Source organism: Physcomitrium patens, chromosome 2 (genome assembly GCF_059467195.1).
Source record: "Physcomitrium patens ecotype Gransden chromosome 2, ASM5946719v1, whole genome shotgun sequence".
NCBI classification, from domain to species: domain Eukaryota; kingdom Viridiplantae; phylum Streptophyta; class Bryopsida; order Funariales; family Funariaceae; genus Physcomitrium; species Physcomitrium patens.
The window spans coordinates 13927421-13999509 of NC_143411.1; the positions used below are offsets into that span (position 1 = coordinate 13927421).

Genomic DNA, 72089 nt, shown 5'->3' on the forward strand with positions numbered 1-72089 from the left:
TTATTCCTTTTATATAAGAATCTTTACATAACTGGAGTATGCACTTTCTTACTATGTTATCAACAAAAATATCTTTTTTTGAACTGTTTGTTTTTCAATATCACTTATATATTCATTCCTGGCATTTTTAAAGTTACTTACATCTTTTGCATTAAGTGTAAAATTATTTCTCCAAAATATCTATATTTTAAAGCATGGTACATTTCATAACATTTTAATATTATATATATTATCAATTAACCAAATAAAAAATAGGATTCTCTTAATCTGTCAAATATTTTCTTATTCTAAAAATTATATCATTTATAACAAAAAAATTATATTTTTTATAGGTTTTTATTGTTTACAGATACTTATTGAAAATGCATCTGATTATTATTATTGAAAAAAAAATCGTAGTCTAACTCCTTAGGCATTTGTTGTTCCAGTTTATTATTTATCAGAAACTACCAATACAAGCAAATTGTACTTGAGAATTTTTTGCTTGAAAATAAAATCTTTTAATATGATTTTAAAATTTTACAATATATTCACAAATATTTTTTATTTTTTATTTTTTTATCCTAAATTATTTAAGTTATATAAAAATCAAGATGAAATCATTATAGCATTCATATTTATATTAATATCATATTAAATATTCTTATTAAATTTCATATATATACTCTAAATTATTGAATGATATTTTATTAAAATTTATTAATTTTTTAGAATATAACATGCTCCAATTAAATACATATATATATATATATATATATATATATATATATTTTTTTTTTACTATAAAAAAATTTTAAGGTTTAAATTACCAATATTCTATCATACATATATCCAAAAAATATATATCTATGTTGCTGATAGAATTTATTAATAAATAATTAAGATAGCACAAGCTAATTTTTAATTTTTAATAACATCAACATGCATCCAAAATTAGTTATTTATATTGAGTTTTTTAAAACTTGATCTTAAAATTTAGAATATAACAAAAAAAATTCAAAAATGGTTCGTTTGGAATAATCTTATTCTAAAAATAAGTTATTATTATTTTTTGTATGTTATGTTCTTTTATGTAATTATTTTTCCCAAGGTTATAATATATATACATATACTTAAATATAATTATAAGTAAATATATATTTTATAGTACAAATTTTTATAAAGTATAGTTAATTTGATTTTTTATTTTATTTTAAAAATTTAGATATTCAAATATATCTTTTTTGGTTGTTATATATAAAGTTATCTATATGTAGCCAAAAACTACCCATCTATCTATGACTTGCCAGTTTCTTTTAGTAGAATTTAACCTTGTGCTTGTTGCTTGCTTCTAAGATGAGTTGGATTAAAATCTCACTATTATATACATATTTTATAATTTAAGCAAAGAAAATCTATAAACTTACAAATCATACTTTCACTTTATCAAATTTAATTATCTCATTGTAACCTTAAAGTAAAAGTAATTAGTACTCTTAATATTCTAACTTCAAATATCTTTATTCTCGTAAACTCATATGCATTTAGTTTCTATGTGAATCCCAATCTTATATTGAAAACATCCATATTTAAGTTCCGAGTGGAATTATCTTTTTCTTTAAACTCCAATAGATTCCCTATGCATATCCTGTAAGTACTTGTGGCTAAAAAAGGGATTTTTATTTTCAAATTTATTTATTTATTTATTTATACATATATTTATCTCCTCTTGCTTGTCTTCCAAACAGTTTCCTTCCATAATTATTTTTATTTTTTATAAACGAATATATATATATATATATATATATGATTTTACTGTACTATCCCCAATTACATGGGAAGCATAATTCTAATCACTTCATCAGAAAATAAGTAATATAATAACAAGAGGAGTAGGAATCAGAACCAACTTAAAACACACAATTCACACACCCACTCTACGCAACATCAGACGATCACAAGAATGTGCTCAAACGAGGCTCTTGTGATTCCAATCCAGGCAGCTCCGGGTGTTACCTCAGGCATTCATGATTCCGTCTCGTCGTGGGGCTTTGAATTTCGAACGATGAATCGTCGATCGAAGCATGTTTCTCGCAGCTGCCGACGGAGATCTTCGTCATCCACATGGCCGATCCCAAATCCCGCCGATTCAGGCTTGTAAGCGCTACCAGAAAGCTTCTGAAATCGTAAGTAGGCGTTCGAAGAAGTAGCTGCAACAACAGAAGGATTCAGTTACGGCAAAGTTTTTTCTATAGGCTTTTCTGAGACGGAAGGGCATGTTGTAGAAAATTTCCTGGTGATTCGGCGAAGTGGGAGTCAGGTTTTGGGATTTTGTCGTTTTTGTTGATTTGAAGTATGCATTTGCCGCTCCGCTGTAGTTTGTGTGTGGTGCACTGTGAAGTAATTGTGAAAATACAGTAAGGTGGTGTTACTTGGTGGGCCAAAGGTGGGATTGGACTGTGTGGACCTCGCAGATTTAGGGTTTTGTGTGTTGTTTCAGCTTGTTGCATGTTGAAGTTGGATTTTGGGTCGCATGTTGAAGCTTGCTCTACTTCATTCCGCACTTTGAAGCCCCAATGCGGTCACCTCGCTATATCCAGATAATCAATTTCTCAATGGCTATCTACTGCATCTATGAGTGTTGAATGACTTTTTCTGAGTGATCCTCAGCTGCGCACCTTCGTATTTTCCTCTGGAGTGGTTTCAAAGGGCCATGTTTTCCATGAATGCCTTAGATAACCGATAGGAGTGTGTTGTGTCCGTGTTAGGGTGTGTCGTGGCTTATTGTTGCAATTTTAAGTTGGATCATTGGCCTTGATTAGAAGCTCGTCTGATAATAATCGCGAGTGAATTTGCAGGTTTCTAGTTACACTAATGTGGCTTCTGATGCAATGGCGTACTGGTGCTACGGCGCTATTCTCCCCTGGCATGACCACGACAAGCCTTATTAAGTCTCTGCATTCTTAAGTTCCGTCCACCTGCGCTTTTTCCTAGCTTGGGATGTTGTTGCCTTCCGCATTTAGAATCATTTGATCTTCAATCTTTTCTTCGGAAGACGGCCCTGTGCACGTGAAATTATGCCCAGAAAATGCGCAATGACAGCAACGTCTAATACAATCTGGGAAGACAGATTGTTGGAAAGGACTACAGATGTGGACGCACCGTGCACCTTCTGCTTGAATCTTCGTAACGAAATAGTTGGAAAAGTGTTGCCAAACTCAACGGTAAGCATGTGATGTTGAAGGACGGAAGAATCATCGGTCGAGGGTGTCACCTTCTCACTGTGTATCCCCACGCATAGGTGGGAAGTTAGGAACTTTATTTTCCCTCTAAAGCTCTATTCATTATTTTGTTCCAATAAATACCATAGAGTTTTGCTTATGCATCATAGAGACCTTTTTCACTGTCACATTGTGGTCTAGTTCTGCAACATTCTGAGATACAAGCCTTCTCTTGTACAGCTTGTCCTACTACTACTGTGGTTCTAAAGGTCCATACTTAGATTCTAGCCTTGAAGTTAATAATTCAACCTTGGTTTCTTGCACTTGGAACTCTTATAATGCTGTCTGAAAAATTGATTGCTGAAAGTTTTGTGTTATGTCCACTGGAGGTGCATGCCTTGATAGAAGTAGGGCTTTTAGCAGAGGTTGCAATGTGGGTTTGGAGCTGTGTGATATCAATTTTTCGCCACCTCGTAACACCGTTTCCTGCATGGTCGTTAAAGAAGTTTTCTGCTGTAAATCAAATGAATCCTTCGGTATGTACCTCTAGCATTCTCCCTCGTTTTTCATTGTTGCCCATTTTCTTTCCCCTAATGTATGTATGATTACCTCGTCAACCTGTTACGTGTGGCATTGTTGTCGATGGAAGCTTGTTCACATGTTTTTCCTGCTTTACACTGAGTAACTAATTACGGACTACCCTTACATATATCATCTCTATAATTCTTGCACTTTCCTAAATTCCATAAAAAATATTTCAGGACGCGATTAAGTTACAATGTGTTTGTAATGTAATAACTTTGTGGGCTCCTTCACAGTGCAAGTGCCACACATGCAAAGCAGCACCCACATTGTAAGAAAATGCCTTCTTAATTATAATTGATTTTGTTATCTTTTATATAAAGGTGTCAATTTTTTATTTTCTTAAATATTATTTACCTAGGTCAAATTTTAAAATATAATATCTTATGCATTAAAATAATAAATCATGACAATATCATAAAACCTGAATTTTATCATCTTATAGCATAGAATCTTTCTTTCTTATTTTTTGGGTATTTAGATTTTTTTTTTTATCAAATATAGTATCTTCTTAAATAAACATTTGGTTCCAATACTTAATACATAGTGGTTAATTGGTCCACCTTTAAAACATTAGTTGCATTGTTTTTGTAAAAGATCAGTTTCTATTTGTTATTTATAAAGTTTAGAAACATCCAATTAAATCATATTTTTTACCTTTTTTTTTTTTCTTTATTCTAACTTCTAATGGACTATAGAAATTTGATTTTTTTTAAATAGTAAAAATATAAATCCATTAAAAAAATTTATTGTTAAGAATAAAATTTCTTCTTGACACATAAATAACTAATAATAAGTTGTAAATTTAAGAAAAAAAATCTTCATCTTAAGTTATAGATATATGCATTCTTATTTGTTTTAAAATCAAAAAAAAAAAAAAAAAAAAAAAAAAAAAAAATCTACTTCTTTATTTGATTCTTTCTAAACCTATTAACTTACATATAAAACAATGAAGATTATTTAAAATTTTAAAATACACATTAAGTAACTCTATTATAAAATATTCTTTTAAAATAATAATATAGTATCTAATTTATTTTTGGTACTATTCTATTAAATTTTTTAGACTTAACAACTATTTCTTATTTATGATCTTTTCTTTTGTTTTCTTTTATAAATTTATAAATTTCTCTTATATATTTTATTAATATATTTTAAGCATGTAAATATTTTATCTCTATATTTATTCAAGCTTTGAATAACTCTTTGTATTTAGAAATAACTTTTTTATTTCTTTTTTATTTTCTACATATATATATATATATATATATATATATATATATATTTGCTTTAGATTTTTTTTTCTTTAATAATATATGAATATATTATCTTCTATATTTTGTATAAATTCATATCCTTGAAATTAAAAAATAAAAAGATAATTTAATTAAATTAATTCAATTTAATACAAATATAGAATCATTATAGACGAATTTAATCTATCAAATTAATAAAACATTAAAATCTTCTTGAATAGATGATAATAAGAGCTTTTATGATATATTTTCAAGGATATAGATCTAAATCAAATTCAAAAGATAATGTACTTATGTATCATTAAAAACCAAAAAATCATGAATAAAAAATAAAAATAATTTAAAGTAGCTATTATTAAGTACAAAGAAGCAAGAAAGTTTTTAATTAGAATATAAAAAAAATCAAATTGATGAAAGCTTCTATATATATATATATATATATATATATATAAATTACCAAAAAGACCTTATGAGAGCTTTCCAAGAACTACAAGACTTGTGGTCTAAACATTGAGTTATAAGTTGCTTCCAACACATCTTATCACAAATATACATAGGTACTTTAATAAATACTTATATAATTAGGTAGAAGTAAATAAAAATAGATAAAATTAGATTAATTTTATAATACCTTCTAGAGAAGCTTCCTAGAATCTTTATAGACACTACTTTGACTTTACATATATTTGTAGTTGATTGGTAGGTTAGAAACTTGGTCAATAAGTTAACTATGTGTTGGTAGCTTACAAAATAAGCTAACTATGTAGTGCACATATAGAAAACTTGTCTTACAAGTTAAAATATGTATCTTGCAAAGCCAATACATTTTGGAGGTCCTATAGGATATTGCCACGTAGTTGTCACGGCCATAATCATGTAAGCTAATAATTACATATAAAAATAGGTAGAAGTAAGTAAAAGTAGGTAAAAGTAAGTTAATTCTATAATATTTAATATGGAAGCTTCCTAAAAACTTCTTAGATGTTGTTTTGACTTCATAGGTGTTTTTAATTGACTTTTTGGATTAGAAACGTGGTCAACAAGTTGGCCATGTGCCACACATGTTGTTAGCTTGAAGATCAAGCTAACTATGTGGCCCACACGTAAAAAAACTTGCCTTGTAAGTCAAGGCATGTGCCCTACAAAGTCAACACATATTGGAGGTCCTATAGAACGTCACCACGTAGCTCTTAGTTAGATAGTATATATAGAGACAAGAGTGAAGGCTTCTTTACTCTTGTCAACTCCTTTCTTGCTTCTAGTCTAGTTTCAAGGGTCTCTAGTTTTCTTGTCTTTTAGCAATAGCCATTCCAATTCCTCTTTCAATATATATATACTTGTTTATATATATTTTGTTACCTCTCTTTGAGTGAAGGCTCACTTGTCTGAATTATTTTTTCGTCGAGTTCTTGTCCTTGACAGTAGTTCCTAATTAAGAAAATATGTAGAGACAAAAATGAAGCCTCCTTCACTCTTATCAATATCTTTCTAGTCCTTAATCTTGTTTCAAGACTTTCTAGTCTTCTTGTTTTTGGCAATAGCCATTTTAATTCAACATCATATTATTTTGAATAACTTTTTAGTTCCATTCAATGACACAAGAGGGCATTAAGGATTTTCTTTCTTTTAGATTCATGTCCTTGATAATTTGGCAAAAATACTAACTTATTATTTCTATCTTATTTTAGAAGTAAGTGGATTATTTTACTTCTATTATTATATTTTAAAAATTACAGACTATCCACCTTTAAACAAAAAATCTTATTTTCTAACAATGATCTTTTCCTTGAAGAAAGTGGATTATCTCTCTTTGTAGAAATTTTCATTCGATATTAGAGGTTGTAAATTATCCTCATCTAATTTAACTTTTTGAATTTATTTGAATTATCTATAAAAGGAAAGATTATAGATGCTATTCTCAGTGAAAATGAATCTAGATTTGTAACTATTTCAAATCTTTATGAGCTTATCAATACTCTAAGAATAGAAATTTTATGTATTTTTTATGTTAATTATGGAGGTACTATGCCTACACCTATGAAAGAAGTTCAAAGTCTATACTAAAAAGTTGTGTAATTGAAAGAAGCAAATAGATCGACCTCGTAACAAAATCTAGGGATTTTTGCTTCTATAAGTAATTTAGGGACAAGGATTAGTATGCTTGAGAAGTTTGATGGAATAAGATCAAAATTTTGAGGATTTTGTAAGAAGTCAAGCTCTATCTAAGGTTGCATCTTTTCAAATATCCTCATGGATTTACTCAAGTCGGATTCATAGATGCATTTCTATTAGGAAGTGTTCTCTCTTGGTTTATACCTTTAATGAAAAAGGATTCACAATTTTTTTATAAATTTAATTCTTTCTTAAAAGTGTTTATAGCCATATTTGAAGAAAGTGATTAAGAAAGAGTAGTAGAAACCAAGTATCATGGACATACATAGATATTATAATAAATATCTATATGATTAGGTAGGAGTAGGTAAAAAAAGATAAAAGTAGGTTAATTTTATAAGACCTTTTAGAGAAGCTTCCTAGAAGCTTCATAGATGCTACTTGACTTTATATGTGTTTATAGTTGATTGATAGGTTAGAAACTTAGTCAACAAGTTAATCACATATTGGTAGCTTATAAAACAAGCTAATTATGTGATGCATATATAAAAAACTTGCCTTGCAAGTTAAAATACATGTCTTGCAAAGTCAATATGTTTTGGAGGTCCTATAAGACATTGCTACATAGCTCCTAATTAAGAGTATATATAGAAGCAAGAGTGAAGCCTTTTTCAGTCTTGTCAATGCCTTTCTAGTCCTTAGACTTATTTCAAGACTTTCTAGTCTTCTTGTTTTTGACAATAGCCATTCTAGTTCAATATTATATCATCTTTGAGTGACTTTCTAGTTCCTTTCAGTGGTACAAGAGTGTGTTGAGGATTTTTTTTCTTTAAGATTCATGTCTTTGATACCAAGCTCTTATCTTTATGGTAAAGATCATGGTATCATATTATGTATTGTCTTACTCGGGAATGCACCGGGTACCTAGCTATAGAAGATGAGGTTGTATTTTATAAACATTCAAAAAATCCTAATAGATTTCATCCATATGATAAGAATATAATTTAAATTTTGATTCAAAAGTATTAAAAAAATACTCTTTTTAATAGCTTCAATTACACATAAACCTCAATTACCTTGTTACTTTTATATTTAAGCAATTTAGATTTTTCTTATAAGCCCTAATCCTAATCAATGAGGTTTAACAAGCTGTAACTTCTAATCTGACTGTTCACTTGATGTACAATTTTGCATGCAATTATCAATGTAAGTCTTCTATACGCTCAAGAATTTTCAGCCCAATCTAACTAACAGATTGTAAAAAAACCTCCAAAAATTACACTAATATTTTTCGGTTGTTGTAAAATAAGTAAATAAATTTTGTGATAAGTTACTAGTTGGTTATTGATAACCTTGAGAATTAGATTGATGGTTAGGTAGTTTAGTTGGTAACAGTAGGTTGTTAGTGGAATAAATGGTTAAGAATTCAAAGAATCATAACCTTTGGAATCCACTGGCCCATGGTCCATCTTTTGGTAGGATAAAGAGGTTGAGGAAAAGGAGATCGGGGCCAGACTGTGATAGTCATAAGCCGGGGCAAGCTTGGTGCTACCTCTTTTTGTTTCTTTATTGTTGACAAGTAATGGATAGTTTCTGAATACTGAGAAGTTAGTCTGGAGTCCCAAACTGTGATAATTATAAGTCGAGATATTGAATTCTGTATGATGAATTGAGAAATTGAATACAATAGATAAGCTGGAGATTAGTAATTGAATATATATAAACCACAAAGAGAGTAAGTGGGAGATGAACGGATAAGAATATGGAAGTATTGTTGAATTGATAGTCATAGAATGGATTAGGTGTTGAATTAAGACGAAAGTAGTAAGCCTTGGTGTTTTGAAGATTGATAATTGATTTCAGATAGCTCAAGTACAGTCAATTGTGACACTAACAGATCCAATTCAAATAACCAGTCTTTTTCCGTATTCAAACCTATCTCTATTAGTTCAATTGCTTTTGTATATTGAAGCTTGAATACAACAAGAACAACAGCTGCTAATTTGAAAAGTAAAGTAAAAATCCCAATAGTGATTTCTCCTTCTCCAACTAATAACTTTAATTCAAAATTGGTGTGCACCTTGATCTTTGTTGTTTTCATTGTGTTCAAGCTTCAATATATCAAAGCAATTGAACTAATAGAGGTAGGTTCGAATATGGAAAAAGATTGGTTATATGAATTGGATCTGTTAGTGTCACAATTGACTATACTCGAGCTATCTGAAATCAATTATCAATCTACAAAACACCAAGGCTTACTACTTCCATCTTAATTCAATCCATAATCCATTCTATGACTATCAATTCAACAATACTTCCATATTCTTATCTGTTCATCTCTCACTTACTCTCTTTGTGGTTTATATATATACATATATATATATTCAATTACAGATCTCCAACTTATTTATTATATTCAATTTTTTAATTCATCACATAAAATTCAATATCTCGACTTACGACTATCACAGTCTGGCACTCCAAACTAACTTCTCAGTATTTAGAAACTATCCATTAGTCGTCAACAACAAAGAAACAAAAAGTGGTAGCACCAAGCTTGTCCCGGCTTATGACTATCACAGTCTGGCTCCGATCTCTCTTTCCTCAACCTCTTTATCCTACCAAAAAGATGGACCGTCAACCAGCAGATTCCAAAGATTATGATCTTTTGAATTCTTAACCATTTATTCTACTAACAACCTACTATTACCAACTAAACTGCCTAACCATCAGTCTAATTCTCAAGGTTATCAATAATCAACCAGTAACTTATCACAAAGTTTATTTGCCTATTCTACAATCTTCAAGTCCTTCAACACCATGCCAAATTTTACCTTGATTCAATTAGTAGATCTATAGATATCATAGAAATCCTATCGAACTCCAAACTGCCAACTTTTGAAACTCTCTTGTACTAAAAACCAGATATCTCTAAACCACACTATTAAATTATTACAAAAAAAATTTATACACTTAATACATCCAATAATCCATACAATGTCAAATTTTGAACTATAGATGTTATACCAATTGCATGAACTAGCCAAAATTGCTAGCCTTAGTTATATTATATATAATCCAAATCACCAATAAAAATCCTAATTTTAAATAATAATTACGAAGTTCTCAAAAATCCTACAAAATTAATCCTTATGCTTCTGAATAGAGCTTGAAGATAGCTCTTTAATCCTATTCTCGATCTTCAAACGAATCCCTAATTTACCCTAGGCAGTTATTTTAGTGACCAAAGGTCTGATTTTAACCATGTCTCACAAACGTCAATCCCCGGGTATCAATCTAACCTATCCTAAGGATTCTTTTGTCCAATCCTATCTTTAACTTGATCTTAGTATCAACCATATCAACCATTTATTTCTTCTATTTTTATTTTATCAATTTTTGGCCTTTGTAAGGTAGTAAAAGAATTTGTATATCCTAGAAGGTAAAAATACTAACTAACTTTTATCTACTTGCTATTAAGACAACAAAATAGGCTAAGAGACTTTCATAAAAGGCTTATTAAAATATTTTGAATTCTTGTTGAACTAATATAAGAGAGTATTAATTAAAAAATCATTTTTAGTCATATTTTTACCATATAATTGCATCACAACATGACAATGGTCAACTACCATATATAGTACTGAATTCAAAAACCTCGCTTACAATATGGACTAAAATGAAAAAGCCCTTATCAATCAATTTCAATATAGATTGAAGGATAATGTCAAAGATTTATTACATGACGATGCCTAAGGTAAAATCTTTATAACAGTTTATTATTCAATCTATTGCATATGATAATTGATTATTTAAAAAATGTAAAGAATAAAGATTTGGCTAGAGAAGAAAAAATCAAATAATGACAGCAACTCTTAAGTTTTCAAAAACTTATTCATCAAGGTAAAAATCAATGCAAATTAATATGGTACATATTAAATCCCTCACAGAGCAAGAAAAGGCTCAACAACATCAAAAAGGCTTATGCTTATATTATAGAAAAGCTAAATTTACTACTTAACATTGTAAAAAAAAAATAATGCAATCACAAAATGAGAAGCATGATTGCCAAAGAAGATGAGATGTTAAAAAATAAATTTTTCCAACTATAATATGGATTATGTAGCTAAAATCTTACATAACTTCTAGTAAAGGTCTTATTCTCTCCTCACATCTCTCACCTTATTTTACAATAGAGTTTACTTAAGATCAAAAAATTACAAAGTCTTAGTTTTTTCAGATTCATGAGCCTTAACCTATTTTATAGATGAAGATTTTATCAAAAAATAAGAGATATTATTAGTCAAAAAAATTAAACCTATACATGTAGAAATCATAAATAGTCATTCACTATCTTTTGGAGATGTTACATATAAGGCTATTTCTTTAGATATAGCAATTAAAGATTATAATAGCATGGTAATATTTAATGTAATAAGAACTTTGTCAAATTTTATTATTTTAAGATTATCTTGGTTAAAAAAGTATAATCCTCAAATAGATTGGATTTCTTATAACTTTAATTTTTTTGATAGTTTAATCTAAAATCTTGTTAGTCAAGTAAAAATACATAAGTCCAATACATCCAAATTCTTACTAGTAGGTATAAGAGCTTTTATGCATGTCACAGAAGAAGGATTATCTTTTGCTTTATATACTGTGTTTATTTTTGATAGCAAGAAGATATCAAGTCGTATTCCTAATAAGTATTAAGATTTCTAAGATATTTTTGAAAAGAAAAATGTAAATATTCTTTGAGAGCATTGTTCTTATGATTATTCCATTCATCTTCATAAAGGAGCTCAACTACTATTTGGACCAATCTATAGCCTATCACAAAACGAGTTGATTGCACTTAAGGAGTAAATTGATAAAAACTTAGCTAAAAATATGTTATTTTAAATCTCTAGCCGACGCTCTTATCTTATCTGTAAAGAAAAAAGACAAATCTCTATGGATGTATGTGGAATATCAAAGACTCAATAAGATCACTATTAAAAATAGGTATCCTCTATCTTTGATTTTAAAACTTCTTGATCAATTAAATCAAGCAAAGATTTATAGAAAAATAGATCTACAATAAGCATATAATTTGGTACACATTAAAAAAAGAAATGAATAGAAAATTATATTTTAAACCAGGTATAGGCATTTTGAATATAATGTCATGCCTTTTGGATTTATGAATGTACTAGCTAATTTTTAACATCTAATGAATAATATCTTTCATGAATTTTTTGATGATTTTATCATTTTTTATTTGGACGACATCTTAATCTATTCTAAGAACAAAAAAAAGTATGAAGTTTATGTTTGTTGTGTGTTACAAAAACTTAGAGATGTAGAATTATATGTCGAGTTAGAAAAGTGTGTATTCCACACTACTCAAATTGTCTTTTGAGGATATATCATTTCCAATGAAGGATTAATGATAGATTCAAAGAAAGTCGAGACTATTATAAATTGAAAGATTTTAAGAATAGTAAAGAATGTGCAATACTTTTTAGGCTTAAAAAATTACTATCAAATCTTCATTAAGAATTTTTTTCAAGCTGCAGCTTTATTTATACATTTGACTTATAAAGATAGACTTGAGTAGAGTAAAGAAGCCAAAGTATTGTTTGATGCTTTAAAAAAAGAGTTTACTTATGTATCAATTTTATTTTGTGTTAATTTTTCTAAGGTATTTTTTATAGAAATAAATGCATCAAACTTTATCTTAGGTACAGTATTATTAGAAATGGAAGCAGATGAAAAACTCCATCACCTAACTTTTTATTCCAAAAACTTTTTAGTAGCCAAGATTAATTATGAGATCTATAACAAAAAAACTCCTTATAATTGTAAATTCATTTTAATAATGTCATCATTATTTAGAAGACATCTCAAGTCCAGTTACTATTTATATAGATTATAAGAATCTTGAGTATTTCATATGAGCATGTATTTTAAATTATTGCCAAACTCGTTGGAGCACGTTCTTATCAAGATTTGATTTCAAATTTATTTATCAATCCAAAAAAATAACAAGGTTTGTTAGACGTCCTTTCTAGACATACTTACCTTGCACTAAATAAAAGAGATGTATCTTTTAATTAATAAAAAATAATACTCTTGAAGCTAAAATATTTTCACCTTTATGCAATAAAATCAACATTGATTATTAATTCAATTTTTTTTAAGAAAATTCATTCAAGTATATCCTTTGATTCTCATGTCTATGATATCAAGAATAATTCTTCTAAGCCTCATCATACTTTCAAGTTCAAGTTCAAAAACAACCTATTCTATTTCAAGGGATAATTATATATTCTAAAAGATGGAATATGATTATGTATTTTTCAAATTCATTATGACTTTCCAGCAATCAAATATTTTGGATACAACTAGACTTTGGAGCTAATATTGAGAGATTTTTGGTGGCCTCAAATATGGAAGACAATCAAAGAATTTTTACAATTATGTAATATTTGTTCAAGATCCAAAACTCCTCACCATTGACCTTGTAGAACAACCATGATCTTCTGTTTCTATAAATTTTATCATAGATCTTCCAATCTCAGGTTTGTATGATTTTATATTTGTGGTAGTAGATCATTTTACCAAGATGGCATATTTTGTACTATATATAAAATCTATCACAAGTGAAGAAATGGCTAAGTTTTTTCTTAATAATATCTATTGCTATCACAGATTGCCTAAAGATATTATATTAGATAGGAAGACTCAATTTATATTAAGATTTTAGAAAATCCTTTTTAAGATTTTAAAAATGGATATAAAGCTCTCTTCAGCTTTTCATCCTCAAATTGATGGGCAAATAGAACAAGTGAATCAAGTTTTAGAGTAATACTTGAGGTATACCATCAATTATTATCAAGATAATTGAAAAAATCTTTTATCATTTGTAGAATTTATATACAATAATTTGATATATTCTTCCATTCAACAAATATTTTTTTTTGCCAATTAAGGTTATCATCTATAACTTGATACTTTTGACTTTTCAAAAGTTGATAATTTTGCAATAAAAGATTTGACAAATTGTTTGTCAAAGCTACATGCAATAATAAAGATGCAATTAAAGAGAGGTCAAGAATAATAAAAAAAAATAATGCAGATGCCTATCACAAAGAACAACCACAATTTAACGTAGGTGACAAGGTATGACTACTTTGTCGTAATATCAAAATATTATCCTTGTCACAAGTTGGACTATTATAGGCTTGGACCTTTTCTTATTAGTAAACAAGTCAATCATATTGCTTATCGATTATATCTATCGGAGTCTATGAAGATCCACCTTATATTTCATGTATCCTTTCTTGAGCCATATAAGATAGTAAATATCTTGAGAAGAAGACAAATACTACTTCCTCTTATAAAAGTCCATAATAATCAAAAGTTTGAAAACAATGAAGTCTTATATTCAAGACGACATTAAAATAGGTTGAAATATCTTGTTTATTGGCGTGGATATGATATTAAAGAATGCTTATGGCAGCTAACAAAGAATATTACAAATACAGTAAAGAAAAATTGAAGCTTTTCATCTATAATATCTATCAAAATTAAGATAAAGAACAGAAAATCTTTATTATAAAAGAAACAAGATCCAAGAAAAATAACTCTCTAACTTTCTATTCTTCTTTACAACTTTTGTGTATTTGTGATGCTAAAGAGATAGAGAACCAATAACCAACAGATTCAATTCAAGAGCTTTTATTTGCAGACTCATTAAATGAGACATTATGATTGTCACAATCTTCAAGACGATGAAATCAAATTGAAGATCCTCAAGAACATGTCCTTTCTCAAATAGATAGTGAAATATAATGTATTTGATATCACAACCTTGGAAAAGACTCTTAATATTTGGTGATTTATTAAAAATAGAAACAACTCTTAATGGTGTTTCAAATGTTTTATTTGAAAGAAGTTACAAAAGCCTCAATTATCACCAAATAACAAGGTGGTCTTCTTGCCTTGGTATAAAATACTATTGATTGTTGAGACGACCTATCAATCATCTTTAAATAAAACAAAGATAAAAACATGTGGCAAATATTATTTGCTGCATCTTGGATTTCTTCAACATATAAAGACCACTTATTCTAGAACTTATTTTTAGAAAGAAGGTAATGTCATGGATATACATAGGTATTCTAATAAATACCTATATGATTAAATAAATGTAGATAAAAGTAGATAAAAGTAAGTTAATTTTATAATATCTTCTAAAAAAGCTTCCTAGAAGCTTCATAAATATTACTTTGACTTTATATGTATTTTTACTTTATTGATAGGTTAGAAACGTGGTGAAAAAATCAACCACGTGTTGATAGCTTATAGAACAAGTTAAATATGTAATTCATATATAAAAAACTTTCCTTGCAAGTTAAGATATGTATCTTGCAAAATAAACATGTTTTGGAGGTCCTAAAGGATATCACCACGTAGTTTCTAGTTAACAATATATATGGAAGCAATAATGAAGCCTTCTTCACTCTTGTCAATGCCTTTCTAGTCCTTAATCATATTTCAAGACTTTTTACTCTACTTGTTTTTAGCAATAGCCATTCTTGTTCAATATTATATCATCTTTGAGTGACTTTTTAGTTCCTTTCAATGACACAAGAAGGTACTAAGGATTTTCTATCTTTGAGATTCATGTCCTGGATACATCTTCTTGAAAGTAAGAAGCTTAAAAGACAAGTTAAAATAGCTATGTAACATATCTACAAAAATTTAGATATCTAAGTTGGATCTTGGAAATTTCATTAAATATTTTTAAGAAAGATATTATCTTCTTAAAATATTCTATTTATTTCTATTTATTTTGATAATATATGTATCTATTGTTATGTTGTGAAACAACTATTGGATGAATATATAGATGAAGTTTAAAATATGTAAAATAAATTTGATTAAAATATTAGTTAAGTTTTTTTCCAAATTCATAGCTAATAGATTGATAATATGAAGAAATGATCTTTTCAATAGAATAAGAAAGATGCAAAAAATGAGGTTGATAAAATAATTTACAAAATGAGGCTCATAATCTATAAGACTAGAATTCTAATACAAAATGTCATGGTTACAAAAGAAAAATTTTGATACATACAAAGTTTGAATAAAACATTTTTTCTAAAAGCTCAACTCTAAGAAACCTTTACAAGGAGTGTTGCCTCTTGATCTTGTCAAGTAACCAACCAACATGGCCATTGTAAGTGTAATTTTTGCTCCTATAATTTTTAAGCAATTATTGCATGTATTAATTAGATTCTACTTAATAACAAATAATAATTAAAATTATATATATATTATAAAATTTTATTTAATTTAAAGGCCATAAATAAAATAAGATAAAAAAATAGTTTAAAAACTTTAATTTTAAATTTGTAGTTTAAAATTATTTTCTACAAATTTATATTTTAGAGAAGATATTAAATACTTTCTAAAAATTTAATAATTTTAAAGAATTTAGATTGACTTTATAAGAGTTAATAAAAAATTAATATTTTTGTTTTGATATTACTATTATATATGATAAAATTAGAATCTATATTTTTAGTCATTTAAAAAACTTTGAATTAAATCTAAAGTAGAAATTTTGTAAATCAATGCATATATGTATGTTGAGTGTATGGTTTAAATTTTATATTATTTTTCTAGTTAAATTAAAATCTATAAAATTTAAGTATAACAAGATATTTTTAGATAGTAGTTTGAACATTAATAAAGGTATTAATCTTATATAAAGATCTATCAACTAGATTGAATTCCAAATTGGTACTTTAACATATATCTTAATATTTTAGATTAATATTAAATTTTTATACGAATTAAAAATAGAAAGAAGAATTCTTGGTATTTAAAATTATACTTTAAAATTAAGAATCGAAATTACTCAATACTTATGCAATATTTTGATTATTTCTTATAATCTATAAGTTGGGTCTTTTAAAATTTTATGAACTTATTTAAAACTAATATCTCTAAAAAAATTAATTTTATAAATTTTATTTAATTATAATATTAAAATTCGTAGGATTAATTGAGATTTATTCAAGATTTTGTAGAATTATTAAAATTTAATTTTAAAAATTAGAATTTATTTAAGAATCTTTGAATAATTTATTTGGAAATACTTATTATTTTCTTAATAGTTATTTTAGATTTCTTAGAATATATATATTTTAAGATTTATGATTAATGAGATTTAAGATTTAGAATTAATAGAATACAGGATTTTTCACATTTAGGATATCTAAAAAGATTAAGGTTTTAAAAAAAAAGTGTTTTTATGCATTATTTTGTATTATAAAAATAATTTTAAAATTTTAATCAATATCTCATATAGCCAAACATCTTGTATATTTTCAAATTATAATTTGCATGAGTTGACATCATTATGTTATTTCCTATTTTAAAAAAAAAGTTCTATAATGAATGATAATTTTTTTTAAATTCATAAAGTTTGAGATTTGTCAAATATTATTATTAATAAACTTTGATTTTTATTTTCTACAAAGATAGTTCATAAATTCTATTAATCTTTGATAATATCCTTTACAAGGATAAGAAAACCATATAATTATTTGATTATTCTTAAGGCCTTCATAAGTACATAAAATTATAGTTTATTTCAAAAATTATAAATAAATTCAAAAAAATCTTTGTAATATTTTTATAATTATAATATTAATTTTTTATTATTTTTTATTTCTTAGTAATATTTTTTAATAATTGATTCAACTTAAATCAACTAAAATTTATTATTTTTTACATAAATAATAAAAAAGACATAGGATTATTTTTTACATTTTTTCAACCTACTAAATAATATTTATAGGTTTTTAGTAAGTAATATATGTGGATAGAAGGCCAATATAGATATTGGCCTCAATAACTAAAATATTAAGTATTAAAATTAAAAAATAAAATAAAATAATTAAGATAATTACCTCCATATCTTATTAAGACTATTTTTATGATTTGTTTTTTAATAAGACTCTTGTAACTTGCAAATCCTTTTAAATTTTAATAAATACTTAAGTAATCAAATAAAATCTCTAATATTAATATTTTCTTATCTAAATAACTTAAAGTTTTATTTTTAATAATTCTAGAAATTAAAATTATTTATGGAACCACAATACTATAATATTAATAGTTAGTTATTAGTTTTAATAGATACTATTGATAAAAATAAAAACAAATTTTAATATATTTTAAGGATTTTTACATGGATTATATATTTATTTATAATATCATATCAAAGCTAATGCAAATATATTCTAATTTTGTTTTAGTTCCTTCTTGAATCCAAAACTTCTTCTACTTAAAATTTTAAATTTCTATCTATTTTAATAGGATGTGATGGTAATTTTTTTTTTTGCTTATAATTTGATTATAGCACAAGGCTTAACAAGAGATACATAGAATATATGATGAATCATCATTTTCTGCAATATTTGTAATCAATATTAACTGAATTAATTTTTTTAAATAATTTATTATACTAAGTCTTTAATTATTTAATTTTTTAAAAGATCAATTTGTCTTGATTTTACAATAAAATAAGTATGTCTTATTATCAACTTTAAATATAATTTTTTAATCTAAAAATATTTATATAAGTTTTTTATTTTATTTTTAGCTTTCTTTAGTTGTATCTGTATTATTGTGTAAAGCTCTACTATTCTACCAAATAAACATTCTATTTTTAAATTTTTTACTTTTAAAAATTTTAAAGTATATATTATAGATGATAATTATAATTATTAAAAAATAAAAAATAAAGTGAAAAAATATATTATTATATTATATTAAGATTTTATTAATAGCAAAAAAATTATCTAATTTTTTAGATAGTAGTTGATTGTATATTAAAAATAAAATTCTAATATTTAATTTACATATTTTATGTGTCTATCAACTTAAGAATAAAAAGCTAAAGATAACTTGATATTAGTTTTTGATATGCTAAAAAATATCTTATAAAACCTTATTATAAATTTAAAAACTTAACTAGATACAATTGTAATGAAATTCATAAGATTGATACGATGGAGTCTTTGCCCTCATATATGTGTTACAAGATAATATATATATCAAAAATTCTACTTAAAGAGTGTAATTGTTTTTTTTGTCTTCACATATAGTCTTGTATGTCTAAGATTTTGTATTACAAGCCAAATATATCCTCATATTTATTTATTTTTTTGAAATAGATAAGATTTAAAAAAAAAACTAATATATAATACAATTATCTTAAAATAAAAAAAAAACATATTGTTTATTAAATGTTAAGATAGAAATTAAAATCTTTGTAAGTCCAAAAAATATAATATTATATTCAAAATAGCCATAGTTAGTTTGAAATGCAATCTTTAATATTATTATTTTTTTAATATATATTAAATTTTAGGCTTTTATAGATATATTTTAGTATAGTTTTTAGTTTCCATTAATAAATCAGAGAGCCTCAATTTAAATAATAAAGAATAATGATTATTTAAATTTAATTTTTTGAGTCTACCATAGTTTATGGATACTTGCAAAAATCCATCTTTTTATGTTACAATTATGATTGGTGTACTTATAGGAGATTTCAAATATTAAATAAAGTACTTTGCAATATTTTTTTTAATTTATTCTTCTAGAGCAGCAAGTTTATTTTGCATTAAGTTATAAATTGGTCCAAAAGGTGGTTGAAATTCTTCTTGAAGATCAATTTGGCAATCACAAAGTTAGTTTTTTGACAATGTATGAACATACTTCTTCTTAAATACATATTACTATTTTTTATATTGCTCTAAAATTCTACTACAATCTCTATTAGAAAGATTTATATATATATATATATATATATATATATATATATATATATTTTACAACTATTATAAATGTCTTAGTCATAAATAGATGTTTAACTATTTTAAACATAAAAAAATATTTTTTTATTCTTTTACATAAGGTAAAAAAAATCCAAGTCTAAAAATATTTAATCTATTTAATTTTTAATTTTAATTTTTAACTACAGCAATCCTAAAATAATAGAATTGGTAAGAGATTTTATAATATTAAATACTATTAGACTTTTATGGCCCTTTATAATTACTCCTAGTAATAAAATATTAAAAATTATACTTTTTTAAAGATAAAAATTATCTACCTATGACTTCTATATATATATAGTTGATTTGTTTTACTAATGATGGTTTATATTACTTAAAAAACTAAACCATTAAGAATCTTATAAATTGTATAGGCATTATAATCTAATAAAAATAATGTAAAAGCTTATGATTTTTATATCCTAAACAAACTTGTATTAAAAAGCAAGCAAGAAGTACAAAAGATAATACAAGGCCTTTATAAGATAATCTAGTACAAAAATCTAGCTATTTTTATGTTATGTAAAATTTGATTTAAAAATGTATTAGGTGTTTGGTTGTAAAAGGGTATGATCTTATCTTAAAGTTGGATTTATTATCCAAAAAACAATGCATAAGTTGTTTAGAAACACCTTTGCAATCTAAAACAACAAATTAGAAAAAAAATGCTCATCATTTGCTTGAGTATTTGGTGTCTTCTTTTTCCAACCTCAAAGAAAACTTCTAACTTGAATATCTCTCTCTTGAACAATCAACTTTGTCTCAAAGTTTGCAAGAATGTAAAAAAATTAGTCAACTATAAGCACATTAAGAACACATTCTAATCTAATTGGCAAATTGCTCAAAATCTAAAAAACACTCACTAATCAAAACTCAGTTTCTAAGATCTTATTCTAAAGGAGCTATAAGCTTAGTGTAGCGGCCTATTTTGTTCATAAATCTGTACATCAAAGTAGGGACAAACCTGTGACACAAATTTGACTGGGGGAGAGATCTACGGTCCCTTGACAGAGTTGTTGACAGTGCAACGACAAAAAAGGACAAAAGATCTCTCATGATGTGTTATTATGTTCTGTTTTTTATTTTTATTTTCTCATAAAGAAAGAAAGAAAGAAATAAACGAGTTGCAAATCCAAATTTTAAAAAGACTCAACTATGAAAAGACCAATAACTCATTCGCATCCCACTTTTAGCTACGAATAAAATGCACCAGTTCTCTCTGCAATCTCTGTGTCTCTTTTCCTCTTTCTCCATCCTCGCGCACAGTGCTAGAAGATGCGGGTTCACTTTCGTATGTGGTACGAAGGAGCCTATAGATGTGGAATCATTTTGTGGGCCATTCTTGCTCTTCCCTCAGCTTCGGACCTGTTATTTGCCTCTTCTTCCTCATCAGATATTACCTGCCCGCCGCCCATCTGACGTGTATTCATCCATTCAGCAGCTGCATCAAAACGGGACACTGATCATTATCCATGCATTTCCTCTGTTGAGATAGATATGTGTATATATATATATATATCCACACACAAACGTACACATACAATCTGAACCTGTGGAGCGTTTGTTTTGGGTGCTGTTTGTGCTATTATATGTTGCAGATAGGTAACTCCATCTAGTTTCTTTGGATGAGCTTTATGAGACACAGTTATTTTTGTGTGCTGGCTGAGTCAGCCTCTGTGGGGTTGAGAGCTCAGGAATTAGCAGCCCACATCTTCTTCTGCTGCTTTCATTCAGGACAAGATCATTTAAAGAGAGCGAGCTCTGCCGTGAAGTTGTAGGCCTTTGCCAAAAGCCGATAAGCTGTACATTGTAAGAGGGGGTTAACGTCAGAATTTTAACATCATGGAGTTGACTTTGAAACTGGAAACCTCTATTCCAACGCGTGCAGGTTTATCCCCACCACCAAAAGTATATATATATATATATATATATTACAGAAAGTTAGGGCCTCTAAATTAAAGGCAGCTCCGGCTCAAGTCGTTCTTGGTATTCATCCATGCAGTGGGCAACTTTAGGAGTTTGTCCCCCTCATGGGCCAAGTACGTTGTAGCATAGGTTAATGGTCACTGGTATATAGTGACATGTGAAGTACCAAATTGCTGAGTCTTGGAAAAATAAATTGCTCGGAATTGATCCGTGGATCTGTGTGAAGATATGTGTGCTTTAATCTCTATTGAGAATGACAGTTTTTGTGTACTGATGGGGCTACGCAGGAGAAAAAGTCTACCTTTCCCACATTATATTACAATGTATGTTTTCTCCTTGCTCAGCAGTAAGAATGTGACATGCAGAATGCCTCCTTTAAAGATCCTCTTTGTCAATATCATATCAGTACGTTGGGAGGAACTCTATTATGTAGAAGAAAAGTATTTGATGTGACCACACCACAAAACGATCAGTTGTAGTTGCCAACTTTATGACACACAGTTCTTCTTTGCTTGCCAACTTTGTGCAACAGTTGACAGGAAATTAATTTTGAACACATGAAAGATATGGGCATCGACAAAGGTTCGAGGACTTCTGCTGCACTCAAGATATACGAACTAGTGTTCAGATCTACCTTGGCTATTTCCGCATGAAAGTGGGATGGGGGGACAAGAGAAAATCACACATGTTAATGGCCATCAATGGTGACCGTTTTCTCCATCTAGTCCGTTTTTTTTTCTTTTTTTTTTTTTTTGCTTTTTAGACAGCCTGCGTCTATGTGCTCATTTCTGTCTCGCACAGCAGGGTGGTTTGTGATGCTTCTAGAATTCGAATCAAGAGTAGGAATAGGTCTTAGGACTATATTCTCGGTCCAGTTGACGTTGTGCACATAATCACCGCTGGTCTCAGCTAAGATACCACCGATTCAATACTAGCAAGCGCTCCAGCGGCAACCCAAGTGGCAAATGTTGCAACTGCAGGATACGTCAGCGATAATATTTCAATGTCTCGTAGACTTTGTTTCCATTGATTCTATAGGAGGGGTTGGTATACACATTAAAAAAAAAAAAAAAAAAAAAAAATCCTGCTAATGAGATCCATGTGTTCTTAAATTTGCCTCGAATTGTGGGAGTAGAGCCCGACCGTACCCATTGAGAATTGCCTGGGGAGCAAGAGAAGGACATAGCGGGTAGTATATTATGATCCAGAATTTAGTGGATCAGCCTGAAGGATGTGGTTCATTGTACGCCATGGAACTATTCAGCCAGGACGCCGATATACTACAACTACCTCCTCCAGTTGTGACACTTCGTCACTATATAGCAGCCCACTTCTAGCACTTCTATGACTCGCTTACTACTTTCAACTTCTCTTCTTTGTGCCCTTTTTCTGCAGGTTAGAGATCTTGTCCTTCACGCTACGAAGTTCAGCCATAACAAAAATTCGCATCCTGCAGCTCTAGCATCTTTCCAGTGAGCGTTAATTCGTGGGAAGTCATTCAGAATCTAGCTCTTTGTTCAACCTTTCCTAGGGCTCATACCCACTGTGAAGCATGAGCTTGTGATTTGTCTCCTGCCAGCTGAAAGTTGTGCTAGAAATCCATGTCAACAAGCGAATTTCTTGATCGGAAGTACTATTGTTGGAGTTCAGGGGAATTAGTGGATAGCTGATATGACGGGGATGTTTACAATGCCTCTGTGAATGGATTGTCATGAGTTGAGAAATTGAACTACGTGTGTCCATCGTTCTTCCCGAAGCTAAAGTCTCAATCAGGTTACACTCCGAACGCAACGACAGGCAAAAAGCCGTCGATTAATCATCCTGGCTCGTGGAAGTTGATTTCGATTAAACAGATTGCTTGTTCCTCTCCCTCAAAGGCTTCCAACAACAGGTACTTGGTCTTGTTTTCACCAGCAAAGCTAAGGCCCGTCCCAGATGTTAGAAGCCTCTGGGGGTGACGAAGCAGCAGCTGTATGGGTGGTTCCCATACTACAAAACACATCCCAATCTTCAAGTTCTTCTCGGTGATCAACATACGGTAAGTCTCAATGCCATTCTGTGCATTATCAGTTCTTAATCCCTTTATATTCAAACAACAAAGAAGGTTTAATAGGAGGTGTATGGAACTTTTTGTACAGGTTACTAATTCTTCTAACTTCCGCCGATAAATAGAGATCAATCAAGCTTCTATGCTGACCCGTCCGGAAGATCACAATACCATTCGATCGGCTTTGAGTTTGACAATCAAGCCGATGTAATTGAGGTCAGTGATCGGTTACAACAGCTTGCCCTGTTGAAAGAGCCATTAAAGCCGGTGGCAGATATTACTAAATAGGATTTTGATGATGTGAACGTTGCCTTCTTTCAAGTATTGTAATTCGTCTGGTGTATCTGTACCCTCCAAGAGAACTTGGTTCTTCAGAATAAGAAGGCTCCGACAAGCTCGTGAAGTTGCGGCAAAAGGCGGTAATGCATGACACAAAAAAGGTAATGCTGCAGCACTCGCACTCTAGGATCGAATCGTGTAAGTTTTGCATTAACCTGAAGTCTTCAAGCTAGTCAGAAAGTATGTATCATGGTGATGATAGTGTACATGACAACGCAGTACCTTAAGCGTGCAAGTCAACAAGGCTTCATACCACTGCTGACATTGCTACACTCGTAAGACTTAAAAATTTGCATCATAGACTAGGTCGTTGTCTAAAAAGCTGAGAAATGCATCTCTAAACATGATGGCTCAAAAGATACACAGACTAGACAATGGGTAACACCAGACTGCTTGCTCGGTGATCCCAGGTTTTCATATGATTAGATAAATCTCGGTCTACACATCCAAGCCACGATCAAAATTTATTCATAATTTAAAAAGGTGGAAGATGCACAGCTAAGATCAGTGCCAGGCTCGCATATAATGGCATACTCAACACCATTATGTAAGACAATCAGACAAATTGTACTACTTCTCCACAAATGTCAAAAGATCTTGTGAGATTTAACCGCCGAGCTTTACTGACCTTAAAAGAATTATGTAACAGGAGAGTGTTAACTGCATGGAAAAGCCTACCAGCCTCGTAACAGTCAACCATCTTTTCTAGTGATTCCTTATAATGGTAATGCCGCAGCTGTTTGATAATTGTATTACTGCTCATCAAGTAGATCGATAAAGAAAATCTTGACCATTCATTGATAGTAATCTGAGGAACTATCAGTGAAGTAGCGGTGATGTCGAGTAGAGATATACAACTGCTTTGAAAGTTGACTGTTTATCGAAGAATCCGTTACTGATGATCACTATAGTATAAAAAGCGGAAAATGGGTTGACCAGCTCTAAGCTCTCAAAATTATACTGCAAACCCAATTTGCAACTATGTGACTGAATCCCCCTGCAAAGACAGGGCTAAGGCATAATCAGCACGAGTTCCTCATGTCACAGCTGTACAAGAAACAATGTGATGTCGACTAGTGCCTTCCAATCTTTAGAGCCTCCTGCTGCATTGTACTAGTCTGAGACATTCCAAGTCATCATCACACAGCACGTTGTTTTTCATTGGTGACCAAGCTAGTCCCTGTGGGAACGAAGTCCTTGTCAGGCTTCCACGCCGAAGCAGTGAGCAGGGGTTGCTCCATCCAGCCCAGTGTGACGGCCCCATTTTCCTCTGCTAGTGTGTACCCATCCGAATCAAACATGCGTAGGAGAATAAGTGCCTGCGTGTAGGCACTGTCTTCAAGAGGGACTTTGACGAAGCCCGATCGGCTCATAATTGAGCGCCACCTGGAAATATTCTCGTGCCTTTCCATCCTATCTGTGCCCTCACATGACAGAATGTTGCGAATCTCACGCGCAAATAGCTGCTCCACTTGTACACGAGCGCTACTTTCTCTTGAAATATTAGCTTCCAGAGAATCAAAAACAGCAGAATAGTATTGTAGCGACTCCAAGAATCTGCCTTCAAACTGAGGACTGTTGTGACTCCCCTCCTGCTCAACAACAGCCACCACTTTAGGTTTTGTACTCCCAATCAGGTTCAAGAATCCCTCAATGGTTTCTCCAGAGTCATAGAGCAACCGATGTAGCTGAGAGATACAATTGACAGCAACTGCTTCGTTCTCTTTCACGTGCAGCATCCATAACCGCACATCCTCAAGCCTGTCAATAACCGCGTGGAAGGTGAATGGGATGTTAAATTCTTCCGCGAATTCTGCTAGCCGATCACCTGTCTCCAGAAGATCTTCCTTGCATTCTCCAATGCCTGTAGAAATCACATACTGGTTATTCAGTAGCAAAAACGAAAAGTTGAGAATAGACACACGGGTCAAGACTATTATGTTTAGAAGCGCACATATACCTTCGCCTTACCCAGGACACATACGAAGCAAAGTTCTGTTCCATGCTAAGTTTCGGTGTGAAACACAGACAACGACCTGACGCATGAAAATCGCAGGTTGGAAGACTGGGATGAGTGAAAAAACTACAAAGCCCCAAACAAGGAAAATTAGCAATTACTAAAACTTTAGTCACCTGATCGAATGGTAGGTGCTTGAGTGAAGGGTCTCTGGCACGAACTTAATGCACGAACTTAACAGCACATATGTTTCCAACATGAAGGAAGATCCAATATAGTGACACAAGGTTCCTAGACGACAGGGTTCCTCACATCTCGTGATTTAGGTATCTCATTAACGTCAATGTCGTTATTCGAGCACTCAAACATTGACAATTCACCATGCAACATCCCTTACAAGAAGCACTGAAAAGGAAAGACTAAAGGATTCTGACCGGTAATGCGGATATGCGAGGGCGGGCCGCACTCCCGCACGGCCAAGCTCTGAAACAACGCTGGCCATTGGAGACCCTGCTTTACATCGAAATCGATGACATGCACACGGTCCGCGCCCTCAAAGCCCTGCAAGATAATGTCATTCGCAGTGAAATGGGCAAATTTTGTGTAGGGCACGACGTGGTTGAGCAGATGGAACGCTGTCTGCAATTCCTCTTCGTTGAGACTAGACTCAATTGGAAGGGGTTGGTAGATGTGCGGCCACAAGTGGGCAACCCGGCAAGCCAATCCTTCCGTGAAATATGCAGCCACCCGCTGCATGGCAGTGCCTTGAGGAGAGGCAAGCTCACCCAGCTTTGGCAAGAGATGATTCACCAGGCTTAGGCTCTGAGTGGAGACAGCCTCAGCACACGCAATTAGAAGGGTGACGAGCTCATGGCCCACCACAGCAGGGGAATTGTGCGTGTCATCGACATCGCCATCACCACCCCCACGGGGGGTGCCACCAGGGCTCTCCACCTGCAAATATTCCAACCCACTGCCCCCGGGATTGTCGTCACCAGTGTAATCGCTAGGACAAGGAGAGCTGTGGCCTCTCTGGAAAGCAAGAAAATGAGGTGAACAGGAATCGACGCCCGGAGTGAAAGGGGTCGTGCATTCCTCGGTCTCTTGAGCGCTAGTGGAATAATCTCCATTTCGCAGGTCTTCCATCAGTGATGCCATCCATTGCTTGGCCCGGAGATTGTGTTGCGTAGAGGTAGTGGTGGCTGCCTCCCATTCATCCAAGCTAGAGGTTGTTGCCTGAACGTAGTTCTGTGATGTCGGCAACACGGACAGTTCCTCTACCTTGTGTGTAGTGATCGAAGTCGGATAGCCCTGTGTCGCAAGATCTGGCGCCCAGGTAGTGGTTTTGGCGAGGCTGGGGCCGTATTGGCTTGGAAAGGGTCCACTAATTGGGCTTACGCTACCGCAGCTTTCAAAGTTTAACACGCGTGGGGAGGAGCTCAAGCTAGGCGCAGCTACAGGAGCCACATTGTGATCGAGAAACGTCTCTCTAAAACGGCGCGGCAGGGTGGCTCGGATAGTGGGCAACTGGTGCTGTTGCGGACTGATGGTTAGGTCAAGCACAGACCGAGGCTCCGACATGGGCGCAATGCATTTCTTCACATCTGGGGAAGAAATCCCTTGCAGCGGGGTAGACGGTGCTGTTCGAGGATAATGCTGCCTGATTGGGGTGCCGGGACACAATGGACTATTGCTAGCGCTCTGGTTCTGATGCTGGTGAAAGAAACCCCCGGGTTCACCCTCGCTGCGGTGATCCTCCCCACAACGAGGACTTCTCCACTGCCCACTGGACTTTTCTGCCTCGCAAGTCGTCGCGGTCTGGTCCGGCCACATGGTGGTGCCTGCCCTTCGAAAGCTAGGCGAGCCAGCGGTGTCGGTATTGGAGAGCTGTTCGCCTCTCCTCTCAATAATCTGCCGCGGCTCAAGCCCTTTCTTCAGCATAAACTTCCCTGGGGACAAAACGCGGTTGTTCCCACCGACAACACCGCGATATGAAGGACTTCCAGACAGTCCCGGTGAGCTACCCGGTCCGGGAGCCCCATGCGGACTGCTCACACCAGAACGAGGCTGCGACGGACTACTGGATCTCCCCGTCTTTACCGCGGGGAGACGGAAAACTTCGTCCAGCTCCCCGGTGAACAACATCCCTCTCTACTCTACCACCCAATTTCTTCCAACCCCCCCAAACACCAGAACTCTCTTGCTACACCCCCCAACCTCACAAAACCTAAAACAAGTTCAAACACAAAACATCTCTCCCAAACCTCTTCCCCACCTCTCATCGAAGCCCTCATCAAACTATCGTTCCCCCATTTCCACCCTTCCCATCTCTCTCTCTCTCCAATCCCACCCACACCAATCACACAGTACGCTACTCATCTCACCTTCTCTCCAACCATGAGTTCTCTCTCACCCACCTGCAATCGGTCTTGGGAATCAGTCGATCCTAGCCGATTGGAGAAAGCAACGAAGGACAAAGAAGGAATTGCTGAATCAGAACATACAAACCATACCTGGAGTGAAATTCTGCTATCTCCGGAGGGAGGAATGAAAGCCCCGCATTTGAAAGAGGAAGGAGTGGGGCTTTCCCTTCACTTCCCTCACTCGCTGGTTCTGTGTGACGCCGTCCGAGTGTGCCGGGCCATGCCGTTGCAAAACTCAATGAATGCCACGCGGGATTTACTCTTCCCCCTGTCTTTTATATAATATTTTCTCTCATCCCGCGCACTTACATGTTTTGACGAATGTAACTATGCGATGCGTTACTTCATTCATCCATTCGTTTATTCATTCGTTGGGTTGACTAGTTGGGTGATTGTGTGTTGTGGATCACAAGTCTCCCTTCCTTTCAATTTCTCCTTGTATGTCACTCACATCCACTGTTTGTTTGTATTGTGGATTAAGAACCAAAGTTGAACATGTCCATTGCATGGTGCGCTTGCGTACATTGCTAAAAAATATATTATAATAATAATAAATTCTTTAAACAAATCTTTGAATAGGTAATTGAAGCAGTGACGTGTGAGATAGATATTGCACATATGAAATTTAGATATAAAACAATATTTAATGTACAAGTCAAAACATTCTTTTTTTTCATTATCTTAAATGTGCATACTATACACATGTTTTGACCACACTTCAAATTTTAGTTGTTCTTAGTCCTAGTTGTAGTAAATTCTAGTACTGTAATTCATTTAGAAGATTACTAAATTTTGCAATATTAGTTCTTTTAGCTTTTAATGCATATATTTGTAAACAAAACTAAGATAATTTGAGTACTTTCAAGGAACTTAGAAAGAATTTGTGAGTTAAAATTGTTATATGGTACACTATTAATAACTATAACTTCTAATTAAGTTTGGGAGGTCACTTTTAAAGTTCAAATTAAGTATTTAAATATAGTCATTATTATTTCTTCTTTTTTTCTTTTTTCTTTATTTTGCATGTAATTGTATTATATACAATAAAAAAAATTTAAAGAGAGGCAAATCATTCTTGTTAACTAAACTATTGACTAAAGCTTTTAAAATATTAAAAATTTATTGTTTATATAATTAATATAAAAAATACAAAATATTATATGGTTAAATTAATAAAAAAAAAACATAAAGAATTTTTTTAATAGTGATAAATAAAGTATAGAAATTTTGGGATTTATTCTTTAATCATATAGAGTATAAAATATTTTTAACATTATTTTCATGATATTTTAAATATTAATATAATCAAATAAAACTTGAATAATTATTATCAGACATATATTTTTGAGTTTGGCTGTAATAATACAATATTTTTATTTTAAAAAATTATTACCAGGTAAAAAGTGTAACTGTTAAAGATTATTGGAAATATATATATATATATATATATATATATATATTGTTAACAAAATTTGATAGCAAATGAATAAAATTCAGAGGCAAAGGCTAGCATTAAAAAAATAAAATAAAATAAAATAATGAAACTGCAGTTCAACAAGATTGAAGTCTTTTCATTATATCTATCTATCTATATATATATATATATATATACATATTTATAGTAATTTTTTATTTTTATATATTATTTTTTTAAATTAATTTTAAGAAAATTAAACACCATCTCAAAAAATGAAAACATGTGTTAAAGCTTTATTTCTTAATACATATGTGATATCTTTTGTATATAATTGTAGATCTAATCTTTTAGGAGTATATTAAACAAAACTATAAAGAAAAAAATTATTAAACAGTGTATTTTTTTTCTTCTAATAGTAGTATAGAAAATTCTTAAAACCAATTTTAGGGCTATTTTTTAAACACTCTCATACTTTAAATTAGCTATCTATTGAAAGAAAAAATTATCATCATTGATTTGATTGTATAAGACCAATGAGAACTTAATACTCTTGAAAACTGTGATTTAAAGCTTAATACTTAATACTCTTGAAAACTGTGATTTAAAGCTTAATACTTAATACTCTTGAATTCTTTAATAAATAAGTTAAAGAATTTTTCTTTAAAATATTATTATTTTTATATCTCGTAATATACAATATCTCCATGTCTTATCTTTAAAATAAAACTTTAAAACAGATAAGTTTTTTTTATTTATTTTACTTCTTCAAAATAGATCTTTATTTCAAAAAAAATAAAAAATAAAAAATAAAAAAAACTAAATTGATATAATTGAAGGCGTTCATATATATATATATATATATATATATATATATACATAATTTTATATATTTAATTTTTTTGGAAAAATTTTCAAATAAATAGAGCATATATAATTGTAACAAATAATTATCTTATAATTTTTTTCTTTTACCAATTTGAATAATTAATTGTGAAATTTGGTTTTTTTTAGCAGTACATTGCTGAGAATCCAACCAAAAATTTCACATGTTCTAAACTTTTCTTCCATTATATTTTTATGAGTTATTTCTTTATTAATAATAATTATCTAAATTTTAAATTATTTTTTTGAAAAGATAAATAAAAGTCTAAAAAATATGTTTTGAAAATTATAATTTCCTAAATAAATATAATCTAAGATAAAAATAAATAATTTAAAATCATATACTACTAAATACTATCAAATTGTTAGTATTAAAATGTGCAACAACTTCAAATAAAAGGATTTGAAAATCACAGTTTTTAAGAGTATAAAGTTCTTAGCTTTAGTCAATAGTTTTAAATCACAGTTTTAAATCACTTGTTAAAGAAAAATTCTTATTATAAAAAATATTATTAAATATTTTATATATATAATTTTAAAAATCTCAAAGAAATAAATTCAAAATATTATCTGATTGATTTATCACAAATTTTTTAAATGTTAATTTCATTATTATAAAAAAATTAAAAAATTAATATTTAAAAATACAATTAGCAAAAATTAAGAAACATCATTTTGCAATGATAAGATGTTTAATATAAATTCATGCATTTATTTAATCTACTAGTACTGTAAAATGAATGTTTGTTTATTACATTTAATAGATCAAAAGATGTGAATTTTAAATTTTCCTTACTTTGATGAGTTTGAAAATTTCATTGATGATACCAACTTTCAAATAGAACCTAAACCATATCATACATAAATGGTAAAGGCTAAGAATATTTCTTATTAAGACAAGATCTAATACAATTCTAGAATCACAATTTGATTACAATGTGTATGAATATATATATATATATATATATATATATTCGTTACTTCATTTATTTAACACATATTCAACACATATAATGTACATTTCAGCCAAGAAGATAATAATAATGATAAGAACATACTTTTTTACATTGTGAAGGGGCATACATTTTTAGTAAACTTAACATGATTTTTAGTTATTTTGACAGACAGAAATTCTACTATATTGTAGATATAACAATAATAATAAAAATATTTTTGAAACTCAATGTTTAGAAATGGTCCAAAATCCATGCTTTCCTTGCTGGCAGTTCACCTCACAGGAGGCCTGCAAAAGTTGATTGGGTCCTGAAGCGACGAAGGCAAAGCCAAAGCCAAAGCATCGGAAGGGGGAAGCGAATGGTCATGACCACACTCACCCGGGAGTAGTAGAATATGCTTTTCACACCTACTTCACGAGGCACCCACCCACAGATCCCTTGCAGAAGAAGCACTAATCCTCATTATCACTTGGGTATGAGACCCTAATCATGTGCTATTGATAAAAAAATAAACACAACAAAAGCCAAACAAAGAGCTCATGACACCACGAAGGTCCATGAGATGTGCTACTCCAATGCCATAGGCAGGGGTGCTGGCCACCCTTTGCGAGAAGCAAGTGAACTTCGAGGTGGTTCCTGTGAACATCGTGAAAGGCGAGGAGAGGAAGCCAGAGTTTCTAGCCTAGCAGGTACAATCAAGGTTGCAATCATCAGCTTTTTTGTTTAACAATCTACTGATAGAGATCTTAGACCCAGTCCCAAGCGGGATATTGTACGCATTCGGAGTGGTTTTTGTACATTCTTCACTCTTTCAGTTTACTTGGTTTTAAACGCATGACAATGATAATGATCATATGAGTGGGTTTTGAGTGTAGATCGGTGTTCATCTTGAATTGAGTCCATGCCTCCACTTAACGTGCACTCCTCTTAGAAAAGCTGCTGAAACGGCAGAATTAGTGCAGACCTGCATTCTGTTAAGTAATTCGTTCAACCCATTCATGTGGATATATATATATATATATATATATGCATTACACATTACCCTGTTTTCAACTTTAAAATTACAAAGATAATATACTCTAATTCATTTCAAAGAATCGACAATGGATGGCAATTTATGTCTTCGCTGAGCGCATTTAATCAAATTATGCCTAGTCTCTGGTCCTGCAGCCGTTTGGTCAAATACCAGTTCTGAAGGATGAAGATCTCCAACTCCACGGTATGTTTAGCATCTGCTGGCAGCTCTTGTTCGTGATTCAAACTGTCTCGTCCTTGCTTGCAAAGTCCTGGAATTTCTGAATCCTCGCCACCTTGACAATTCGAAGGGTTAATGAGCATCATTTCACGAGATAGACGGGTGGCTGGAAAATGGCATTGAATGTCTGCGGATGGATAGATTGGCGCAGAGTCACGAGCATGTATGAGGTACATTTGTGACGAATTTCCAGAGCGTGGGACAAAGTAGTATGATCAAGCCCAAGGGATAGGGCGATGGTGGAGCAAAGGCTGGAAATCGAGAGTCCAGAATGCTCAGGGCAAATGCTGGACCTTTGTGAATCAGCTTCTGTTCGGGCCCTTATTCCATGGCAAGCATTCCGATTCAGACGCCGTCAAGAGCCTCACAGACGTCATTCAGACGTCTCCAGACGTCATTCCTGGAAGAAAATCCTCGAGCAAGCAATGACTGACATCGACAAGTGGAAATCAGCCATGATGTTGAATACCCAACCAAGAGCTGGCCCACAATTTCGTTTGAGACAACAAAACCATCGATTTCAAATCCAACTGCTACGCATTCGCCTCATGAACGCATGACTCTATGAACTTCTAGATCAATGTTTATACGGGCACCTTAGGTATAACATCGATGCTAGAATGCGAGAGTTCAGGATCCTCACCATGATTTCTGATCGAATACGCAGTTTGACAATGAGAAGCTTGAATTTTGAAATCGAGCTGCGATAGAAGCCAACCTTCCTGAACACATAAACTTGCGATTCAGTTGTGCGCTGTCTCGCCTGATAGCTTGTGCAAACACTAGCAACACACATTCTGCAGCTGAAACCATCGTCCTATTGCAAAGCTGATCACACCTCGTCGCTTATTGATCAGATTCTAAGTATAGTTTAAATTCCATGATCTAGTTCAAAATATGGAATGCAATTGTGCCTGGATAGTATTGCAAAGTCATTCACTTCTTGCTTTTTTGTGAGGAAAATTTTGGAAAGCTTTCAACAAAAACAAATAGATAAGATACGTATAGTTTGATATTTTTTTAAAGTTTTCGGATGTGTGAAATTGTATAACTTGTTGTTAGCACCATGTATTTTGTGATAGAAAAGATGATGTTTTATTAAATAATTCTAAGAGAGTAAAGTTGGAAGATATCTTCAATAATCAACCATGACTTGGTCACCTCAACCATGATTAACCATTTTATGTTATACAGTAACATGTCAACACTTTATTGTTTACGTATTGATGACAAAGTCTAAATTGCTGACAAAAGAATGATTGCAATGCTTCAAAAGTTTGCCTCAACCAAACAAATAAACAAAATCAACACTTTTACATAATCTTTTTTGCTTAACAAAACATGCATACAATGACTTTGGCATGTTCTTTTTGTACTGGTTTTTATATAATATCTTTTATATTTATCAAATTTTAAGTGCCAAACATATATTTTACAACATTATAAAACAAAGATCTCCAAAAAGATTAAAATACATAACATTGTGATAATTTTTTATTTTTTATTTTTTTAAATATGTGCATGTGTGTGTATATGTATATTGAATGCATACAGAGGATTGGATTTCACAGTTGTTTTTAAATCTTAAATTGTCCCATAAATTAAAGATACAATAAATTGAATGAAATTAGTACAATCAAGTATTTTTGCTAATTATTGGTCTTTGATACAATACAAAGAGCAAGGGTCATGTTACCATAAAATAGACCTTAAAAATACTAAATGTTATTTTTTAAACACAATAATAATGTATCTGTACTTCTATGTAACTACTAATTTTTTTCAGATTTTCTACAATTGGATTCATTTTCTATAACAGCACTAATTTCAAAATATATCATAAAAAATAAAATTTAGCACAATATTGAAGTAATTAATCTGAAATCTTTGAAACAGTATTAATCACTTGTCACTTCATGAGCACCCTTAAAATGGATTCTTCAAGGATTTTAAACTAATTTTGAAGAACAAGTACCCAACTCACTCATTTTCACCTCATGTATCTGACATTCAAGAGTGTCTACATACAAACATAGATGTCAGATAGTTACATCAAATTTTGTGAACTGCTCACTAATAACCAATTGTTGGGAGTCTCTAAAATATTGGTAAAAAAGGTGCACAACTAAAAATCTGAAATTTTTAAATTATAATTTAAAAAAACACAAAGGATCATTTGAAAGCCGTTAGAGAAGATTTGGAGTTAAAGATTTAGGGTTTATTAAAATGTTCTGGTGCCGGGAGCATTTTGGATTTTCCGTTCATGCAGTACCAGGTAACAGCTACGGCCATCTCAACCCTAGTCTAGATTGAAATGAATTTGTTTAAATCTAGTCTGGAGGGATTGAATTCTGTCCCAAGCGCAGATTAACCTACGAGCAACAGGATGTAAATGTTTGGTTTTTGAACAAAAAGCACATCCGTTACTTCGAAAACATTCCTGAGGGGAAAATAGGTTTTCATTATTAATGCATGTGGCTGATACAATAACAGGGGAAGAATAGGTCTGACAGGCCTGTGCGCTTTAGGTTGTATTCAGGTTGATGTTGTGGCTTCTACATCACTTATGGCACTAACTTTCCTCCCTAGCAATGATCTACTGTGATTATAGAAGTTATAATACCTGCATTATGCTCTATTTCTCCGAGTCAGCCTTTGCCAATTCTAGAATCGAATTCCGTAGAGGCCAGTTAGAATTAATGCTTTAACCATTTTAGAACTGAAATTGCATCTCCTTGGTATATCCAAGAGCTTCACAATGGCCTGCTATGGCCCTGTTCATGGGTGGAGGACCACAACGCAGAATCTGCCACATTTTGATTTATGTTAGAGAAGTTCATGGACATATTGAGATGGACATCCTCTTAGGACAAATAAATAGATCTTTAGATAACCGATCCAAACATCAGTTCTACAATTGCGTAATTTTGCCAGAGAAAAACTCCTGCAATCTCAAAGGTAAATACCTGAACATCAGCAGCTGGAGGAGGACAATGTCTCTCAATCATATCCTTCGTCACAAACCCGACACCTCCACTCCACTCCGTTGGGGGCTGCACAAAAAGCACACAAAAGACCATGGACAGATTCGTTCACGATTAGACTAAGCATGACGTTGCAACAGCATGTTCACAAGCGCAAGATGACGATGAACAGCAAGCACGAAAGCAATAGAGTGATCGTCCACGCGCACCTCGTTCAGAACATAGTAGACTTTGAACTGGTCTGGGCGTTCTGCTGCCATTCGGTCGAGATCATCCTGTGGTGGCAAGTGTTTGAAATTGTTAGGAAAATATTACAAAACACACCAAGTTAACACTACAATTAGAGGAATACATGAGACCAGAGTGTTCCTAATAATTCATAAGGTGTCTTTTTATGAGTTGTTTTTTCACTTTGTGTAACAGCGGTGTCCCATATGCAACAGAAAACAATGTGATATAGCAGAATGAGCACCTTGAGTAAAATGTCCTCATATGTGACATTTGCATATATCAAAGATATCTTAGTCTTATCATGAGAGTTCTCCAGAATCGCTCTTGCAACCTGCAAAATACCCATTAATACTTTCAGTGATACACACAGCTCTCAAGAACAACAAGTCCCAGACATGTATATCAAAGTCCGTCTTAATCAGGTCAAATTGATACATAAGAACCAGAGATACTGAAAATTAATTCACGGGGTAGAAGTAAGTTAGGCATGATCAAGATTGAAGTACAACTTTCTAATGTTCTGTAGGCCAAGATGAACAGGTAAATTCGAAGATGTTACAAGAACACATAAACTGATTACTACCTGATACATGGGAGTAAGACCAGTTCCACCGGCCACCATTCCAAATTCTCTAACTTGGTTGGGTTTGTATTTAAAGCGTCCCTGAGTCAACCCAAATTACCATGTCACTTTCATTTCTAAACCAGTGGCAGCTGCCACTTTTCAAAAAGTTCGCCATAAAATACTCACTCCAGAGGAACATGTCGCAAAATCGAGTGCACCTTTCTGACCACTACAAAGACAAACACACGAATTGCAAAAAGCCCCCAAGACAATAACCATCCATGTTCAATTCATGCTTGTGGAAAGCAAGCCACGTTTTTGGAAACTTGGCAAATGCATACTAACTTATAATCCCACACTGGTGTTTCGAAAAACTTGTTCTACATATCATTCAATGCTGAATTAAATGACAAGATAGCAAACCTTGGGACCCTTAGCGGCAAGGTACTCGCCCTCCTTCATGCGACCGAAGTAAGACGACACTTTCCCTTCCTTGTAAACCTGAAAAAATTGCAAGACAGGATGAGCTAATTCGATTAAAAAAGAATAACTCCAACATCAGCGCTTATCATGTACAGTATATGTATTACGATTCGGTCAATACAGAATCACACAAGTTTGGATATAACGCGATCGGGTGCGAAGGAAATCTCACCTTGACAACAAGCTCAAAATAACCAAGGTCGGAATCGAGGGTGGTGGGGGTATACGGCCTAACGACTTCAGTACCTTCGGAATCAAAGCCCCTAGAAAAGAAAAGAAAAAAAAATGAAATAAATAAATAAAACTGGAAGACTGTAAGAGAAAATAAGCTCTCAGTCTCCGTGCACAAAATTTGCCACGCAATGAATCACAGATTTACGACCCACATCAAGCTTCATTCACATCATTGTTTCCCGTGTGAACTCGAGCGTAAGTGACGACACATTCGAGAAGAGCCTATTCAGTGACTGATGACGAAGAAATATAGGAGAAGGCTCTTGTGCTAAAGACTCCACATCTACGCTGGTGTAATCAACATCCCAAGATCTTTGGAGTAAACATCATTGAGAAAGCCATATAAATCCAGATAAAGGAAAGCAAAATGCTTACATGCAGCTGATGTGCTGACCAATCGGGAGACCAAGCACCGAAGTGGGAGTGGGGAGGCCGAATCGCAACTTGACCACATTGTGACTGACCTGCTCTTTCTTCACGCACTTGAATTTCAACCATTTCTCAGGTACGAGAATGGCTGCAAATCAAGTGAAAAACCAATCGCCGAGTTAGTGTAAAACAGGGACAGACACAATGTAACCCCTCTTCCTCTTACATATGGAGAAGGAAAAAAAAAAAAAAAAAAAAAAAAAAAAGAAGAATAAACTGAAAGAAGTCGAGACGAGTCCTATGCTCGGCAACGTTCCACAACCTCGAAAAACGAGAACCAGAACACGCTCGAATCATCTCTCCAACAAAACACAGAAAACAGAGCCAGAGCAAAACAAATAAATAAATAAATAAATAACCCACTCTTCTTGCGGTTCACAAAATAGAGGAAGGCAGCGCCTGCGACGACCGCCACCAAGGCGATTGCAACGCCCACTTGAGTAACTTGGTCATTCTGCAGCCTCTCCAACACGCTCTCCATTTCCACAACCAGCACCAGCACCCACTATCGACCCACCTCTACAGCCCACAACAACCCAATCCGCAACTTCGATCTCTCCGCGACACAACAACAACAACAACAACAACAAGACAGTCGTTGTGGTCGTAGTAGTACCAAAGCGCGGAGTCAGCAGAGGAGGGAGCAAGCACGGTCAGTCCATAAGGAGGCGCAATCCTCCGATGGTGGTGGGAATGAATTAAAGGGAATGAATGAATGCCCCTCTTCCTCCTTCTCCTCCTCCTCCTACTACTACTACATTCCAGGGAACGGATGTCGACCCAGTCAGCTTTGGTTGGCTTCCCGCTTTGCTTTGGTTTACTTTGCTTCCCCTTTGCCCTACCTTGTGATGCCCCTACCACCACCTCCTCCTCCATTGAGCAATGAAGTGCCTCTTCTTCGTACCCTTGTTCGCCCATCTTGCTCCCCCCTTGTATCCTCCATTTCCTCTCTTCCACTTTGCTTATTGATTTACTTATTTATTTACTTGCGTATGTGTACATATCTGTGTGTGTGGGTGGAAATGAGATGATAAAAGAGGGATTTTTGAGTGACGTTGATGGGCTATAGAGCAGTGTTGAATGAGGAGATAAAAAAAAATGAGTTTTGAAGGAATTTTTTTTTTGTATATTTTAACAAGGTTATTACTTTTTAGGAAAATGTATCTAAGATTTATTTTTGTATTTTTTCAAATAGTTAGTTAGCATTAAAGTTGTATCATAGAATTTGTTTTTGTTTTGTTGTTAATGTATTGATCATGTTTAGATCCTTAATCTTAGAAAAGCTTTAGAGTGTCCCTAGAGATATACTTTGCTACAAATAGTCGTAAGTATTCTTTTATTAAATTAATTTTACTTTTACTTTTTGATTTCAATTAGTATCAGAATTATATATAAACTTTCTACACCACTAATTAGAATATTTCTTTGTTCCAGTGAGACATATCCCAGGAAAAACATTAAAAATAAAATAAAAACTAAATAAACTAAAATTTATATATAATAAATAAGTAAATAAATAAATAAATAAATAAATAAATAAATAAATAAATAAATAAATAAATAAATAAACTTGTGCTTGAAAATTTTATTTTATTTACATATATATAGTAAAAAATATAATTTTAATATAATTTAATGTTTTTTACAACGAATTAAATCAAACTTCTAAAAATTAATATCTATAGAATACAATTAGGTGAAAATATTTTCAAATCTGGTTAATTTTTTTACATGTTGTAACTTGTATGTTCTATTAACAAAGCTTCCACATTTTAAACAAGAACTTAGATTTGTTAAAAATTAAAATAGTAATAAAATGATGTGTAGAGTATTGCTAATAACTCCACAATTTATGCTACTACCACCACAACTTACGACCCACTCAACATAGTTTTTTAGTCTTCTTTTTTTTTTCAATAAAAAAAACTATGAATGTTTCTAATGTGTTAATTACTTTTCAATATTGTCAATGTGTTTTTTTTCAAAATATATAGAAATAAGAATAAGTTGTGGTGACAATAATAAAAAGTGTGGTGATATGTGGTGGATTACAAATTGTAATGACACTAGCAAAAACTTAGTGGCATTAACAACACCCTATGTATATATATATATATATATATATAACTCCAAATTTTAAAAAAATATATTTTGTTAAATTTATTAAACCTATTAGTTACAAATAATATTCACAAAAATTGGTAAGTATCATATTTGTGTCTCACCTACAGACACCAATAAGAATCTACCTATGTGCACATTTCCTTTCAGAATAATCTAGTATTGACTTATAATTGTCAACTTATAAATGAGGCAAGTACACGAGCATAGAACCCAAAGATGCCTGCATAAATTGTACAGATAAGAATCACAGTGATAATTAAATATGATATGTATCCACATTCATTGTGAGTTCAAAGACGCACGAATCTTTGGACCATATTTCATCACAATAACGACTAGACTGCAGTCAGCCCCGAAGACACTTTCTGACATTTTGACGCCCTTGGACACAAAAATTGGTGAAAAGTCAAGGGTAATATATCCATAGCCACAAGCAAGGATAAGACATCCTGCATTGTGGGTTTGATCGCACTTATTAAAGAAGATATCTGATAAATCTTAAGTATCAATTATAATGAACGGAGAAGGTAGAGCGTAAGTCTGATGTGGAAGTAAAGATTCATGAGAGGTATTGAACTGGTGGTGCAGTTGGATTTAACCAACCCCGTTTGACACTCGGAATTTTCATGTCTCTGAAGTCAGCCGTTTGAATATGGACATCTAGATGGTGCCACATTAACTCATCAGTGAAACATAGCACATAAAGGGACAGCACAAGCTGATTTTAGTCATGCTTGGTGCACATTGACCAGGCTCTCACAATCATACATAATTATTTCCGATTTGCTTGATAAGGCGTACAAGAAGGTTCTTTTTCCACAGAAGTATAGCTGCAACTCTCGAGGTATCAACTCCTGTAATGACCTCCTGTTCAGTCTAAAGGTTCCATACAAATGGTATGATTCTGAGATTATCGTACAGTTCAACCATCTTCGGAATATTCCAACCAGATTTTGTTTTGTTGTGTTAGATCTTGTGAAAATCCCAGGATAACTACAAGAAAGGAGGGGATGCATGTCACCAAAGAGAATGAAGCTAATCCAGCAGGTGCCTGGCTCCAAACAATCAGCCAGGACATTCATCAGCAGCACCAATCAAGCCCGGAACTGTGGCACGCCCCTGGAAACACTTCTGAACTCGACGACATGAGCACGCACAAGTCAACGCATAATGATAAGAGAGAAAATGTGGGCTCAACAGCTCTAGAGATGGTCACAATACTCAGATCTCAACACTGGAGACGGCAGTTCATCCTCAACTGATACCTCACATCAAACATACACTCCAAAGACACGTTACTTTCAGCATACTCTTCAACTTCCCCCAAAAAGTAAAAAATGTAAAACGAAATAAGTCGCATAAGATGTGAAAAACTATTTTCTTCCAGATTATGAGTATCCACCGTTCGTCAGCACTAGAAATGAGTACAAATTTTAGTGCAAAAGCTGGGATCTCCTGCACAGACCCTGCGAAAAGTTCTCAGCTTTGAGCTGGCCCGCCGTTAGTTGCATTCTCAGGTTCACCTGGCCCCAAATTTAACAAACAAATGATTCAGATAAGACATATGTGAAATTAGATCCGCAATCTCCAAACTAAACTATTTTACTCGAAGAGAACCTCTGCTTTTATAAATTAAAAAACCCGGTATTTTCAATACAAATCATAAAGAAAGGGTAAGCACGAATGCGGCAAGTTATTTAGCATGCATTACTGTTGATCCATACGCACCTTGACCGTCAACGTGGCCTTCACCTTCCCCTTCGGCTGCAAGAAGAGATGATCGTCGTGATGAACCCGACTGATGAGATGAAGGCTGCAAAACCCCATCACAAAAATAAATAAATAAATAAAAACAAAATCGTCCTCAGCCTCTTGTCCATAAAAACATCATTTGATCTTCTTAGTTTGACATACACTACACAACTACGCATTATTCGCACAATTGACCACACGTGCGGTACAAAAATTCAAGAAGGTCAATGCCAACCTAACTTGGCCGTCAACAAATCATTCCAATCTCACACAAGAGCACCATCCTGCCAGCACTATAAATTAACTGCTTTCCAAAAACAAAGAATTGCCTCCACAGATAGTTTCCGTTGTGTGAAAAATAGTAGAATCATAACAAAGCCCAACAATGTACGTTGCAAACCTCACTTAAGACATAGATATTCAAGCATATTAAAAGTGCAGAATTTGAGGACACACCTGAAGTTTAGGTCGCAGAGTCTCCATAAGACTGCGCGGCTTCTGACCTGGAGGTGCTCCACCCTGCTGCTCCCAAGAGTGAACGAGGACAGTAAGTAATCTCATCCACAATCGTACTTGACGTATTCCAATAGTCAAAACTAAGGGTCTCACGGAACGAGTGACATTCATGACATCGATTACTACTACCATACAGAAGACTTAATTGGACAATGGAAACATTTGAAGGATTTTCAAACTCTGAATAAAACTTCAGTTCGTACATCTGGATGGAGTAGCCTAACCTTTCCAAGAGCCCAGTCAGCCGAATCAAAGAAGGCACGCTCGTGATCCTGGCCCATAACATAACAAAACATATATCAGTCAAGTGAGATTATTATTGTACGCGTAAAATGTGACCAAACCGCTATAACATCCCAATAAAACGCAGTTGCAGAACGAGGAACAAAACCCCCTAACCTTAATAGGCCAACTGACACGGCCCAGGTTCTCACAACCCGTATGTGAATACAAATGCGTTTCAGGAATCAACATGGTAGTAGGGTACATGCGTATTACCTTGGAGATCAGTGGAGGCTTCTTAGGCATAAGACCGCCATATTTCTTCTTCATGATTGCCTCCTGCAGATGTATAACAATGATAGTCAATAATAACGCAAATTCATGCTACAGTTAACATGTTTTGAAACCAAACACGTAATAACGACCATATGTCTAACAGCATATCTGGACATATATGTAGTCCCTTTTCTGAATATTTAACTAAGAGGACAGTAATAAAAATACGGAGAGTACTGTAAAAAAAAACCCGACGCAGTTTGAAAAATGTGCAACAATTTTAGACTGAAATCACTCCTGAATACGTTTCTAACCCCCAATGTAAAGAAACATGACCACATACACGAAACACTGCCGATGAGCTGTCCCACACACAGAAATGTCAACATCAACGATTTGAATGTAACGGCTAGAATATAAACAATGAAGATTTCCAGAAGATGTAATTAAAAAAAAAAAAAGGAACTACGAAGAAGAAGTTTTAACGAGGGACAATTAGAGTGCACCTCTTCAGCGAGAGAGGGGATTGGTGCCTGAACATGCTTGTTGTCCGCCTGGTCACCCATAGCCCCGAGCTTCTTCTTTCACCCGTCAATCTACAATAGGATCACCACAAGAAAATAGGATCTGAAATGGGATATTGAATGCAATCAGTCGAACGTACCAACAAACACAAATAAAATCACTGCAAGCGCGATCATGTTATCAAAAGGTCATCGTGATCAACATGGCTAAGTCCAAACAATTCATCCAGATCTTTGACTGCTAAAGCCCAAAATCGAACTGCACTACCCCCCCCCCCGGTACCCAATTATTGCGATACAGTGGCCAAGGATAGGGGAGATGGAAACAATCAACGCTTCAGCCACCGTATCGACATCGGTAGACAGGTCAAGAGAATGGCGCAGTTAGCATCGAGAAGAACGAAGTACCACACACGACATCTAATCGAGTCCAACCCAGAACGAGATTTGAAAAATCCAAAATCTCCACACGATCACGATAGCTGGATCTTGAGAGCCAACCCCACAGCACTAGCCATCCGACATCAAACCACGGATCCCCACCAACAAAACCATCCGCGTGAAAAGAAAAGAAAAACCTAAAAATGCCTTACCGACTCTCAAATTGGTCCCACGTAGAACGAAAGAACAGATTTCGCTGTGAATCTACAACATCCCGTACCCAGCCCCGCGTCAGGCTCACTCGGAACCCATCCAACCCATCAACAACACCCTCACAGACCCGGAAAAAATGCGATACGCCCGCCACCTAATCGCACATCAAGAACGAAAACCCAGCAAAGCACTCACGCACAAGCACAGCGTCCCGTTGCGTCACAACCCTCGCCCTCCCACTCTCGCGCGCTAGCCGCAGCCGAAGCGTCGACACTCAGCACGCGGAAACCGAAAACGCGAGAAACTCCACCAAAGTGCACGACGCCCTTCCTTCCTTCCTTTCCGGCAAATCAGCAGCAGCAGTAGTAGTATCACATCACCCGAGGAGGAGGAGGAGGAGAAGGCGTGGAAGGAGAGGTGTTGTAGCAACACCAGCACCACCAGCACCGTCTGTCTGTCTTGGCATATATCACTCACTCACTCACTAGTAGTAGTAGTAGTAGTGGTGGTAGTGCGACATATCAGCAGCAGCAGCAGCCTTTCTCATCCACAATGGAAAAATAAATGCTCTCCCTCAGCGAAGAAGACTCTGGCACCCAACACAGCACAGCACACAGCAAAGCAAAGCAATGCAATGCAAAGAGATACACTACTAACTTGCTTACTTACACACATGAAAATGAAACTCAATCAAATCAGATCCCCACCCTGCCCTACCCCCTGCCCTCCTGCCCAGCGTATCATGTCCCTGTGCCCTGATTGTTGACTACTGATGTGGTGATTGAATATACCCACCCCCCACCCTACCTCTCTGGGTCTGGGTCTGCGTTCTTTTGAAGCACTAGTTCGGAGGAGGAGTCGACCTTGTTCCCTCCCTGTTGGTTGGTGCTTTCCATGTGGCCTCCATCCACATCCATATCTATCTATCTATCCATATATCTATGAATGTAGAGCGGGATTGATTATAGTTTCCACAACATGGAAACTAACCAACAAAAAAAAAAAAAAAAAAAAGGTTATTTCTGTTCTTGTTCCTTTTTATTATGGGTGCACAAAGATTCTTGTGGCTTTGTTTGTTTGTTTGTTGTGGAATGCATGTTCTTCCCTTGTGTGTGTGTGAATCCTTGTTACAAAACTTGTAGGTTGCAATATATGATTGTTTTTGTTTATTTTTTTTATTCTGAGTCTATCCACAAAATAAACAATAACAATAAAAGTGAAAATCAAGATTTTGTGTGAATTGAAGAGGTGTAGTTTGATTGATTGTTCAAATAAGATTATAATTTGTATTAAATTTAATACTATATATTTTTAAAATATGTGTCTTCTATTTATAAAAAATATTAATCAACATCATGGTTTATTTTAATGATTCTATGCATGCATCTAGTTTTTAGATATTTGTTGTGTATTAAATATGAGAAAGGAAGATAATTGAGGTATATCTTTGTAAGTACAAATGTGTATGTATAGTAAGAATTAACATATATTCATTCATACATAAAGTTTTCAAAAGTCTTACAAATCAAATCAAATTCTTGTATTCATGAAGTATTCAAAAATCATAAACAAATAAAATAAAAATACATTATTATCATTGAATAAAAATTAAATTATGTTTAAAATAAATACATATAAAAAAATAAAGAAGAAGCATTTGAATTGATGGACTCAAATTCTAAAATATTTTTTTTATATAAAATATTGTATTTTACATATAATTCAATTGATTGATTAATTTAAAATTTTAAAAATTATTCAATAAAAAATATAATATTTCTTATGTTTATTTATTATTAAATATACTATAAGATTAATAATAAATAAAAAATATTTATTTTTATCTATTTTTAAAATATAGTTGCTATTGACATATATATTTACCTAAATAAGAAGTGTTAGGTAGAAAATAAATATAGATAGATTTGATATTATCCTGTGGCAAAGCTTTTTAGAAGCTTCATAGATGTATATTTGACTGTAGACATGATTGTAGTTGATTGGTAGATTAAAAACTTAACCAACAAGTTAGCCATGTGTTGCATATATCAACAGCTTGTGAAACAAGCTAATTATGTAGCATACATATAAAAAACTAGTCTTAAAAATTAGACACATGTCTCATAAGTTGGGCATATTTCTAAGATCTTATAGAATGTTGCCACATAGCTCATAGTTAGATAATATATAGAAAAGCAAGAATAAAACCTTTTTTTATTTTTACTACCACATTTTTAGTCTTTAATCTTATTTTAAGACTTTTTAGTCTTCTTTTCGTTAACAATAGCCATTATTGTTTAATATTATTCCACCTTTGAGTGTTTTACTAGTCTTTTGGAGTAACATAAGAGTGTATTGATCTTTTAGTTCTTTGAAATTCATATTCTTGATAGTTTAGCTAGAGTACTAACTTATTCTTTTTATTTTTTAAAAAAAATGAATAGATTATTTTATTTCTATTATTATATTTTAAAATTTATAAATTATCTAATTTAAAATTTATAAATTATCTAATTTTAAATTTATATTTAATTTTTTAATATCATTATTAATTTTTTTTTAAAGGAAGTAGATTATCTCACTTTTATTGTTGTATTTTGAAAGTTACAAATTATCCACCTTTGAACTAACATTGATTTTTTATTTAAAAAAAATAGATTATTCTTCTTTGTAGAAATTTTTATTTGATATTAGAAGTTGCAAATTATCTTCCTTTAATTTGACTTATGAATTTATTTGAGTGGTCTATAGAAGAAACAATTATGAATGCTACCTTTGGCAAAAGTAAGAATAGATTTGCAATTATTGTAGATCTTCATGAGCTTGTCAATATTCTTAGGTGGAAATCTCACATGTCTCTAACATCAATCATGAATGTCGTATTCCTTCACCTATGGAAGAAGTCAAAAATAAAATCTAAATTCTATGTTAAGAAGTTGTGCAATTGAAAGAAGGAAGAGGATCAAATTGATAACTAAATTTGAAAAGTCTTGATATTATAAGTATTAAAAAATTAATGATAAATATGCTAGAAAAATTTAATAAAACAAATTTAAAGGTTTAAGGATTTCTACAATAAGTGAAATTCTATCTAAAGTTGCATCCTTTTTAATATCTTGATAGATTTACTCAAGATGGATTCATAATTATACTTTTATTTAAAAGTGCTTTCTTTTAATTTTTAATTTTGATAAAAAAAAAAATGATTCATAACCACTCTATGATTTAAATTAATTATTAGAAGTCTTTATAGCCATATTTGGAGAAAATAATTAAGAAAGGATAATAAAAATCAAATTCATATGTTTACAAAAAATTTCACATTCAATCACTATATATGTTGGTAAATTTTGAAACTTCACTTGTGACATAGATTGAAATGACAAAGTCCTTATTAATCAATTTTGGTATAGATTAAAAGATAACATCAAAGATTTATTATTGATAATACCAAAAGCAAATTGATTAGAGCAATTTATTACTCAAGCCATTACATGCGACAATCAACTCTTTGAAAAGACACCAAGAATAAAGATTTGGTTAGAGAGATACAAGTCCAGTCATGGAAATTGCTTCTAAATTCACAAAAGCTTATTCATTAAGACCAAAATATATGCAAATTAATATGATACATTTAAAATTTCTTATCGAATAATAAAAGACTTGATATTGTTATAAAAGTTTGTATTTATATTATAGAGAATTTAAGCATATTATTCAACAATAATATTCAAAGAAATAATATAATTCAAAAATGAGGAATATGGTTGCTAAAAAAGACAATGTGTTGGAAAATTAATTTTTTTTAGCTATAATAGAGACTATATAGTTGAAAACTCATGTAATATCTAATAAAAGTGTTACTCTCTTCTCACATCCTTCACCTTGTTTTATAATAGAAAATTTTCTAAGACCAAAAAATCACAAAGTCTTTCCTTTGTTAGATTTAAGAACCTCATCTTCTTTTATAGACAAAGACTTTGTCAAAAAATAAAAAATATTTTTAATTAAAATAATCAAATTCATTGCCTTTTAGAAATATTATTCATAAAATTATTTATTTAGATATAAAAACTAATGGTTATAATAGCTTAGTAGTATTTAACATGATTATGAAATGAGATTAAATTCTCTTAAAGATCTAAAATCCTTTGAATTTATAGCAATATTAATCCCATCACAAAATAGGATAAAATAGATTAGAACAAAATTGAACAAAACTAAATAGAATAGAATATAAAAGACAAAACAAAGCAAAAAGAAATAGAACACAACATAACAAAAAATACAAACCAAACTTTACTAAGAGAAAAGGACCAAAGCCATAGCTCACCAAATGCTTCAAATGGCCTCAGTCAGTCATATTTATACTTTGTCCAACCATCTTAGAATTTTCTAGAATGTTTCTAATGGTGGGCTCCATCAAGATAACCGTCTTTCTAAAAGATTTTAGAAATGGGCATTATTTAGATAATCACCTTTAATTCTTTTAGGATATTATATGCTTGACTCCACATTCACCACCAACTTGACCTCAATTCTAAAAACTTCTAGAAACTTCTAAAAAATGGCTCCAATTATCTATCTCTATGCATTAATAATATAATTTTCTTATCCATGCCTTTTTACAATTAGATCTTCTTTTAATCCAATCATTTTAGGATTATTGCAACTAGAGAAGTATAACCTTTACATAGATTGGATTTCTCATAATTTTTTTTATTTTTCTATTGGTTTAACCTAAGATTTTATTACTCAAATAGAAATCCATAAGTCCAATGCAACCAAATCTATATTGATGGATGTAAACACTTTTATGCATGTTGCTAAAGAAGGGTCATTTTTTGTTATATATGCCACACTCATTTTTGATGGTATAAAAATTATAATTAGCATTCTAAATAAATATTAAGATTATCAAGATATTTTTGAGAAAAAAAATACAAATATCTTTTCAAAGCATCATCTATATGATTTTTCAATTAATCTTTAAAAAGAAAGTCAACAACTATTTGCACCAATCTATAGCTTATCATAAAACAAATTAGCTATATTAAAGGAATACATTGACAAAAATTTAGTAGAAAACTTCATACATCATTCAAAATCTCTAATAAGTACTCTTATCTTATTTGTGAAGAAAAAGTTAGATCATTGTAGATATGTGTAACTATTGAAAGCTCAACAAGAAGTCTTATTGATTTGAAGAATAGGTACTTTTACTTTTGGTTTTAAGACTTCTTGATCAACTCAATCAAGCTAAGATCTATAAAAAAATAATTCTACAAAGAATATACAACCTAATAAACATCAAAAAAAGAAATGAATAGAAGACTATGTTTTCAGCTAAGTATGGATATTTTTAATATAATATCATATTTTTTAGACACACAAATGTTCCAATTATTTTTCAACATTTAATGAATGATGTTTTTTTGAGAGTTTCTTCATAATTTTTTCATTTATTATTTACATAATATTTTAATTTATTCTAAAAATACTCAAGAACATGAGCTTCATATGTGTCATGTGTTATAAAAACTTAGAGATACAAGAATATATATTAAGATAAAAAAGTATATATTTCACACTACTCAAGTTGATTTCTTAGTATACAACATTTCAAATGATGGCCTTATGATAGATTCTAAGAAAGTCAAGATTATTACTAATTAAAAGGCTCTAAAAATAATAAAAAATATTCAATGTTTTTTTGAGATTTTTCAATTACTATCAGATCTTTATTAAGATTTTTTCTCAAGTTGCGGCTTTTCTTACACATCTTACATGTAAAGACAAACTTAAGTAGAACAAAGAAATTGAAATATTATTTTGAAGCTTTAAAGATAGTTTTTATTTCTACAACAATCTTGTATCACGTCAAATTTTTCAAGGCATGTTTTATCAAAACAAACGTATTAGACTTTTTTTTAAAAGAAATATTATCAAAAATAGAAATAAATGATAAATTCCATCTAATAGCTTTTTATTCTAGAATTTTTTTAACAACTGAGTTCAACTATGAGATCTATGACAAAAAACTTCTTGCAATTACGAATTCATTTTAAAAATAACATTATTATATAGAATGTGCTTCTAGTTTAGTCATTGTATATATGGATGTCAAAAATCTTAAATATTTCATGTCACCACATATTTTGAATTGTTACCAAATATGTTAAAGCATGTCTTTATTAAGATTTGATTTTATAATCACATATTGACTGAAAAATAACAAAGTTTATCAAATTTCCTTTCTAAATATTTTTATCTTGTACTAAAAGAAGAAAATATAACTTTCAATTAAAAAATAATAATCCTCTTGAAGTCAGAGAATTTTTATTTTTAAGCAATGAAATCAATATTGATTATCGATTCAATATTTCTTAAGTAAGTTCAATTGAATATGTCCTTTAATCCTCTTATTTATGATATTAAGTATAATTCTTCTAAGTCTTATAATAAATTTAAGTTTGAATTTAAAAATAATGTATTTTATTTAAGAATTGCTTATATATTCTATAAGATAAAGCATGACTATATATTATTCAAGTTTGTCATGACTTCCCAATAACTAGATATTTTGGATACAACAAGACTTTGAAGCTAATATCTAGAGATTTTTTGTGGCGTTAAATGTGAAAGATAAGCAAAGTCTTTTTACAAACATATGACATTTGTTCAAGATCAAAAACTTGTCATTAATCTTATGGACTTTTTGAGCTATTACTTATTTTAAAACAACCATAGTCTTTTATTTCTATAGATTTTGTCATAGATCTTTGTATCTCAGGTCCTTATGATTCTATATTTGTGATAGTAGATCAATTTATCAAGATGACATATTTTATATCATATATAAAGTCTATTACATGTGAAGAAATAACTAAGCTTATTCTTAACAATATTCATTACTATTATAGATTGCTAAGAAACATTATATTGAATAGAGAGATTCAATTTATATTAAGATTTTAAAAAATTCTTTTCAAGATTCTAAAGATAGATATAAAACTATTTTTGATTTTTTATCTTCAAAACATAATAAATGAATCAAGTTTTGAAGCAGTATCTCAAGTATATCAATAATTATAAATAAGGTGATTAGAAAATTCTTTTATTATTGATGAAATTTGCTTATAATAATATGATATATTTTTCTATTCAATAAACATATTTTTTTTGCCAATTATGATTATTATTTATAATTTTTTAATTTTAATTTTTTAAAGTTGATAATCCTATGGCAAAAGATTTGACAAATTATTTATTAGAGCTACATGCAACAATGAAAGTACAACTAAAGAAGCTCAATAACAATAAAAGATCAATGCACATTCTTATTGCAAGGAACAACCTTAATTCCATATTTGCGACAAGATATACTTAATTTATTATAATTTCAAGACTATTTGTTCTTGTAATAAGTTGGATTATTGTAGACTTCGACCATTTTTTACATATAAAAAAATTAATTTAGTTATTTATTAATTCTACCTACCAAAGTTTATGAAGATCCATTCCATATTCGATATATCTCTTCTTAAGCCATATAAGACAATAAATCTACCAAAAAGATTATAGTTGCCACATCCTCCTATAGAAATCAATAATAATCAAGAGTATGAAGTTGAAGAAGTTTTTGACTTAAGGCATCACCAAAATAAGTTATAATATCTTATTCATTGATATAAATATGATATTAGTAAACACACATAGAAGCTAGTCAAGAATCTTGACAAATATAACAAATAAAGTTGATGTTTTTCATGAACAACGTCTATTCAAATCAAGATGAAGAATAACAAATTATTATTATTATATAAAATATATATTTTAGATAAGATTGCATTCTACCTTCTATCTTTGTTTGTAATTTTTGTAAATTTGTGGCATTAAAAAGATAAAGAATTAATAATCAATAGATTCAATTCAAAAACTATTATTTGCTTAGTTTTCAAATAAAATATTGTGATTGTCACAACCTTCAAGCCGATATAATAGAGATGAAGATCCTCAAGAACAATATTTTTTTTTTTATTAAATAGTGTAATATAATGTATTTGATATTATGACTTTGGAAAAGACTTTTGATGCTTAGTGATATTATTTGGGGGTAAGAACCACTTTTGATGGTATTCCAAATGCTTTATTTGGAGGGAATTATGAAGGCTTCAATAATGATCAAATAACAAGGTAGTCTTTATACTCTAATATGAAACATTATTAATGGCTGACAAAACCTATCAACCATCTTTGAAGAGAACAAAGATCAAAATATGTAATAAAAATAATTTGCTACATCTTAGACTTACTTAATATATGATTGATGCTCCTTATAGAACTTATCTTTAGAAGAAGAAATAATATTATAGACATACATATTTTCTTTAAAAAAATATATTAGATAGAAGATAAATGCTGATAGATTTTTTATCATCTTGTAGCAAAACTTTTTAGAAGCTTTGTAGATGCGTATTTGACTTTAAACGTGTTTGTAGTTGATTAGTAGATTAGAAACTTAGCCAACAAGTTAGCCATGTATTACACATATTAGTAGCTTGTAGAACAAGTTAATTATATAGTGCACATATAAAAAACTAGTTTTATAAGTTAAACATGTATTTCACAAGTTAGACACATGTCTAAGGTTTTATAGAATGTTGTCATATAGCTCTTAATTAGATAATATATATAGAAGAAAGAGTGAAGCCTTCATCACTCTTGCCAATGCCTTTCTAGTCTTTAATCCTATTTTAAAACTTTCTAGTCTTTTTGTCTTTGGAAATAGCCATTCTTCTTTAATATTATACCATCTTTGAGTAGTTTCTTAGTCTTTTCCAATGATACAAGAGTGTATTGATCTTTTAGTTCTTTGAAATTTATGTCCTTGACAATAGTGCTATTGTATTATAAATAATCTATTTAAGATTATTTTATCTACTTTTAAAATTTAAAATTAAATTAAAACTTTTGATTCTTAGTTTAACAATATATGCATTTAAAAAAATAAATGATACTTATTTTAATTATTTTGAATAGGTAATATAATTATTTATAATAAAAAATAACTACTTTTGAGGATTTAATAACTATATATGTTTATAATGTATTGAATATAAAATTCTAAATTAAAAATTAATATGTTATTATTAAATTAAATTTTAAAATATTATATATTAAAAAGAATAAATAAATAACTTAATAAATTATAATTATATTTATATTTATATAAATTATTTATAATACTTAAGATATTTTTAGAATAGAAAAAATACAAATATTTAAATATTATTTTATTGGATATTTTGGTGCTCTATGTTGACATCAATGACATCATTGGAGCTTCTACTCTGGCTATTCTCATGCTTTTTACACTGCACCATACTTAATTAGCTTAATATAATAAAAGTAATAAAAAACTAAGAAAATTATTTCCATAAAAAACTAAAAGCATGGTTGCTCGTCCAAATTCTTAAAGTTATTAATATTCTCATCTCTTTGCTCAAATTACTTTGCCATTGATGACAATTTTTTCTCTTCATTATATTATTTTATTATTAATGAGCTAAAAATAGAAATTTTATTGTATGTCTAAATTCATAGAAGTTACCTAATATTCTTATTTCATTGTCCAAATCACTTTACTAGCAATGACCACAATTTTGTCTTTATAGAATCACTTTGTAATTGATAAATTAACTCAAAGCCACATTGAATTATTTTACCTTTGATGATAATGTTATTATTTTTATCAAAATGTTATGTTATTGATGAATCAACTTGAGGCCACATAGAACTATTTCATTATTAATGACAATGTTTTTATTTTCATAGGACTACTTTGCTATTAATAAGTCAATTCAAGGCTCTCTAATTTAATGAGCACCTTTAAAGAAGCTAATATCTTCTAGCACACTTATTAGCATAATTTTAAAAGTGCTAACTTTATTTCAATGAACTTATTTTAATCTTGTATTAAATTAAGTATAAGTATCAAATTATTAGATAAAAATAAAAATAAAAATAAACAATTGAAACTAAATGAAAACTATATGTATGATAGTAGACATATATTAGAGTTTTAGAAGGATTAAAAAAAAATAGAATTATAAAGCAAAGTATGTAAGAGTGTTACTTTGCAATCGCAAGTACTTAGATGATGATGTATAATAGATAAAAATACATACTAGATTCATGCATAATTATATTTGTAATAGCAAATTGTCATGTTGTGGCATCAACAACTAATATGTGGTTGTTATTGCACATGCACTTTCTTGATAGCTCATAGAATGTTATTGCTTGACAATTGCTTATTGTATTTTACATACTTGTTGTATCACCATAGACTTCTTGATATATTGCAATGCATGATTGTCTTGCCTTTTTTTGTGTCTTTATTTAAATCTTATACATTACATTCTACATGTTTTGTTATGTAAATCTACATGTGAATTAATAATATTCATAGTGGATTTTTTATCATGTGCAAAAATAACATGTAAATATTAAGAGCTACCCAATTGATCATAATTGGTAAAATATTAGAAGGCACCAATAGCTACATAATTAATCATCTATATAAATATAAAAAATATATATTTTTAAAGCTATATACTTTTTAGACAAGTTTGTACATTATATGAACTTTTTGTGAATCTTATAAAATTTTGAAAATTTAGTTTATAAGAACTTTGTGAGAGCAATACAAAGTTGAAATTTGGTTTAGATGACCACATATAAAAAAATAAAGTTGACAATATTTTTTGGACAATTTTTCAAGTTTTATATTAAAATTATTGGTGAAATTTTGTAAATTTGTGTACATACTTATGTTGAGAATGTGAATTTAATTTGAGCTTAGTTGATCGGTTAGATTCAAATTTATTTATGTTGAGAATGTGAATTTAATTTGAGCTTAGTTGATTGGTTAGATTCAAATTTATTAAAGTTCAGTAAGTAAAGAAATTGGTAGTTGGTAGTTTTAGAATCAATAAAGATTTCAAAGATTTGCAATAATTTTTTAGTTTAATTAAGTTAAAAATTATTGGATAATTGTTGCCATAAATTCCAATCTACAGCTATCAGTTCTTTTGAACAATTTGTATTATTGAATAAACATTTTTCGACCTCATGCTGAATTGGGTCGCTTTTTGGTTTAAGATGGGTATCCTAGTACAACTTGTTTGTAACGGAGCAACTTGTCGTGGTTATGCTGTTGATCAGATGTATGGAATGCTTATTTACCTGGCAGTTTGTTGCGCAGCGTTTGTGCTTGCTCACAATTTTGCCAGCGAAGGAATCAAATGTGGACGGAGTTTCCGATGCAAGGCAGCTTTGGATTCAGTACTTTACCCATGTGAGGATTTAGTTTTGAAGTGGTGATAGGGATAAAACCATGTCCAGATGTGGTTGTGTGTGTGTTGAATTGATGCATTGCTACAAGGTTTGTTTCTTTCTGGATGTGTCGATTATGTTTGATTTGCAAGGTCATTTTGAATTGAGAGAATAGTTGTTGTGTAATATTAAAGAGACGTATACAAGAGCAAACATAATATGAACTTTTTGTGAATCCTTTTTCATCTTTTCAGCGTGAAATTTCCCAACTTGGTATTATGTGTCTAACAATAACTCAAGCATTTGTTGGTATTGTAATAAACAGTGTTTGTTGGTTTATTTCTCAAACCTTTGCAAAATCTTTCAAATACAATTTCAAAACCTGCTCCGTCTATGATATAAATTTCTAGTAACATTATCAAATGTTCAGTATTAGACCTAATTGTGGTAGTTAAATACTTTGCACAAAGAATGATTGTTAGTTAGTTTGACATAAGCTTAAACTTTATTCTGAAAATCTCGAAAGCTCTCATTAAAAATAAAAAAATGGTCTTTAGCCATTCTATATATATGAATATTAGTATTTATAAGATTAATGTTATTTATATACATATATATATTTATATATATGCCAGAAGTTGACTTATATTGTTCATAATATAAATTCCAGGTTACAGCTATCAGTTCTTTTGATGCTTCTTAAGATAGACATTACAATTTTTTATCTAAATATTATTATTTACTTTATTTAAACAAAAGGTGTCCAAAACATTAGTGTCATTTTAAAAAATAGATCCATAACAAGCAATCAAATTCTATGTTATTAATAGCCAAGAAATTCTCAAGTCTAATGAATTTTAATCAAAAAATATATATTATATATATTTTTAAAATAAAATTATAATTAATCGATAAGTCCTTTGAATTATTAAAACTGCTAAATATTTCGATTAAAACATTCTAAAATTGTTTAGTTATTATTGATACTTTATAAGTACCTTAACAAAACACATTTTAAATTACTATACTTTCAAAGAATTTATTAGGCACCAAATAGCCTTTGCAAGGTTGCAAAACTAAACTTAATATATCATAATTATCTAATTTAAAGAAGAATACCTTTTTAAAGACCTTTATGTGAATTGTAGATTGTAAAAGTTGTAAAAACTCAATTAATTCAAGTGAAAACTTTTCAAAATCTAATCTAATGTATCTCATGTTTGCAATTAATCTGTCTCTTTAAATCAAAATATACAAAAACATTACAGATAGATATAAAATAAATATATTACATGAGTGATTATTTAATGTTTTCCATCTTACAGTATATCATTGTAATATCATTTCTGATGGTTAAATTTAATCATCAATAAATATTATCAATACAAAAAAACACACATGTTTCAGATGTCAGCAATATTTTAGATAGCTCTAATTTATAGTGACCAGTATTATATTTATGCCATTGGATAAGACACTGTAATATGTTTTAAAGTAGCCTCAAATATGTAGATACTTTAAGCTCTAATCCTCAAATATTATCTTTTATAAAAAAAATAAAAATAAAAATAAAAAATCTCTTATCTGAATATTAAGTTTTTTATGATTTTTATTTAATACAATATATATATATATATATATATATATATATTGATTAATTTAAGTATAAAAAATCAATCTACAAATATGTTGACATTTATTTCATAAATTTAATCTAAATACTAAACAGTCATGATTTTTATATAAACATTTGGTCTTAAAAATACAGAAAAAGTAATTGTAAAAGAAGAAATAAGTAACATGTATTAACTGTTAATATAAATCAAATAAAACTTGAAAATAACTAGTTATTTCTTCTTATAAACATCTCAATGGAAATCAAAATAATTCTCTAAATTTTTAAATATTAAAATTTTAATATCTATTAGATTTTATATTAATTTTCTTTTTTCACAATACTTTCTTAAGTTTATATGACATTAAAAAAAATTAACAACAATTAAATAAAAATATAACATTACAAAAAATTACAATAATTATGAATAGATAAAAATTTTAAATATATATTGTACACGCTAATTGCATAATTATAAAACCAAATGTTTAAACTAACCATTTGCAAAATATGTATTATTTTAGAACAATTGTATTCTTTGTTAAATGTATCGGAATTTTTGAAAACATTGAGTTACATGTGAATTACAAAATACAACATAAAGATTTTTTTGTCAACATATTTACTTGGAAAAAAAAATAATAAATCTTATACAACATTTAGATGTAAAAAATAAATAAATAAATAAAAAATCACACATTGCCACTGAAGTAAAGTGAAATATTATCTCTTATTTGACACATGTATTTTTATAAAAATATAATATAAGTGTGTCATTAATATTTTTATACTTTTAAATTCTTTTATAAAGTAGATTTTCTGCATACATTTTAAGAATTGTTTTGATATAGGGTCTCAGATTCTAAAATTAAGTAATAAAAACATAACTCAATGTTCTAAAATGTAATATTTTTAATATCCTTTTGAAACTAAAAATATATTTTTCAATTATTTTCATAATTGATATTAAATCAATAAAATAAATAATTTTGGTCTTTTAGTAATATGAATGATTATATTGATTATAATAAAATAAATATTCTATTTTAAAATATTATTTTTTCATTTTTAAAAATAACTCGTTTAAATATATATATATATATATATATATATATATATATAATATCTTAGAACATATAATAAAAATTCGTAACTATTTTTTGAGAATTTTATTTGAAACAATAATGATTACAATTTTAGCATAAACATTTTAAAATATACTTTTATAAAATGAGCAATTGATCTATAAAAATTCCTTAGTGCAGGAATCAAAAATATTTATAAATGATAATTAGCACGGATTTTTTTTTTTTATTTTTATTTTTTTTAATCTGAGAATCGGAGACTTTTTTAAATAAAAAATATGTTTACATAAAACATTGATTGTGATGGCTTTATGTAATGTTTTCATATAAAATGTTTTACACTTGAATTGATTTCAATTCTTATATTTCATATGTATTTCTAAACAATTATTATGATGTATATAATTTTTTTTAAAAGTCTATAACTATTTTATTTTTAAAAGAAACTAATAATTACAAAAACATTTCAATTGTTTAAAACATAATACCAAATTATTATTTATTAATCAACTATGAATTAATACATCAAGAAAAATACAATGGATAGAATATATAAATTTTAATTATATCTACATGATGTCTTGTTTAATCTCAAAAATCATGAAATATGTATATATATATATATATATATATATATATATAAACCTTTTTTCTACCTTAAACATATTTAATCACATAATGAATTAAGAAATTAGTTACTATATTATGTTGATTATTTTCTATTTGTACATTTAAGAATGTAAATATATTTTTGATATTAAATATATAAATATAAATATAAATATATATTGATATAAATTATTATACTTCTTTATATAAGAATTTATTTTTGGTAATGTTATAAGTTTAGCTGATGAAATGAATACTTACTACTTGTGTGCTCTTTGATATTGCAGCAGTCATCAGCAAGTGAAAAATAAGAAAATAAGTAAATAAATCAAGAACAACAACAACAATTGGGATTATAAATTTTATTTGAATATCAAATGTGAAGTTTAATATATCTATTAAATTAAGAAAAAACCAAAAGAAGAAAATGAATGATTTATAAATGTATTTCTTATTATTAGTCTGATGTTAAATTTGTGATAAATCACAATTAGATCTTATCAATAAAATGATATAGCACCAAAAGAAGAAAAATTGAAGTACAAGTTGAGTAAAGAAATAGGATTCGCAGTGCAAGATTATTATTTTAAATTATTAATTCTTAATCAGATCTTTGTTTTGAAAACATTGTCCTCACTCTAGCAAAACCTGTGAAAGTTCTTTTGTGTTAGACAATGAGTAAAATCTCAAAGTGAATCCAATAATTTATTATTGTATTTTTTTAAGATCCTTCATTAAATTAGCATGTAGTTATAATTTTGGATAATAGTCCAAATACTTAGAATGCAAAGTAAAAATCATTCTGAAGATATAAACACATATTAGTAATAAAATAAAATTTATAATTTTATTTCATTGATTTTCAATAAAAGAAATGAATGCAATTACGTGATCATGTAATATTATATAAACCACTTAATTTGTACAATATTTTTACAAAACTTTGTGTTATTTTAATTTTAAAAAAATGAAATAAACATAATATAAATATAAATGTATTTATATATTTGAAAATATATATATTTGACTTCAAGGACATGAATCTAGACAAAACTTGAAAGTCAATACATTTATGTATTATTGATGGAGAAAAAATATAAATAAAAGAATAAACTTGAGTTTCAAAAGGAAAAGAAAAAGACTATAATAGCTATTGCCAAATATTGAAAAACTAGAAATTCTTTAAACAAGATTAAAATACAAGAAAGGCATTGACAAGAATAGAGATGATCTTATTTATACCTCTATAAATATTAGTTATCAAAAAGGCCTTGCGAAAGCTAATTAAGTACCATAAGAATTGTGGCTTGAGCATCAAGTTATGTAACTTTTAACATGGCTTTTTCAAAGGAAAAAACTTGTTGGAAAAATTTTAATAGCCATGCAGCATATCTATAAAAATCTAATGGTTCAACATTTCAAAAGTATAAAATATTGTAAAAATCGGAATAAATTAAGGCTAGTTTATACTTGAAATTATTTTTAAATTGAAGTTATGTTCTCGAATTTATGACAAAGATATTTAATAGAGTAATTGAATCTAAACTATTTTATTAAATAAAGTATTGGTTTTAGTAATTTAAGTCAAATTATAATATTTCATAAAATTTGTGTATTATGACTTTTAATTTCATAATGTAGTTCATTAATATAAATAAAATAAGCAATCAAATATCTAAGCATAAAATTCTATAAAATAATGTCTAATTTGTATAATAATAAATACACTTTCATGAAATAATATAAATTTACTTGAAGTTTAGTCAAATAAATATGATAGATGTGTAAAATAATAAAAACCAATTAAATTGATAAAAACATAAAATTTGTTAGATAGAAGTTAATATTGCTCAAATTTTTGAAAATTAGTTTTATAATATTCTATGATAAGATATAACTAATCATTTAAAGCCATATAAGAATTAAAAAATTATACAAATTATTATTCCAAAAAATAAATAAATATACGAAATTGAAAGGAATTTCAAAAAAATCATATATTTTTTAGTAAAAATCATAATATATATATATATATATATATATATGATGGATTGTCAATCAAAAAGATGGTTTCAAATATAATAAGATTTGTATCACTATATAAATTTATGTTTTATTAAGAAGTTTCATTTTTTATTAATAAAAAATAGTACTTGAAAGCATGTACCAATGAAAACTTGTGCTTGCATCAAAGGTACATATAATGCTTTATGTAACACTTGCTATACCATTTAATAAAAACAAGACGTAGTCAGATTACCAATTTATATCACAATTATTTCTAAAATTAATTTATGATAGTATTTTTTTGTGGTTGCAATGCATTACAGAATAATATATTAATTATGTAGAATAAAATTAAAACTTGAAATTAAATTAAATTATAATTTGTGATTAATGGTGGCTAAAATATTAAATTATTTTCAAAAGTTCTAAAAAATTGTTATAACTAAAGGCAAAACAAAATTTTCAACTACTTCTACTCTAACTAAAGATGTAATTATATCCTTTAGACACTTTAATTTATATTTTGTTTGGAGTTACATATATTTTTATTAATATATATATATATATATTTATTTATATTTAGATTTTAAAAAATAATATTTATGCTAAAAATAACATAAAGTTAGTCTTTGAAAACTTTTAAAGTAAAGTTAAAATCCACATAAGTACAAATTGTAGAAAATGCATATAATAATTTTTTGCCTAAATATATATATATATATAGATAACTAGCAAAAACTTGTAATATTGGGCACTGTGATCTTTAGTACATTTATTCATTTTGTTATTCTTTTCCATGTTTCTTAATTCCCTGAGTTATTTTCTTCATATCCAATTAGAATTCTTCTTTTATCTGTTTGTATTGTATCTAAGTTGTCTTATGTAATAGCTTGTGTATTTAATTTAGCTAAGTAAGTAAACAAGACATAATTATAAGTTGGTAATATTTAGCCACTCTTTGTTGGTTGTATTACAAATTTTTCGTGCTTCACAAAACCACTGTGGAACATAATGAAAGAATAGGAGAATCCCTTACATTTCAAGTTTGGTGAATATATTAGTAATTAGTGTGTATGTGTTGCAAGATTTATGTTACTCAACCACAACCCTATGTAATACAAGTAAAATAAAATAAAATAATTAATAAAATAATAAAAAAAATGGATTTGTAAAACTTCAAATATTATTTTGTTGTTGTAGATTTTAGTTTTTAGATTGACTGGTTGAACATTTCTCTTGGTTGGTTCCATAGTGGCTATCAGTTTTTACTCATTCATGGAATTCACTCTTCTTTTTCCCCTTTCCACACTATTTGTTAGAGAGTGTTGGTGAAAGGCCCCGTTTACATTTAAGTGCCTAAAGTTTCTGCCAACGTGGCGGAACCCATTTCCTACAGCCACGTAAGCACAATCCTTTGAATAAGATTCTGGATAGGCATTGTGGGGGATTCCAGGTCCCACCAACGGGGAATCTCCACGTGGCACAGCTGTCTGCTGACACTTCATATCCACCCACTCCTACAGATGAGATCGCTCCGCTTCATCCATATCCTCGGCGAAGGTGGCCTCCCATCATTCATCCTTGTATGGATGAAACCCTAAGCTAGGCCCTCGTTTTCTAGTTGATTCTTCCTGCTTCGCTACGCAGCCATCTGCTTTGTGTTGTCATTGCCACATTTTTCACTTCAGATCATCGCTGTCGACTTTTGTTTGCTTGGTATCTTGTGAGTATCGAGAATTAGTGGCGCTCTCGAATTTCTGGTTTTCGATTTTTTTATTTTTGTTTTTATGATTCCGGGTTGATTGTGGTGGTTGTTTGTATGAGTAGTACGCCAGCTAGGGGAAATTGAATCTCGTACTTGCCGTAGTCTGGGGTTTGATTCGAGACTTGTTTGAAGGATTTCGGGGTTTTGTTAGTGAACACTCATTTTGGCTGTGGGTTTTCGAGGAGTTGGAGTTCTGAGGTCGATTGTAGCTCGGTGTGCAGGACGAGTGGGGTGGGTAACCTAGAATTTATGTATGCTAGGAAGGCTGCCTAATTGGAATCGGCAGGTAGGGTTTCTGGACGTATGGGCTCAGTCTTCGAGACTGATCATCAATGCCGGGCCCAAGGGTGTCCAGTGTAGGTTCTTAGCAGGAAGAGGAGTTTCAGTGTGTGAACACAAGAAACACTTGCGTAAAGAGTTGTTCTTCGAGAAATTTCCTGAGGTACTTAGAAGGTTTCTGCGGAATTCGCCGGAGCGAGAACAGGTCCTCGAACATATACCCCCTTTCGCCAATCTGGCGCAGAAGATTGGAAAGTCGGTTCGACGGCCTGGAGCGATGTCCAAGGCCCGGGTGTATACGGATGTGAATGTTCAGCGTCCAAAAGACTATTGGGATTACGAAGCTCTTACAATTCAATGGGGGTATGGACACGTGATTTTTCATCCGAACAGAATTATATGTGTGTGAATCTCTGGTTGAAATTGTACTGGCACGCTTGCTGTGCCCTAAGAATCGTGTTATTCCATGCTGCAGCGATCAAGATGACTATGAAGTAGTTCGGAAGATGGGGCGTGGTAAATACAGCGAGGTATTCGAAGGTATCAACACTGTTAACAATGAGCGTTGCGTTATCAAAATTTTGAAGCCAGTGAAGAAGAAAAAGGTACAGGTCACCGCCGTACCGAAAATTTACGAGAAATCCGTTTTTTTTGTGTAGACTGAAGTTACAGCTAGTGTAAATTTAATCCTCGACAAGTCCGGAGGTTATGACGATTTGGCAGTGATTTTTCCGCTTTGCATTCTTTCGAACTGATACTAATCTCTTCTTCACTTATTCTGGCTGTCTACTGTTCACACCTTGTTAGATTAAAAGAGAAATCAAGATACTTCAGAATTTGTGTGGAGGTCCCAATATCGTGAAGCTGTTTGACATTGTCAGAGACCAGCAGTCTAAGACTCCCAGTCTTGTTTTTGAGTATGTAAACAACTTAGACTTCAAAGTGCTGTATCCGACGCTGACGGACTATGACATACGGTACTATATTCACGAGCTCTTGAAGGTAGTGTCTGATCACCAGAGTATCACGTCGCAAATCTTCCACCGTTGCTCTGTTCAAGATTTTCAGTGAGCTTTGTTGGATTTGTTATCTCGTCTAAAGATACCCGGTATTTTAGATCATATACAAGAGATTATGATAACAACAACAATAAAACTAATTGTAACAATCATAGTATGAGGTATTTTCATTGGGTTATTCATCGATTGAGTACTGGCTTGCTCTGTTTCAGGCCTTGGACTACTGTCATTCGCAAGGGATAATGCACCGAGACGTCAAACCACATAATGTGATGATTGATCATGAACAGCGAAAATTAAGATTAATAGATTGGGGGCTTGCTGAATTCTATCATCCCGGAAAAGAGTATAACGTGCGCGTTGCGTCTAGGTCAGCACGCATCATTCCTGAATGCATCATCACAAAACTTTTCTCTGTACGCTCTTCTAGTTTTTTTAAATTCACTTTTTAACACTTGACTTGAATCGTTCGCTGAGATACGTAGGCCGTTCCTCCGTTCTCATTGAGCCGATGTTTCATTGTTAGAGCAATGTAGCTGGGTCGCTTTCACTTAGAGTAATGAAGAGGTGTCTGTTATGCCAAGCTCTGTATATCTCAATGGTTATGAGTGGTTGGGAAGCATATTAGTAGTATGATTCTGCTGCATGAGATCCGAGAGTTTAGGGTTTAGGGTTGAGTCTCTTAGCCCCTACAGTACGCTAGGTTGTGGCTTTATTTCTCGTACCAATCTGTTTGAGGATCGCCTTCATTTTTGTCTTAATTAGACTTGCAGTAGTATGTATGCGTACTCCTGGTCTTCTGATATTCTCTGTGGATGTTTTAGGATGAGACAATCACTTGGTTTATGGTTTTACCAAGTTCTGGAGTAAATTTGCTTTCAGCATGTGTATATTCTTAAGGGACTTCATTTTTTGCTTACATGTTTTTATGACATTTCGTGAATCAGGTACTTTAAGGGCCCAGAGTTACTTGTCGATCTCCAAGACTATGATTATGCCTTGGATATGTGGAGCTTGGGATGCATGTTTGCTGGCATGGTGAGGAAGACGGTTTCTGTTGACGATTTTTCGTATGCATTGTTGCCATTCTGTTTACAATCAACCAGCTTCCTATAGACCTGATAGTCGATCATTGGGTGTTAGATTTTCCGCAAGGAGCCGTTTTTCTATGGCCACGACAATTATGATCAACTTGTGAAGATTGCAAAGGCAAGCTCATTGTCCTCTGGGTTGATTACCTTCATAAGCGTTTTCTAATCTACATGGATTAAAATATTAGGTTTTGTACGTCACATATTTTGCTTCTGGAATTTACTTCTTTTTTCTTTTCCTTTTTGTTTATGTGTGCGTGTGTTGTTTTTTAGTGGCATGAGAAAGTCATTTTCATAAATGAATGAATGTTGTAATTTCTCTGTTGAGTTATTCTGGGAAAGTTGGTGTTCTACCGGCTTTATTTACATAAACGGAGGTGGTTGGGTCTCGCTGCCAGGTTTTAGGCACAGACGAGTTGTATGCTTACCTTAACAAGTACCGGTTGGAATTGGATCCCCATCTCGAGGCGTTGGTTGGAAGGTTAGTATTTATCCTGATGGGTGTTTGATCATAGGATTTTGATGACAATGATTGGCCTTCATATAATATGGTAGTGTTGTGTGGAAAGCTTTACTTGAGCATCTGTTGGTGGAATGTTGTGTTAGTTACAATCGCACCGAGTTTTGTGTAACCTTCGTGATTCTGTTGTGTGCGTTGCAGACATAGTAGGAAGCCCTGGTCAAAGTTCTTAAATTCTGACAACCAACATTTGGTTGCTCCTGAGGTACGTATCTCAATTTTCTAGAACTGCTACTGACATTTTTTCACTATTCTATTTGTATTTGTGTAGCTCAAGAGCTGTGTTTTGGTATGAGTTGCTAAGCCATATGGGTGATCTTTAGCATTCAACCACATACTTATTCTGTCGATTGTTAGTCGTGCAAATACTTCAATTACGCACTTTAGTTAGTTCCTTGTTTTATTTTTATTTTTGGTGATTGTGCCATGTGCCTATGCAGGCAGTAGATTTCTTGGACAAGCTTCTGCGGTATGACCATCAAGAAAGGCTTACTGCCAGGGAAGCTATGGTATGTTTCTATTCCCTTATGTTGCAAGCTGGTTACAAAGCAGTTCTTTCACGATGTACGGATTTTCTCAAATTGATCCAAATTCGTTGAGTCATACATGTCGAGCTTAGTTGTGTGATTTCTGATTTATGTCGTATTTCAGGCTCATCCCTACTTCTATCCTGTTCGTTCCATGGAAGCAAGTAACCGTCGCAGTACTTGAGTCAAGGATCTTCCATATTCAAGTATGCTCTATCCTTCCATTATTCTCTGGATTTATGGTTTTGCGGAAAAGAAGCATAACCACAATGCATGAGGGACCTCTGATTCATAATCTTACGTCTCACTTGTGCAAAGCTGGTAAACTGTCGAACTGTTCGTCAGATGTCCATGTATTTCTTTGGGGACCATACCAATGTGTAAAGTGTATGCGTACAGCACGCGCAGGCAATTATCTTATCTGGTGCACGCAACACAAGTGGATCTTTCAAATCTGGTGCCAGACAAACATTAGGGTGGCGAAGGTTTGTCGATGAATCCTTGTGCTAGGTTATACACCCACGTGTCTTGTTTCTCCTCTGGAGTTAATGGGCTGTGGCAGGAAGTAGTTCATTGTATCGATCCGGTGGAGTAGTACGCATGTAGACTATTTTTCTCGGCCCTGGATTTGCTAATGGGTCAGGGATATGTCTCTTTCTTCTGTCGACCGAAGAAGGTCACCGTGCATTATCATAGCAAAGAGTGAATTTGTAGGAGCCATGAACTTAGCAGGCGCAACGGAGGGTTGACAGAAAACTTCATCTTTGTCAGCGATTGCTCAAAAAAAAAGGGCGAATGAAGGGCTTATTTTCTGAACTTTTGTACTCCGTGTGGTGTGTGGGTCTTACTTTCCTTCATTGAAAAAGGTCAATTCAAGCTGCTTGAGTGTAGTAGTTTGCAATAGACTTGCTTTTGTCATACTAGTTATGTGATTTCTGATTTCCGATTTATGGGATTCAGTTCCCACTCCTATTTTACTTCGAGGTAAGTTCTTGTATTTTTACAGGAAAACACTTGCTAGTATTGTTTATCTAACGGTCTGTCCGTGACGCTGAGAAGCATGATTTATTTGATCTTTTCTTGCCCAGTTGATACTATCTAAGCGTAACGTAACACCCGTCAGGAATTAAGATTAATTGCATACGTCAGTAATAGTTGCTGATATATGACTGCACGTCTACATAGATATTACAATTTGAATCAATTGGCAATGTTTGAGGGGAATACTCTCTGCTGGTACTAGTCCATGGCACAAAGTAAGTACTCAATTTATTACGACTCCAATTCACCAAATATGCATTGTAAGGGTTGAGGAAGGGTTAGAAATGTGACTGAGGCTGATAATTTTTGGGAATGCCTAGACAGTCGGTACCCAAACAATGCAATTTCACAAACTATACACCCAACTTGCCCTTTGACCTTTTTACTTCATTTGTTTGTTGATAGGGATAGATGTTAGGTAGTTATTTTGTATTTTGTTGGCAGATTAATGATTTGCAACTAATGTTGGGTTGCTCCAAAGTATTGGTACTAAGAATTCAAGATTTAGCATATTATTTATATATATATATATATATATATATATTTGCATTTATATTTATATGTGGAGACAATTAGGAAGCAAATTTTTATTAAAAAGTTATGGTATAGACAGCTATCTAGATTTTTCGTTCATCCAATACTAGATACTAGTTGGGTACCTATTTCTTTATAGCTCAAACCATGCTCTTAATTACAACTAGGGATGTTAACTTATGAGAATAATTATTGAGGTTGGGTACCAATATTCCCAACTCTTGTGTTTGTTAAAGTCATCAAGAAACTATTCTCAAATTCTTATTTTAACAATCACATTTGAAACCCTCCTCAAACTCTTCTAATACATATTTGGTAATTTAGAATTCTCTCTCAAATACCATTAAGTAAATCCCAATGATTGTTACAAAAGATGTTGCCAACCAATCTCAATTCACTTGAAGTTTCCACCAAACTTTTTTGGAATGATCCTTTTGAGGCTATGTTATAAATTTGTGGTACCTTACAATACATTTTGTCTTGCTAAGAAAAAGCAATGGCTTTGTTGAGAATTGTAGAGTTATATAGAAGCCTTTATGCAAGGTTGAATAGTATTGGGACTAACAACACATTCTTTTGGGAATTGCAAACCATTTATCCAAAAATATTATTTTTTTATTAGGATAAAAAGGAAACAAATCTATTTATACAGAATTTGTACAATTTGACAAATATTTTTTGATGTTGGGATATAAAGTAAATTCTTATACATATCTTTATTTTTAAAATTTTTTATAATAAATTTTATAAAAGACTTTGATTTATTCTAGATAAAATTCTAATTTTTCTATTAATCATGATTATTAAATTAAATTTATTTTATTTTATTAGAGTTCCAAATAGTTAATCATTATAACCTTCATCACATAGATGCCTCAAGGCAAATCAAAATCAATCAAACATTAAGATTGATTCAACAAGTGCAATAAAGAAAATTTGAACTTAGGATATTGAGAATTTGTAAAAATTTTCTAGGTTGATTTATCAAAACTTCAAAGAAAGGACTCAGAAACACAACTTAGTAAAAAAAACAAGAAACTGAAAAATCAAAATTTGTTATTAATATTAAAGAAATTATTCTTTTTTCATAATTTCATGATGAAATTTTTTAGTGGTAATATTCCTTTTTGAAGATATTTTATTGCCATCATTTAAATAATATAATAAATTATTTTAAATCAAATAATTTGATTTTAATATTATAAGGATATTAATGATAAATTTCACAAGTCTGGTTTGGTGCATAAGTTAGGTTGAATGGTGGTTCTATTTTTTTGTAATTAATATCATATCTCATAGTAGAAAATAATTAATATATGAACTATAATTTTAAATTATAATTAGAAAAAGAATGCATCAATTATAGTTTAAGAGATTGATGCATAAATTATTTTTAACTACATGTATTTGAACTAAGACAAAAACGTTTTATTGACTTTAAATATATGCAGTTTCTCATTTGCGTGATTTAAAATGGTTACATATTTAAAAACATATATTAAATCACTTTTAATAATATTCTATTATCAAATTTTAAAAATTGGATTAATTTTCATAATAAATAAAAGTGGAGACAATTGGACTCACTTAGTAAATATCAAATTAACCAAACTTTTGAAAGTCTATATTTTGTGTCTATTAATACATGTTTTTGTTAAAAAAAATCTATACTTGATCTTTTATCTTAAACTTCAAACTTTTGATGATGATTTATATAAATATTTCTTAGTTTTATAAAGAGTTATATATATATATATATATATATATATATATATATATTGATTATAAGAAATTTTACATTACCATCAATTAAACATTGTCAATAAAGAGATGATACACCATATTTTTGATAATAATTATAATAGTTTAGACTTTGAGGAACTTTTTATTAAACTGACTATTTATCAATAAAATTGTAAAATACATTTTTTTTTTCCTATTAGCTAAGTTTTTTATTTTTCAACTATATATGTTTTTAAAAACATAAAATCTTACATATTTTCAAATAATAGTAGGCATTTTTAACCATGTTTCTTTATATTAAAAAATTTAGAGTATAATTCTAAAAAGCTTAATAAAAAAACAATATGGTTCTAATATACATAATATCTTAGCACATTTAATTTGTTAAGCCTATTAAAATTTCGAGAATATGTCTTTATTAAGTAAAAATAAAAGTTCACACTTACATAATAAAATATACACATAATATATCTTTTTAGATTTTATTTTATTATTTTATTTAATAAGCTTTTATCAAACACTAAAAAAATTGTGGATCTAGTAAGCTAAGCATTGAAGCTACTAAACCTTGCAAAAGATTATTTCTAGAAGATTCTAAAGGCTTATAATATAGGGTATAAATTGTGATGCAAGGATTCTACTTTTGCTCCCCTCGCTAAGGAATGGCTATTAAAAATTCTTCTTCTATCTCTCTTTCTATCTTTTTAGAACTTTAATAGGAGGAGTGAAAGTAAATAGCAAGTGAGATGGTCGTGCTTCATTATTACATAAGCTTAACAAGATCTAAACAAACTCATTAAAAGATATTGTAATTAATTATAATTAAAAAGAAAAAAATATTAGTATGTGTTTAAAATAAGAAGACATTCAAATAGTTTATTTCTAATCACAAAAAACTTTTAATTTTTTTTGTATAAAAACTAATAAATAAAATTACAAGATTAGAATGATGAATATTTAATTATTAAGATGCATTTATGATATCTTCTTAAGCCTAGAAAACTTTCAAAAGAAATTTTTATAACTCTATGGTTTGTTTAAAAATACTTTAAGACTAAATTTTGGATCTAAGAAATTTATACTATATTTCTTGAAAAACATATTATTTACCATAAAAAAATCATTTAATTTTATGATTTACAAATTTATAATATTGCAGATCTTATTTTCTTATTTTCATTACTTTCAACATATTTGAATCTTATTTATTCTATAAAACTTATATACAAAATTAATAAATGATTAAATAAACATGTCTATGGTTTAGACAAAGTCCATAAGGTTACTTGTATTACCATGAGTTTTTAATGACTCTGTAATATTTTGCATTATCAATGTATTCAGTTACTCTTTTCTTTAATTATTTATTTATTTATGTTAGGGAACATTTTTCTAGAAAGAGACAACTAAATTACAGAAATCAACAGTAGCTCATACACGTTTTAAATATTCAAAAAAAAATTTGAATAAAATTTGGAACATTTATTATATTTTTACAGCTCCTTTTGGCTCTTAGAGGCCTTTATTTAAATAACCCTTGATTATCTAAAATCATTAAACCAAACATTGAAAAGATTCTAAATAATTTAAGTAATATATTATATATTGAATAAACAACATTGAGATTTGTCTCAATCTATCTAATACAATTGTAAAACAATCTGGATTGTTGTCTGGTTTCTAATCTTGTAGTACTAAAGTGCAATATACTAAATAAAACAATATACATTGGGCATACACTTTTTAATTATCAATTTGTGAAAAGTTATAAAGCTTTTTACAAAAATCATCCGATGTATTTACAGTAGGGGGAGCAAAGGCAGAGAATGAATGGGAGGATTAATTTTACAATTATGTTTGATATCTTACATATTCACTAAAGAAACCAATTTTCTTAGAAGATAAGAAGAAAGTACATTCCCTTCTTCTTTCTAGGAAAACAAATGGCCTTAGGACTCCATCGCAAAATAGAAAAGTTTTTAATATTTTTAGAAAAAAATTACAAAAAAACATAAAAAATATTTTTAGAAGATGTGGGGATGTCACTTCTTTGCCAAACCCAACTCATCCGCTCAAAGCCCCCAAATGAAGCACTTGAAGAGAACAGAGGAAGAAGAAGAATCGAAACGGCAGCTCACTCACCCAGATGCACACTCAACAAGTCTGGACGGAGGGGCATGAATGCGACGCTCCTCATCAACGAGGCTGTTGAGTCGAATCTGTACACTACTCAAGGTCATCGTTGTTGATGGAGGGAGCGCACCCATCTGACACCATTGCCACCCGCTCTTAACTCTAGCCCTTCATGGTCGGTGTGCTTTGCCAGAGGGTCTGATGCAAAGGGTATCTGGCAAACGCTCGCCAGTGATGATGCTTTCGCTGCTGCAACAGCAACAGCAGCAACAGCAGTAGCACCAGTAGCGAGAGTACAAACCATGTCTGTGGCCGGCTTTCAGTTGCAGAAGGCTTTGGAGAAGTCGAGGCGCGACCAGGGAGAGGAACCCAGCCAGAGGGCCTGCTTCTCGTTGTGGCTATCATGTCGTGCAAATGGACTTTGCCTGTGACCTGGTGTTGTCCACTCTGCCACAACAGAAATTTCAATACGATGCCGTATGTTGGCTGCTGCTTGGCGCCTTTATTAATCGGAAGCGGGAGCAACGGTGGGGAAGAGTTCAATAATATTACGTGGCTGAACAGGTCAAAGAACAAAAAACAACGCAGAGAGG

General features: G+C 30.8%; 4 protein-coding genes and 1 long non-coding RNA gene across 13 annotated transcripts; 2 read left to right on the forward strand and 3 right to left on the reverse strand.

The window, feature by feature from the left end:
- Positions 1-1686: 1686 nt before the first annotated feature.
- On the forward strand, positions 1687-3523 carry LOC149989752 (uncharacterized). Its single transcript, XR_016500800.1, has 2 exons — positions 1687-2165; positions 2838-3523. It is a non-coding gene; the product is annotated as an uncharacterized LOC149989752 (long non-coding RNA).
- Positions 3524-24961: 21438 nt separating this feature from the next.
- Positions 24962-28987, reverse strand: LOC112278713 (uncharacterized). 2 transcript variants are annotated; one of them, XM_024512367.2, is made up of 3 exons: positions 28835-28987; positions 26756-28738; positions 24962-26228 (listed from the first exon to the last, which is right to left on the reverse strand). In XM_024512367.2, exons 2-3 carry the CDS (start codon positions 28464-28466, stop codon positions 25504-25506), a joined length of 2436 nt encoding a protein of 811 aa, XP_024368135.1. In that variant the 5' UTR covers positions 28467-28738; positions 28835-28987; the 3' UTR covers positions 24962-25503. The 2 variants fall into 2 exon arrangements, with proteins under 2 accessions (XP_024368135.1, XP_024368133.1); XM_024512365.2 differs by having other exon boundaries at positions 26756-28986.
- Positions 28988-35695: 6708 nt separating this feature from the next.
- Positions 35696-38868, reverse strand: LOC112293890 (NADH--cytochrome b5 reductase 1). The gene is made up of 9 exons (XM_024543844.3): positions 38544-38868; positions 38127-38268; positions 37690-37780; positions 37458-37535; positions 37053-37133; positions 36711-36800; positions 36448-36513; positions 36221-36307; positions 35696-36060 (listed from the first exon to the last, which is right to left on the reverse strand). Exons 1-9 carry the CDS (start codon positions 38659-38661, stop codon positions 35968-35970), a joined length of 846 nt encoding a protein of 281 aa, XP_024399612.1. The 5' UTR covers positions 38662-38868; the 3' UTR covers positions 35696-35967.
- A 2607-nt stretch (positions 38869-41475) lies between these two features.
- On the reverse strand, positions 41476-44814 carry LOC112278954 (uncharacterized). Of its 8 annotated transcripts, none has more exons than XM_090247307.1 (8): positions 44388-44814; positions 44188-44239; positions 43577-43666; positions 43071-43133; positions 42797-42844; positions 42513-42575; positions 42033-42117; positions 41476-41827 (listed from the first exon to the last, which is right to left on the reverse strand). In XM_090247307.1, the coding sequence occupies exons 3-8, from the start codon at positions 43634-43636 to the stop codon at positions 41784-41786; spliced, it is 363 nt and encodes a 120-aa protein (XP_090103433.1). In that variant the 5' UTR covers positions 43637-43666; positions 44188-44239; positions 44388-44814; the 3' UTR covers positions 41476-41783. The 8 variants fall into 8 exon arrangements, with proteins under 8 accessions (XP_090103433.1, XP_073396592.1, XP_024368673.1 ...); XM_073540491.2 differs by having other exon boundaries at positions 42513-42578; XM_024512905.3 differs by having other exon boundaries at positions 44384-44814.
- Positions 44815-62499: 17685 nt separating this feature from the next.
- On the forward strand, positions 62500-66861 carry LOC112278833 (casein kinase II subunit alpha-2). Its single transcript, XM_024512673.3, has 11 exons — positions 62500-63251; positions 63364-63493; positions 63696-63890; positions 64120-64277; positions 64855-64945; positions 65051-65116; positions 65397-65479; positions 65660-65723; positions 65959-66027; positions 66170-66251; positions 66445-66861. Exons 1-10 carry the CDS (start codon positions 62863-62865, stop codon positions 66227-66229), a joined length of 1305 nt encoding a protein of 434 aa, XP_024368441.1. The 5' UTR covers positions 62500-62862; the 3' UTR covers positions 66230-66251; positions 66445-66861.
- Positions 66862-72089: the final 5228 nt, after the last annotated feature.

Bases quoted from the DNA above. Each gene is read 5' to 3' on its own strand.
- LOC112278713 (XM_024512367.2), bottom strand. From the start codon at position 28,466: ATGTTGTTCACCGGGGAGCTGGACGAAGTTTTCCGTCTCCCCGCGGTA. The intron at 26,229-26,755 runs GTCAGAATCCTT...TGATTTCTACAG, and splicing joins CTCGCATATCCGCATTACCG to GCATTGGAGAATGCAAGGAA.
- LOC112293890 (XM_024543844.3), bottom strand. From the start codon at position 38,661: ATGGAGAGCGTGTTGGAGAGGCTGCAGAATGACCAAGTTACTCAAGTG. The intron at 38,269-38,543 runs GTGGGTTATTTA...CTTGATTTGCAG, and splicing joins TTTTGTGAACCGCAAGAAGA to CCATTCTCGTACCTGAGAAA. The intron at 36,308-36,447 runs GTGCGCGTGGAC...CTTTTTGTGCAG, and splicing joins TCTACTATGTTCTGAACGAG to CCCCCAACGGAGTGGAGTGG.
- LOC112278954 (XM_024512902.3), bottom strand. From the start codon at position 43,636: ATGGGTGACCAGGCGGACAACAAGCATGTTCAGGCACCAATCCCCTCT. The intron at 42,845-43,070 runs GTAATACGCATG...GTTATGGGCCAG, and splicing joins AGCCTCCACTGATCTCCAAG to GATCACGAGCGTGCCTTCTT. The intron at 42,118-42,512 runs GTGTGTCCTCAA...GGGGTTTTGCAG, and splicing joins CTCTGCGACCTAAACTTCAG to CCTTCATCTCATCAGTCGGG.
- LOC112278833 (XM_024512673.3), top strand. From the start codon at position 62,863: ATGCTAGGAAGGCTGCCTAATTGGAATCGGCAGGTAGGGTTTCTGGAC. The intron at 65,117-65,396 runs GCAAGCTCATTG...TCTCGCTGCCAG, and splicing joins AACTTGTGAAGATTGCAAAG to GTTTTAGGCACAGACGAGTT. The intron at 66,028-66,169 runs GTATGTTTCTAT...GTCGTATTTCAG, and splicing joins TTACTGCCAGGGAAGCTATG to GCTCATCCCTACTTCTATCC.